We start from the raw sequence: 72,089 nt of genomic DNA, 5'->3' as shown, positions 1-72,089 counted from the left end.
CTATGCCGACTTTCAGCATGTTGGCATTTCTCCCCCTCCATTTAAGCTGAGCCTCTCTTTAGCATTGGAATTTGGGTAATAACAGCCCTGCGCAGATGATTCAGTTTCAAGCAGTGGCAAATGAGATTCATTCAGACTCTGAAAAGACGTCACAATTGGACCTGACATCTCGTCCCTTCCACCTGATCATCTGCGTGGTGTATGGCGTTGAGGCCGTGCCCCCTGTACAGAGTTATTAGCTGGCTGAGTAAACACATACACTCAATTCAAGTCTCAGAACGTCTCGGCAGGATCCCACTCCCTTTCATTCGCCTCCTTTCTTCTTTTGCCTGTCGAGGCTCGTCTTTCTCCCTCGCCAAAGTGCTTTGCCCCTCTTCATTCCTCTTTCTGTCGCTTTCCACCACCGTGAATCGGAGGAGGGGCAGGAGGCGCTGGTGTTTTTGTTTGTCTTTGATTTTTTAGATAGCCACGAAATTGGGTACAAGCCCTTGATGTTGTGGAGGTTGGTGGGCGTTTGAGCTACATGCACTTTGTCACACACAAACACACGCGTACAATGCCGCCAACATCCCGACAGGCAATTCCGCGTGTGCGTACCATGTAGGGCTAGGCGCGACTGAGCGTGAAATGTCGGTTCTTTTAGTCACCACATTTGTGTATCGTGTTACCTGCAAGGCTGTTAAGGATCACCTATATGGGACCCCGCTTGCCAGACGCACGACATCCATCTGGGGCCCCGTAGACGCCACGGCCCCACTTGAGGGGACACTAGACACCTCCAAGATCACCAAACTTCACCTTACTTAATCCCGCACATTCACAATATACACATACACACGCACAGGGATCAGTTACTGGGTACAATAGTGTGGGACAAAGAGTTTTCGCTCTACTTTTGCGCCTTTAAATTGAATGCCAATGCTAATGCAGGGGAGTCTTTTCTCCGCACATTCCACATGTAAACTGTTCGGATTAGGCAACAATCTTTTGAAAACTAGAAGAGCTTGTGTTTGAAACATTCTTTCTGTAGCAACTTGGTTGCTTTGAGCTTAGAAGTCCTTAAAATCACTATAAAGTGAAAATAAATTCCTTATAAATTTAACACGACGCAGGTAAGAGTGTTATAACAACCCTGACAAATTTGAATAGATAAATAATATATAAAATGAGGCTTCAAAATCACAAAGAATCAAGCTCAGGTCAACTGTCAATCAAATTCCAGTACTACGACATGGAGAAATGGATGCTACCGTGTCTCGCAACTTTCTTTTGCCTCTATAGAGCCACATGTTTGAGCAACAAAAATGTATCCGCTTAAAGCCTCTGGTGAATGGAATAATAAATCCCTCATGGCTTTTCCATGCCATAACAACAAGGTGCTCTATAGTGGCCACGCCAGACTGAAGCCGCATTCACATACTGGCAGTCAAGTTGGACTTTTTTTTTTAAGTGGTCTTTCCTCCTTTCTCACCGTGGCATACGCAACACTCATCGTCGACAACGAGGCACTCTCAAGCACAAAGCCCTGATCCTAACACTCGCTGTGAAGGCAGAGAAGAAAAAAACTATTAAAATTCTACTGGCACTTCTGCCTTTCTGACTGTGGCACTCACAGCCAACAACAAGGCACTCTAAAACAGCCATGCTCGCAGACTATCTGAAGGACAGTCACTTTCCAAATGGTGAAAAACAGTTTAATGCTACACCTCCACAATTGAGCACTACCTAGTTTTTTTCAGTAATTAATTTCAAACGTATTTAAAAAATAAAATAAAAAGAAATCTCTGGATTCCCTTTTTCCGGGTTTTTAAAGTGTTCCTAGAAGGCCAACAAAAGGAGGCAAGAAATCTGCAGATTACCTTGTTCATCATACGATATGTGTTTTTTTCCAATCACAGAGTCTTTGGATAAATGGGAGCGTCTGACTGTGGCCGATGCCCTGGAGCCGGTCCAGTTTGAGGATGGAGAGAAGATCGTGGTACAAGGCGAGCCCGGTGATGACTTCTTCATCATCACAGAGGTACTTTCGGAGTGGAACCCACACGGGGTCATATACTTCCAGGGATGTTAGTGGGCTCTTTTCTGTCTGTGTTTTACTTCCACCAGTACGCTATAAAAACCCTCAACCAGGATTTTTGTGTACGGGGTAGCTCCCCCCTCTCCATACAGGACACCCTGTTGAGCTGGGGCCCTTGGCGCAGCTCCATAACGGCCCCCCCTGCCTGTCATCTTAACACACTCTTGATTAACTCCACAATCACAATACTCGAGTCAAGAGGGTCCTGTGTGGGCCGGCGGTGGATGCAATCTGCCGTTTTCTCAGAGCGGCCTGTCCGTCTTTCTCACATTGTCGTTACGTCTTTCCGTCTGGTTCTGAGCCCCGCAGTCGTCTTTGTGAGCGCTCGGCTGTTGTTGGTGGGAGCGGCGAGGTGCAGCTAAGCCACAGAAAGAGGGATTTATCCAAAGTGCTGAGTGATGCATGGCTACAGTACATGTCCCCCTTCTTTCTTCACCTGACACCCCTCCAAACCTTCCACTCGGCTAACCTTCTTTCATATGAAATCGGATGAGTTAGCATAACATTGCAAACCTCCCTGCTCAAGTATTTACTGTATAAACCGCACCACATATGTTGGCCTCATATTTTCTCACCAAGTTGTGGAAGCCTCCAGTAACTACACAACTCTTACAAGCCATTTTTGTGCATGTGTATACAAAGCAATGAATCCATTTGGGGTTTGGGACACTGATAAAACAGTTAGTAATGCGTGAGTCATCATTCTGCCTGCAGGAGAAAGGCAAATATGTTGAGGAATCTGGAGGATTATAAAATGGAGCAGCAGAAGAGGAGTAGGCAAAGTTTTGGGAGGGAAGCGGAACATTCCAGTTTGTCCTGGACGTACAGCAGAACCACTTGTGCGACACAAATTGTAATCTGATTAGTTTTTAAATGGAAATATAAATAATCAGTTTCAATACAAATCATAACAAACATGTCCAGGACAGTTTAGGGCCTATCTGTTCATTGTAACGTGTCAAAACTCACTTAAGTCTTAACTTTAATGATGAATGATGATTCATTCGCACAAACAAAATTTAGGGATGTTAGATACCACTTTTTTTTTTCAGACCAACACTAGTACAAGTACTCAACTCTTCAGTACTCACTTGGTGCCAACACCGAGTACCGATGCCACGAGTACTTTTGGTACATGTACCGGTATTTTTTATTATTTTTTTAAATCCAGAAAGATCTATAGATCTGTATTGGTCATTATTGCAAGTACTGATACCTTGAAATAAGGCAGTGTATCGACTTGATACCAATACATGGTATCGGTACTCGCCCACCCCTAATAAACTTGTTTGCTATTCACCCATTAATTTTTTCCGTCCTCAGTTATTCACTGAAAAACTCAAACAAAAGCAATAATTGCTGTCAAAGAAGTGCGTTGAAGTCATACATATCAACTTTTCTAGGATCTTTGTTCATCCGGAGGAGCTAAGATTATCAAATAAAACTGTATTTGTAAAGTGCCCTTTTCACATTTAAAATCACAAGTTTAGCCTGGGTTGTTAGGAGAAGTTACAGAGAGTCTTTGCTCTGCTGGGTGCGTACAAAAACTGAAGCTAACCAACAACATAGGTCTTGTTATTGCTGGACATTTGGCATCTTTCCAGGTTGTGAAGGTGACATACATGAAAACTTCCGGTGCAGTTTTGTCCAAATCAAATCATCTATAAGCGACTTATTTTTGAGTCAGTTTGGTGAGTTTGAGATTATATTGATAGTGTTTTGGTATGGTAATTTGTGGTATATTTATTGTTTTAAACTCTTCGTATTGGCAATTTTTTTAGGTTGGTCACCAGTTACATTTTTTTTTTTGCTATTTGCGGACCCAGAGTACTGTGTAGTAAAACAATAATGTTGATAATGCACGTGAGTGCGAGTGTTTTTCCTTCTCTGGGAACAGGTGTCACAAAAAAAACTAAAATCCTGTGACACTCGCTGAACATAATTAAATTAAATGACCACATTTTTCCGATTCTGAATTTACTTTTGATGAGTGTGGGATCAGCCATTTCTGTTCTCTTTTCTTGCTCATTAAACATCAACAATATTTCCTCTTCTTTTTTTTCCCCCTCATCACATGACGCTTGATCCCTTCCTCCTGTCCATCTTGCATTTTTAGCCCCTAAGCAGCTCTCTCGCTTCCTCCTCTTGTCCTTGAATGCGGCGAGCCCAACTTTCCCAGAGCCGGGCGGACTTTGGTGGAATGCGTGTTGCTGGCTTTCACACGGGGTCAGGAGACTCGGCCTCCTGGGATGGAGACCAGAGAGGGAGGGATGAGTCAAAGCGGGCAGTAAGGGAAGCGAGAGGGGAGGTAAGTGGGGAGAGATTGAGTTGACTCGCAAAATGGCTTCAGGGTCCTGCACTAGAAATCACGTGTGCACTTTTGAATTCTATTCATCAAGTCTGGTTGAGATGCTTTGTTCTCTCTCCCCTGCCGGTTTTGTCACCCGAAGGATGTACAAAGTGTTCGCCAGATTTTGATGCAGTGTCCATATCTGATTGATTGGTTTGCTGTCTTTTCACGTGTATTTTCAAGTGACTCCAGTCTCACTGTCTCACGCTGTCCCATGCGGTGTCCTTCACTGTCGCCCTCATGCTTGCACACACCTCGCTCGACATCTTTGCTCGCACTTGCCAGTTGTGCATAATGAAAAGCAGGCTGAGCGATGAAGACATCAGGAGAATGTTTGAAAGTAGGGTACACGCTCGCCTTTGTTTGCGCCTGTGGTCCTTAACAAGCCACCATGTGTGTGTGTGTGTGTGTGTGCTTTGTAGATATAGGATTTACACCAGATAAATTGGTTCAGGTTTATGACTTGAAATAAACTTCCGAACCGACTGTCAACACTAAAAGCATTAGTTGGATGCAATGCAGAGCAGGGGCCATTATTTCCGATTGGAGAGATGCTCGTCTATTTTCTATCCTGGCTGTTTCACAGGAGTAACACTTGAACTTTACTGAACTATAACTTCTTGTTGTTCTGAAGAAATGACGGACTGCATCTATCGAATATTTTTAGACTCAAATATTCTACTTACTATCCAATTTATAAATAATAATAAAAATAATAAATAAGGCCCATACCGGCCCGATACCTGGTATCGATACCCGCCCATCCCTTTTGAACACAATAACGTGCAGGTATATATATATATATTTTTTTACTTGGGGTTACCATTGTACGTATATGTGTATTCAGTTAACTGGGGTGTTTCACTAGGTGCTGTATTAGCTACTAAGGGACTCTGGTCCCAGAAACAGGCAAGGGCCTGAGACAGGCGCAAAAAAAAAAACGCGAACCTATCCTAGGGCTATAATGCTATAATCAAATTCTGAGTAACTAGGGGAATGAAACCCCCCCCCCCCCCCCAACAAAAAAAATTTAAGAGAAGAAACAAAACGTGTAGAAAGCTTTTCATAACTAGCTGAGACACTAAAGAACTGATTTCACGCAGCATGTCATTCAGAAGTATCACAACACTTTAAGTGTGCATAAACTTTGAATTACCGGTGCCAATCATTTCACGGTTTATTTAGTCTAATTCCACATAGCGCTATCGGTGTTACGGGCTAGGATCGTACCTTTATGTGTTCCACCAAGCGTCGGTAGCCAAATAGACTGTAAACCATAATATGTTAACTTCTAGTCATTATTTGTTAGCAATACTAGCCAATTGGTTGATTCACTACAGTAGTCATACCAAACATCAAGAATTGTCATCAACACGGGATTGAAATCAAAGTCGGCGTATGCTTAGCATATGGTTCGTCACGTAATTCAATAGAGTTAATGAGTTAGCACATGTAACTAGCAACCGTCTTTAATACTTACCAGCGGAGCAAACTGACGCTTGCAACAGCGGTCAGCTTAGCAAACCAACGGGCGGTGAGCTCTTAGGCAAGCGAGTGGAGAACAACTCTGTTGCGGCCGGTGGGCCACGATACACTCGTCTAATAGCCTTTGGGCCTACAAGAGGCGGTCAGCCTAGAGGCAGGTTCAATAACTGGACGACTAGCGAGCAGGCTTTGCAGCCTGGCAAGTAGCAGTCTTCTGAACCACAGACAGCTCAAATTCACAAGGACAAAGGCACCACATTGTGAGCGGGCGGGCGAGGTACACATCTGGCGTCCCAGAATACAGGGGTACGGCGGCGGCCGAGCTGTTATTGGGCTCGCGATAAAACAATCACACCCAATACGTCTCCCACGATCGGGAGGAAAAACGGGGACAATACCCTAAAGCCGTTACGTTAGCCTCGGGTAGCTACTCCGAGGTACATAAGACAGCGTCGTCACGTCGCGGTGCACAGCGAATTAAATTCCCAGGATACAAAAGCACAACTTCAAATTCAGCCAGCTGAATTTTACAAGTTGCAACAAAACTCGAGTTATATTACGTACGTCTTCAAAATACAAGTCACTATTCTCACAAACAGTAACCGGCTCTTACTTACTCAATTCCCACTTCTCATTCACAATAGTAATTCACTCTGTTCTTGATCCGCCCAAGATGGCGGCTCAGCCTTGCCACCACTACACATACAAGATGGCGGCTCGGCCGACGCTTGTGAACATTAAAAAGACGTGAATCTACTAATTCAAAAATGGTGTCTACACGCACTTCTCAGCGGCAGTACTATGCAAGTGACACGCTGCGTGAAGTCGTTCAACCTGAATCAAAGCGTTTCTCTGAGTGGACACTTCTCTTAATAAAAAGCCTCACACGGGGCACCAATATGTAGCGATAATTTGGGTTGCCGTAATGGCTTATGAGAAATTTAGACGGTACTGAGGGGAGTTGTAATTTCCTCAGCAACCTCGGGGGCACCACGTTGACTTTGCTGTAGGAGCAAAATAAACGATAAAAATCCTATTACCAAGTATTCATAATCTGAAGTTGCTACTTTAGTTAATCATAGAGTTCTTTGCTTTCATAAAATAATTACTAATCCACTCAGTAAACACAAATGATTCGGCAGAAATTGAATTTCTAGACAACAAATTTATTTAGTAAACACACATATATCAGTCACAGCCTAACCTATTAATGAAACGGAATAAAAATGTGAATCAAAGATAAAAAGAAAACTTACAACCTAACTAACTAAGATAAAAGAAGGTAGATGGGGGATAAAGATCCTCGGTTGAATGCTGGAATGCTGCAACAGGTCTCCGGCTGCTGGTCAGGTGCAGGTGCGGCGTGGAGGCAGCGGACGATCCTTGGTTGGCGCACGTCTAGCTGGAATGCTGCCCGGTAATGCACACGCGGCCTGGGAGGTCTGCAGGTCCTTGTGTGAGCGCTGCGGGGGCGCCTCGGACTCACGGCTGGAACAGACACGCGCGTTTTGGGGATGTGCAGTGTTTTTGTGAGTCCTTGCTTGATGTGCGGTTTGTGACGCTGTGGCTCAAAGGAAGAAGCTGTGTGGTCACCCTCAGCGACCACGTTTCTCGTGATGATCAGGAAAAGTTTGTGGGGGCCAGACGTGAGGTGGAGTGAGTTGCAGGAACAAGAGAGTCCTTTAGCAGTTCAGGGGAAAGAGAGTCCAGGAAACAAAAGAGATTTGCAGGAACGACCGTCAGGGAAAGAGAGAGAAGTTCCTTCGCGCGCTTGGTTTTAAAGCTGTGTCAGCAGGGGGATCGGGTCGTAGCCCACAGGGGCGGAGTCACACCCCATCCGTGCACCTGAGACAGCTTTTGGGATAGTATTTGATAATTTTGGATCAGAATTGACAAACCAGATGCTTCATTTATCATTCTGAACACATTTCAAACATTACCCCGATCATAAAGTTATTGAATCCGCTAAGCTTACTAATTAGCTAAACTTAGGTGGCTACAGAAATTACACACATCATTCATTTGAGATAGACATACAAGTTGTGTACAAAGATAAACAACAGGAGTTATTTGATGTCAGTCAAGTACATAGAGTCCGTGTATGTCCCGAATTATGTAGACTTCAGATTAATTAGGAGCGGCAGGATTCTTGAGGATAATCGATAGTGACCGTTGGAGGGCACTGTTGTACCATACACCTTCCACGGGGCATAATTTCCCAAGAAAAAAACACATGGCTAATTCCTGTAGATAGGCCAGACCATAAAAGATGGTCTATGGACTGCTTATCAAACAGGATTTCAGGTCTGTCGGAGCTGTGGTATGCGTTTCCTGAGGGTTATAAAAACGAAGTCCAGTCCCTGCTGGAGGGAAACTCAAAGAGTCCTTTTGAACAGAAAACACAGAGTTAAGACATGCTCACACATTCCCCAGGGGGAAATGTTTAAAAAGGCATATAAAATAAAAAAAAATTAGGGTGACGGGCAATATTCGTTACACCATCATGTTCTACTGTATTATCTGTGACTTTAAGATGGGTTTAAAAAGTTGGGCCTGGCCTTGTGAGTGACGTGGGTGCCAGCGAATGAGAGCGTAGAGTTGACTGGCTGTTTAAGTTATTCAGTTCAGCAATGTTTATAGTCAGCTCATAAGCATGGCTCTCGTTTAGTTGAAATGCCTTTTTTGCGTTTGAACTTGCCAATTGTCGCTTTCTGAAAAGTCACCTGATGATCTGATTGCGTGATTTTTCCGTGTGAAAGCCTCACCTTCACTAGGTGCTTTGTTTAATGCCCAAATTGTGTCGTTGCAACCCAAAAGTCAAACACTTCTCCTTTTGACCGAGGTACAGTCGAACCATTATTTGCCCTCGGTGGGAAGCTGGCACGTTTTGGTAACTCCTCATTAAGGTTCATTATATTCACATTTAGCATCACAAGCCTGCTCAGCTGAAGGATTAGAGATAGTGGGAGCGTAACGGAGCAGTCAGGTTTGTTTTAGAACCCACTCGGCATTTTCCTTCTGACATTTTAGCTACTTGCAATTACCCAGATTTGATGTGAAACTCCAGACATGTGACAAAATCCATATAGAGAGCGCGTTTGCCAATGTTATGTTAGTGAAGTGGACATTTGTTGGAAGCCGTCGGGCCAAACAACAGCTGCGGGCTACGCTCGTTCTGGGCAAAGGCGATGGAAAACAGATTTCCCTTAAAAGTTTTCAATGTTATGTTGTCTGCGTGCGAGGTTGAGGGGGTCCGCTGGTCTTGGACGTTGCAGTAGTTTCCATGTTGTGTGTGAGTCATCTGGTTTAGATGCTTGTATTTATGACACTCTGGAGAAAAGAAAGCAAATCCCGTCCAAATTGTCCTCCTTGCTTGGAATATCTGAGTTGTGGTTTGTCCGCCTCCCACGGAACAGGTGTCCGTTCCATACAACGCCACCCAAAAAAAAAGAGAGGCCCAAATCCCGTGCACCTGTGTCTTATGAAGCAAAGGAATTTCTCCTCTGCTTAATCCTCCTGATGATGTTCAGCTTCATTCAGTAACTCCTCCTGTTCTCCCCCTCCTCTTTCTTTCTATCCTTCCACACTCCCTTCCCCCTCCTTCTTCAACCCCCCCCCCCCCCCCTCTCCCCGCCCCATTCTCCTTCTTGTCCATCTCGTCTCCAGGGAATAGCCTCTGTTCTGCAGCGCAGGTCTGACAATGAAGAGTATGTGGAGGTCGGACGACTCGGACCCTCCGACTACTTCGGTGAGTTGCTCTGGATCCTGGAAGTGAGAAAAAGCCCACATACATATCTGATCTTCATTTTGATTTTGCAAGACAAGAAAATAAAAAGACACACTGTGTGTAACGAGACATATTTGAATAAATCAGGATAGAAAAGGCTGTACTAAAATGTGTTTTCAGTATACAATACCGTATTGTAAAACAATTAGAAAAGCTACAGTGGTTTTATGAAGATGAAGGTGTTATATTATGAGACAACGTCTTATTATTGACTGGGGAGGGTGTTATAAAAATATATATATATCATACCATTGTAAGTAAAAAAACAAATATGTGAGAACATATTTTGCAATTTTATGAAAACAAAATTCCACATCACAAGAAAAAAAATTAAGTCACAAGAAAAAAATTAAGTAAAAAAAAAAAAGAAGTAATTTAACGATAAAAAAAATAGTAAAAAAAATCTTGCAAAAATATTCATGCTGCAAGCAGAAATTTAAATATGAGAATTAATATTTGTTGTTTTATAACAATAGCTGTAATGTCATGAGAAAAAAATCTTAATGTTATGAGGGAAAAATTATTTTGTGAAAATAAAGTAAATACTGCAGCAAACAGCTGAAATATTATGAGCATTAAATAGAAATGTTATGAGAATAAATTGTTTTCCAAGAAAACATTGCGCGAAATAATTATTCATACAGAGGTTCGTCATTACATCTTGTCAATAAATGTGTTATTTATTCTAGTATAATAATAAAAAAATAAAATAAAAAAAAGGTTAATCGGCTGACATTAGCAGTTTTAAAATCGGGAAAAATCGACTATCTTTGCCTTCTTTAGTTTTTCCCCCTTTTTTTGTTTACAACGTGCATTGAAAAAAAAGAGAATGATGTTAAAACATTCACTTCCCCCCCAAAAATGGGCAAAAAAAATAATTTAATTGGAAGGAAAACAAATCCCATTGAATACTCATAATACAAAAATTGTTTTATTCATTTTATTCAGTTTAATTATGCTATTACTGTATGCGTTTATAAAGTACAATACTATAAAGTATGATTTGTCCTATTAAATAACACTTTACACCCTATTTGTTGGTGTTTTATAAGTGCCCGGAACAGATTAATGTCATTTCAATAGGGAAAGATGATTTGCAGTATGATAGGCCACTGTATGTACATGTAGTCAAACCCGAGGATGTCCCTCCCCTTCAGGTGAGATCGCCCTGCTGCTGAACCGTCCCCGGGCGGCCACGGTGGTGGCCCGCGGCCCCCTCAAGTGCGTGAAGCTGGACCGGCCTCGCTTCGAGCGCGTGCTGGGTCTCTGCTCGGAGATCCTCAAGAGGAACATCCAGAGATACAACAGCTTCATCTCTCTCACCGTGTGACGCCGCTCCCAAAAATACCAATCGAAAAGCAGCACCAGCAGGCGCGCTCCACACACAATTTATCGGGGCTGCGGGTGGGACGCCCGCGAGGGTACTGTGGACCAAGGATGCGGGTTTTTAAATTTCCACAGACAGGGTGCTCATTTATTGCTTATTTGGTTTCTCGACTTTTTTTTTCTTTTTCTTTTCTTTTGCCCTTGTCCACATTTGATCCGTGCTGTCGTATAGCTTAATGTCCAAAACAACAACATGAAGGTGTTTCCATTGTGTCTTGTAATGGTTCATATGCAGTGTGGCGGCTGTATATGATGCATGTCTCTCCAGTAACCAACAATTTGCACTTATCATGCATTTGAGACGGATTCATTGCGGAAGGAAAAGGAAAATGTTTACGTGCAGCCGGATGACGTGAGTTCACCTTTACTTGCTTGCTGCTTTGCCTTTTCCACTGAATTTGATTTTGATTTTTTGGAGGTAGTGTTTCATGACAACTAGGTTATTTAAGTGTGCAATTACTATGTTAAGATTTGATGTCTGTGTGGCAGAAATATTATTTGAGAAAAGACACAACATTCTCAATGTAAAACGCGGATCATATTGTGTACAGTGGATATAAAAAGTCTACACACCCCTGTTCAATTGTGACCTGTAACTTGTACAACTCAATTGAAAAAAAGCACACACAAAAAAATACAAAATAGGATGTAAAAATAAAATAAAAGCCTAGCATTTGAACAGGGCTTGTGTAGACTTTTTATGCCGACTGTATATACGCGCACAGCGTCTCAGGATTTTTAACAAGCTTGTTGTTGTTCTTGTCGGCTGAAAGCTTTTGCACCATTTTGCTAATGTAGAGTGAACACACAAGTTTTAACGCACAGGTTCTATATGTTATAAATATATTGAAAACAAGAATTTTAACTAATAATTTCTCTCATGGTGATGCAATGATGTGAAATTAATTTTCTGTAGCTATCTTTCAACAATCAAAGCATCTTAAGCAAATAAAAAAGCAACAACAAAACTATTGAGCAGCGTCTTTATTAATAAAACATTTTTTAGTATGCATGCAAGACCCAAAGCAGCATTCCCTACTATCTTCACCCAGACAAATTTTTTACACTTTGTCTGTAAACTACTTTTGAGTGAATATCATATTTTTGCATTGTGTTCACCTCACTGACCTCATTGTGTACATCCAACAGGTGTCCCTCCCCCAACGCGCCCCCTTCCTCCTCCTCACTCTAAGCAAAGTGTCAATCATCCGTCGGGCCGAGCTGTCAGAGGGTCGCGGCGCTCCTCCCAGACGCTTTTCAGCAGCGCCACACAGCTTTGACACATTCTTCCCAATCTTAATGCCCACTAAATCAACTGAGGAATGTGAAGCCCCCCCCCCCCCCACACACACACACACCAACCCACCCGCTCACTCTCTCGCTACGCTCACTGACATCGAGTTCAGTAAGACCCCCCTTCACCTCGCACGTACACATGTAACATGCATCCATCACTGAGTAGTTCATGCATGGATTGCATCTTTTGTCAACTTTTTTTTTTTAAATAACATGCAACTATGGTAATCTATTATGTTAATTTGGCTCAAGTGTAACAATAAAATTGAAAAATACCATATTTTTTATTTGATTGATTTAATGTGACCTCTTCCCTGCATTAACTGAGAAGTAATTGGTAATTTCTTCACGGTATTAAAAATGTTTGAGTTCCTGTTTTTGGGGGTTTCATGAGCTGGAAGCCTAAACAAATAATACTTGAAAGCATTTAAATTTTGGGCCCTGAATCTATAAACTCTATATGTAATAATTTCCATGATATGAATTTTTGGGGGAAAAGGTCTGTACTGTCTGTAAGAGAATGGAGTCAAAGAATTACAGGAATAATGTAAAAATATGGAGAAAAGTTGTACTTTTAATGGGAAAAAAAAAGATTAAAAAAAAAAGAAGACATAAAACAGATATGCAATATCATGAGAGGAAAACAAAGTAAAAAAATATATAACACGTGAATAGATCTGTAACCAGAAGTATTCGTAATAAAAGAAAAAAATAATAAGAGATAAAAGTCTTAATAAATTTGTTATATTCAGGTAAGAATATTAAAAGGATAAAGCCGAAATGTGATGATATGCATTTGTAATACAGAAAAATGTAATATTGATAGCATAACACAATTGTACAAGGTAAGATATACAGTACATTAATAAATAAATAAAAATGTTGCAATAATGGTCACATTACAACTAAATGAGTCATTTTAAGGAGAGGAAATTTTGTAGTTTTATGAAGATAAAGTGAAATAACTAAAAATGCCATGAATCCCATCTCGCCCTCGCAAAAAAACAAAATTGAATGTCTTTAATAAGAGAACTAGTAAAAAGTAGTCAAATAATATTGAACTCCATGAAAATGTACAGTAATGACATAAATAGAACGTGAAGCAATTAAAGAGTTTTCGCCATTTATTTATATATTTTTGCTTCAAATCAATATGTATTGTGCCGCTCCTTGTGGTGTGCACCACCCGGGGGCAGTAGACCAGTAATACAGACATACGGGCATATATGAAAACGGTCGGTAAGATGCCCTGTGAGTATTGATATACAGTATTGTCTGTCTGCATGTGTTGCTGCAGCAACTGAATGGGTTATAGCACCGCAACATTGATTTTATGTTTTGCACTGTTATTTAGCAGTAAATGAAATGGAGTTATGGCACATCCTTCACTTTAGCTGCCAGCACTGTTGTGTGTGTGTGTGGGGGGGGGGGGGGGGGGGTTGAGTGAGTCACCCAAACGCACAGTGTATGTAGAACGTGCGGTGCGGGTACAGGACTCTTGTCCCGTGTGTGTTCCGGTCCAAAAAGCCTTCATGTTTGTGGATGGAGGATTTGTTGTGAGTGCCATTGATATGCTAATCAGCATAATTTGAAGTGCTGCGCTTAGCCCAGCATGGGAACGCTCGCCCTCGCAATTCACATTCATGTGACTTTTGGATGCAACCCTTGCCAACAATGTACAAGATAAGATGGCGGCCAGTGATTTGGTGTGCAAGCAGACACGGCTTGGTGGTCTCATGGGAGCCCATTTGATTTGTTGCAACGTTTTTAGAGCTTGGTTATCCTCGAAGCGGTTCTGCTCCACGTTCCCATTGACAAACAGAAGAGACAATACAAACCTACTGTTAGTCAGATACACTAGTATAGTAACAAGATGTATTAGAGCCATGCTGAATAGAAAACAGTATACTACATGTCAAGAGAGAAGCAAGTTAATAATGAGATAATGAGGATAAGGCCATACATGTAGATAATGACGTTGTAATATTACAATGCAATTTGTGAAGTCATAGTGTGAGGATAAAGTCACAGTAACAATAAAACAAATCTGAAAATTAGGTCGCAGCTTTACAAAAAATGAAGTTGTGATTTTGCCAGATTTCAAATTATGATTAGAATCGAAATATAAATTGCGAAGTAAAAACTAAAAAATACAGTAAAATCATTAAATTATTACAGTAAATTTAAAATTGGTGATGCTAAAAAAAAAAAGAAGCTTTATTAATGATGAAAGTATCATCTTAATATCACAAGAAAACTATACCAAAACGAAGTTGCAAATTGCAATATTACAAGAAAAAAATACAATAAATTAGGGGAATAAAACTGTGTAATAAGAAACATTTATGAAGTCTTCATAAGCCAAAGAAAAGTTTAATTTAAAAAAATATATAAAAATATTGTTATTTTACAAAAATTAAGTTATCAATTTACACAAAATTACCCATATATTCATTAAAAACAATTACAATGAAATTAACATTAATAACATAAAATATAAGGATATGGAAATGCTTTAAAAACGTGTGCAATTCATATGAGGAAAAAGTCATACTACAAAAATTTAATTTTATGATTTTTACAAAAAAAAAAGTCGTTTCACAAAAATTCATAATTTTGGAGATTTTTTGGGGGTAAATTACAAAAATAAATAAAAATGAACTATTGTCTTGTATTCTGCTTTCAATTGAAGAAAGTTTTAACATTACAAGACAATTCTCCCAAAACACTTTGGCACTATTATGAAAAAAGTTAAAAATATTTTGGAGAGTAAAATTGTGAAAATACACCAAAAATTTGTAATGTAGGAAAAAGTGATTATGTGACAATTTTATTACAAGAATAGTCACAGTATTACGAGAAAAAAAATGTGTGACAAGAAAATGTCCTAATGTTAAAATAAATAAATACATGAAATCATAATGTTACTAGAAAAAAGTCAAAATATTACAAGAATAAATGTTGCAGTTTTTTTAAGAAAAAAAAAGTTGTAATAATATAATCATTTTATTATCTGTACAAATAAGATCAGATCATTGTGTATTAGAGCAATCATTTAAAGAGAAAGTTAGATAAAATAAAGATAAAAAATATGACCAAAAATGGTCAGATTTTTTAACAAAAATTTAACATTTTTCTTCAGAAAGTCACAACATTACAATGAAATTGTGATGTTTTTTTCTTTTTTTTTCTTTTGGGATCTTCAATCCATTTCGGGATGTGGCTCATCTCTGCCTGCTATCCAAGCTTCTCAGCCATGATGGTGACCTGCCGGGGTCATAGGTGACCACCCGGCCTGGTCACAGGTGATGGAGCAACAGTGAAGCTGATGGGATTGAAAGGTTAGGAGCGGAAGGGGTGGGGGGGCTCTGCTCCCCTCTAAAGTGGGTCAGGAGATCATCACAAGGTCCGGCTCAGCGGACTGCCACCCTTCTCAGAGTCAAGCTGCTTGTACTTTTGATGGAAGACCATTTCTGAAGGTCAAGAAAAGGAAAGTCAGAAACAGGACAATTGACACTACAAAAAGCAGTGCTTTACCTACGTCATTAGTATGAATCAATATAATTGTTGAAGTGTTTTGTTTTTGAACTTTTAAGTAACTTTTAATGCTTTTTTTACAGTCTTAAAACAGTGAAAGCCAACAAAAATGTAAATCCCTCCATCCATTACCGTTATTATAGGTCAGGTTGCCGGGGCAGCAGCTTTAACTGGGAAGCCCAGACTTCCCTCTCCCCAGCCACTTCGTCTAACTCCTCCGGCGGGATCCCAAAGTGTTCCCGAGCTTCTCACCCTATCTCTCAGGGAGAACCCGGACGGACACCCTGCAGAGGAAACTCATTCCGGCCACTTGTATCCAGGATCTTGTTCTTTTGGTCATGACCCACTGCTCATGACTATAGGTGAAGATAGGAAAGTAAATCGAGAGCTTCTCCTTTCAGCTCAGCTCCTTCTTCACCACAACGGACCGATACAGAGTCCGCATCACTGCAGACACTGCACCGATCCATCTGTCGATAACCCGCTCCATCCTGCCCTCACTCGTGAACAAGACCTCAAGATACTTGAACTCCTCCACTTGGGGCAGAATCTCATCCCCGACCTGGAGAGGGCACTCCACCCTTTTCCAACTGAGTAAGCCTAAAGTCCCGGATTTGGAGGTAATAATTTTCATCCCAATCGTGTCACACTCAGATGCAAACAGTTCCAGTGAGAGTTGGAGATCGCGGCTCGAAAAAGGCTACAGCACCACATCATCTGACAAAGGGTAGCCTTGGCGGAGTCCTACCCTCACTGGAAACAAATTCGACTTACTGCCGGTAATGCGGACCAAACTCTGACATCGGTCGTACAGGGACCGACCAGCCCGTATCAAGGGGCTCTGTACCCCGTACTCCCGAAGCACCCCCCACAGGACTCCCCGAGGGACACGGTCAAACGCCTTCTCCAAGTCCACAAAGCACATGTGGACTGGTTGGGCGAACTCCCATGCACCCTCGAGCACCCTGCCGAGCTGGTCCACTATTTCACGGCCAGGACAAAAACCACACTGCTCCTCCTGAATCCGAGATTTGACTTCCCGACGGACCCTCCTCTCCAGCACCCCTGAATAGACCTTACCAGGGAGGCTGAGAAGTGTGATCCCTCTATAGTTGGAACACACCCTCCGGTCCCCCCTTCTTAAAAAGGGGGACCACCATTCCGGTCTGCCAATCCAGAGGCACTTTCCCCAATGTCTACGTGATGTTGTAGAGGCGTGTCAATCAGGACCTCCCCACAACATTCAGAGCCTTTAGGAACTCTGCGCGAATCTCATCCACCTCCGGGGCTTTTTCACCAGGAGCTTTGTAACCACCTCAGTGACTTCAACCCCAGAGATAGGAGAGTCCACCTTTGAGTCCCCCGACTCTCGGCGGAATTGAGATCTTTGAAGTATTCTCCCCACTGACTCACGACGTCCCGAGTTGAGGTCAGCAACGCCCCATCTCCCTATACACAGTTTTCAATGGTGCACTGCTTGCTCCTCATGAGACTTGAAGTGTCATTTCCATAGCGGGCCACACTCGGCTGCCTCATAGAAAGTAAAGGAGAAGACGAGATAACGTCTGTTTGTTATTCAGCTTTTCTTTCCCAAGCTTTGTTATTCTTCCTCATTTCCTGCAAAATAACTCCTACGTGTACATGTAGTGACACTGAGGCCTCGCTTCTGAAAAGACGTGGAGGAAAACAAGCAAAAGCCTGAAATGCCCCCTCGGCCAGGCAAAAGGAATCAGTAGCATTTTTGTAAGCGAGCTATCGCCCGCATATGGCACGTGTGATGACTCGGCAGATTCTCCGGCCCGCGATGATCCGAGCCCAGACGCAATCCGTCTCTTCACGCCATATCCCTGGGGAAGCAGCTCAGCCTAATGTCAGGGCCTCGGATTCCAACGGGCTTGTAAGAGGAAAGCAGAGATTTGCAAAATGGGGGAAAGGGGTCGGGGGGGGGGGGGGTCAGTGTAATTGCCTGTTGTAATTTTATGCAGTGGATAAACATTAAAAAGTCTACACGCCCTTGCTTAAAGGTTTTTGTGATATTCAAAAATTTGAATAAATCGTTTCAAAACTTTGTCCACCATTAATGTGACCTATAAAGTGCAACACAACTGATTAAGAAATAATAACAAATAATGTGATTGCACAAGTGTACACACCCTCCTGTAACTTAACTTCAATGAATCAATCACATTCAAACTCATCTTAAATGGTGATCACACCTGCCAACATTTAAATTCCCTCTGATTAACCCCAGATAAAGTTCAGATGTTTTAGTAGGCTTTTCCTGACATTTTTTTCCTTACTTTATTTAAGTTACAGCCATTTAGCTAAAGTTACAGTTCCTAATTTACAGCTACCTGGTTACAGCTACTTAGTTGGTTATTTAGTAACAGTTACTTACGGGTAGTTACTGTACCATTACTTAGTTACAGTTGTTGTGTTCATAATGAACCAATCACAGTCAGCACACACCTGCCACCATTTATAGTGTCTTTAAGTAAACCTGAATAAAAATCAGATTTTCTAAAAGGTTTTTCCTAGCATTTTTGTTATGCCATCCTACAGCACAAGCCATGGTAAGCGGAGAGCTTTCATGCCATCAAAAGGATCTTGTTCAAAGGTATTTTTAAGGGAAATGTCCTCATTTGTTTTTCAAGAAGAAATAACTTAAGATAGCTTTATGAGAAATACAGTCTACACATTGTTAATGTGTGAATCTTGAAACTTGTCACATGATCAAACCCAGAAAAAGGGTGAGCAATAACGGTTGTTACCTTAGGCAGAGTGATGTCATTTTAGGTCAACAGCAAGTGGTCGTACGCGACAAAAATGGTCGTCCCTTGAAAAAGAATGAAACGTGTGGATTTTTCTGCTTAATTCATATACTATAATAATCGGAATACCCTGTTTAGACTAGTGGACTTGGCATAGAACATATTATTTTAAAGAACATTTTTGACTTGATTTCCCCTTTAAAGAAAAGTAGGAGAACGATGCATTAGGGAAATGAAGGAATGTAATGAAGCGAATCATCCTGATGGACTCTTTAGGAAATGGTCTGGGATGCCGTCGGGGATCAAATGTTTATAGCTGTGGGAGGCGCTCGCAATTTGTCAGGCGACCTGCTGCATCTTTGCTCTAACGTGCAACGTCGCCATCTATCCTCGAGCCGGTTACCCTCCACTAGACCGGCAATCAGCACAGGTGTGCAAAGCCGCAAGTCAACGGCTGTCAAGTGCTTCCTGATTGTCGGGTTTCCACAACAAACCCGGCAGACCCCCTACTGGGATATCCCCGGATCGCCTCCGAGCCACGCCGCCGGGCCTCGGCAGAGGCCGACGGACACTTTCCCTAAACCCCGCCGGAATGTGTGGATTTGAAGGAGGCCTGAAACCAGAGAGCACTCTCTCCTATCTTTAAGCCCATAATGGAGCCACTTCCTGTTGATAATCAGCATGTTGTGATCTCCCTCCCGCCTCGGGATTTTGACACTTTATTTAAGTCCTCAGACAGGAGGAGGAGGTTTTCATCATAGTTCTGGTCTGGCTACCATAATGACAGCATTAAAATGGCATCAAAGGCCTGTCTAGCTCCAGTCCCACACACATACTGGACTGCACACTCTCCTCTTGTGCATGATTGCAACAGAATTTGCCCACAACGTCATTGTTGACACAATGAATAGATTGTGTGACAAAAAAACGAGTGGAGTGGTCTTCCGGAGGGCTCGTGGACCGCTGCCATGCGACTGTGGCGCTTTGGATTCTTCTCCAAAAGGAATGCTTTCTCATGGATAGCTGATGCAACTGAATGTTAGCATATATCAGCGGTGGGAAGTAACAAAGTACAAATGCTTCATTACTGCACTTTTCAGGTGTCTGTGCTTTCGTTACTCAGGGTTTTTTTTCCCCCTGATGACTTTTTACTTTTTACTTTTACACCCGCCATTTGAAAACAAATATTTGTACTTTCTACTCATGAAAAGGCTCATTACTTTTTCAATTGCCGTGGATATGGTCATAACATAAAAAATATATATAAAATTATAAACATTTATATACCTCACCTAAGGGGAAATAGGCAGATCCTTTTTAGAGCCATCAGATTGAATTTCAACTAACTTAAGTGGAGGCTGTGACAACTTTTTCCATCTCTGGCATCTGTGTCGACGCTCGCTGCATGGACATGTTAGACTCCCATGGGCTGGTGTTAACCACTGCTAAGAATTAGCACCATTTGTAAAAAACGGGCTGAGGTGTGGTTACCTTGGCGATGTAGTCGTGTTGAGGAAAATCTTAAAGCCCTGCTTAATGCCATGGCATAACTTGAGCCCAATTGTACCCTAGGGCCAAATGAATGCAGAAACGCTTCAGTAGGCTCGAGTGGGCTTTGGAATCTCTTAAAGTAAGCCAATTGCAATTTGTGAGCGTCTACTGTTCTTAATGATACATTGTATTGTTTGATTGTTACATCTATAACTGAAAAGGGGAATACTTGTCAGATGGCTTGCTTTAAAGTAACATGTTGCTGCATTCTTGACAACGTTGTCTGTTAAAAACAAAATACAAAGCAATGAAGGAGCAGCCACATCAAAAAACTCAACTTCATACAATGAGTTTTAATTTGTTTTTAAATACACAGTGTTGACAGCACTTGAAGGAGAATATAGAAATGACCTACGTCACATTAAAGAGTCAAGTAATCATCACCATAACCTCACCCCTAGAATTGGGGCCCAACTTTTCACATTAAAAAGTCAACATTACCCCAAGCTTCACCTTAACCTTAAATGACATTTAAAAACGGTTAACCTAATTACCTAAGCTTAACCCTAACACAGACTCTAACGCTAATAGGGCTTTTAATCTATGGCTAGTTTCCTAACCCTTTTTTTTTTTTTTACATGTAACCTATAACCATATAACCTCAACCCAAATCCAACCTGGTGGAGGTTAAGGTCAAATCAATACGCATGCAAAAAAATTCCCTGGTTCACTGTTTATATATAAGTCACTCATTGGCAAGACCCCACCCTATCTTCACTCTCTGCTCACCATGCATACCACCACCCACACTATCCATTCCAGCAGTTTTATCAACCTCTCTGTTTCCAAAGTCCGCATTACTTTTGGTCAATCTTCTTTTGAATTTTCCCTTTCCAAATGACTGCAACAAATAAAGCCCACCTAATTCACCCCAACGTGATCGTTAAAAAAGTTAGTGATCGCCACACCTGTTTTGAACCTTTTAATAGTTTGCTACAGTGTCGTTATAAATAAAGGATGGATAGATGACACTTTTCAATTGATTGTTTATGTATTTGTACAGGGAGTCCTTGAGTTACGTTGTACGCGACCTTCGTCGTTTCCACTTTACGGCGCCCGTGCCTCATTTGTACCACCTTCTTTTTCGTTAATTTCCCACAGTAATCACGGCATTTTCAAGTTATTTAAAGTTGTGTTGTTGTTACCTTCAGCAACGCACATCCATCGAGCAGGTCGGCTCGCCATCAGGCGCGTCACATTTCCGTGTTTAAGTTTCCATTAGCTTCGCTTTGCCGTCCGTCAGCAATGAATGCCCGTGCGGAAACACGAAATATTGGTTCCGGTATTTTCCGCCTCACGCAAATATGTTATTTAAAATGACTGTACATAGTATTTTGATGTTAATATTGACATTAACGGTGAAATCTGACATAAGTCTGAATTCGGGTTACATCGTCAGCGTAGGAACGTAATTCGTCCATAACTTGAGGACTTTTGCTTTGCTTTACTCTGCTCTCTGCTGAATGTCAATTTGGGTTATTAGGACCTTAAAAACTAAGCTAGTCAGCGAGCTTCCCAGCATTCTTAACTTTATTCTGTATATTTATCTGTATGGCTTTTCTTTGAAAGTCAAATCTATTTGCACCCACCTTTTGACTGAACCTAAAATGTGTTTATTGTGACTGCATCGCTGTATATGTTGAATTGTCTTTCACGGGTCCATTCGTGAAAGGCAATCCTTTGCGGGTCATGTTCCCATTGGCACGGAAAACCAAGTTTATATTTGTGCCACTATATACTGTCTGGGTCGACGTGGGGGAGTAGTGGGAGCGCCCCTCGTTTTTTCGGAGCCTGGTGGGGTGAGTCGGGTCAGACCACCGCAGAGACCTCGAAAAGTCTTCCTCCTCCTCCTCCTTCTCGCCGGTTCCCACCGCTTCCAACATGGCACACACATGTTGAAAAGGTCAGGTCTTGATAGACAACAGAGCACCGGCAATTACTCTGCTATTTCTTTCAGTCACTGGAAGTCCCCTGTTTTCTAACTGCGTGTGTGTCCAAAGTTTTTTTTTCATTCATAAAGAATAAAGAGGCAGTGTTTAAGAGGGGTAACAAGGTGCGATGAGGGGGGGGGGGGGGTAGCATGTAAAGACTTGAACAGGGATTGTAGCTTGCCGTCTGTCCAATTGTGGAAATCGGAGAACACGCATGAGAGAGTGCAGGTGTGCGTGTCGACCTTTCACATTATATACAGTCTATGTGTGAGCGTATTAGAGAACGCATAAGTGCGTCTCTTCATACCTGAGCAACAAGTCTGATTTTGCATTAGCCGTTGCCTATCGTTCCTTTTGGAATGAACTCATTCACTTTGCCACTACCAGGCAGTCCCCAACTACTTTTTTACATAAAGCAATACACCTTGGGGTGATGGGAGACAATGACACACTGAGTGAGTTACTTATGACTAGTCTACTACGTAATTTGGTTTCAGTCGCCGTCATTGCAGAAAATCCTTCACAAAGATGAGATGTTGGAAATGGAAGCAAGGAATTCTGTACAATTTTGCGGTTTATGCTATCTTGATTTCAACCCAGGCTTGTCTTTTAATGCCAAAAAAGTGTTGAAGGCTTCATTGCTTAATTTGTGAGGCTGTTGTGAGATTCACCTGTAACGATGTACCCGTGTTTTACGCAGGACTGTTGATAATATCTCTTGAATGCAGCGTTCATTTTCTTGGAAATTGTTTGCTTGGAGAAGAGCCATTGAAAAATATGAATTCAATAATGAGTAGATGCTAGTCCATCTCTGACCCAATGAGGGTCATACCCTTGAACCCGCCTGAACTGGCTCTCGTGAAAAGCTGCAAGCATAGAGCAAACATTGCCCACGCTCTGGCTCGCTCTAACGACTTCCCAGTCATTTCTCTCCCCTGTGCCATTTCTGCTTCGCACCACACGCCTATTTCCAGTTCCCCTGAGGATGACCTTTTTCACACCGGGGCTGCAAGCATCGGCGATGGTGTTGTGACAAGAGTGCAGCACAGTTTGACGCATCTGGACATCAAACAGAGAGGATGTTGCCTGGGGAAAGTCAAGTATTTGTGCCCCCTGACCCATGGATGCTTAAGTGTCTTCCAACTGACCCTTTAGGGCCACTGTACTTCTGGCTTTAATAGTCCTAGAAGATGGAATTTGACCACTTTATTTGGAATTTGAAAATCTCAAATCTGGATATCCTCTAACAGCAGATCAACAGCGACTCTTAGATTTGACACATCTTGGACCTAAGGCAAGTCACATGTCCCCCCCCCCCCCTAGACCATAGACTTGCAATGCTGTTGATCTCCCTGACCTGACCCTTTAGGGCTACCATATTTAAACAGTCCGAGAATGTATCATTGTTTCGAATCTGGATATCACCTTGATCAACAGGGATTCTTTGAGGTCTGACACACGTGGGCTTCAAATACAGTTGACGACGTCTACCTTGGGCAAGTCAAGTATTTACGCCCCCTAACCCATGAACTTGTGGTGGTGCTTGGATCACTTCCGTCTGACCTTCTATGCCTCCTGTACTTCTCACTAGCCCTAGAAGAGTAATTTTAACACTGGCCACCATTTGGAGACTTAATGTCTAGATAACCTTTGCCAACACGTATACTTTTGTGTTTATTCAGAGGTAGGGAATTCAGGTCAAGAAATTACACCCTCTGTCACTTCTACTCAACCAATAGGTAAACAAGCTTGTTACCTGTCGGATGAGTAGAAGCACCTGTGGCTAAAGCCAATCTGTGGCAGTGTTTTTGCTTTCTGGACATGGATTTTCCACCTTTGTGTATTTTTATGTAAAGTACCTGCATAGGACAAGTCAAGTATACAATATATGCTCCCTCACCAGACCCTTTTAGAGCTGCCATACGTCTAGTCGTGGAAGGAAACGTTTTGCCTCTGTCTAGAATTTGTACACCTCAAATCCAGGTATCACATTGATCAACAGAATTTTTTTTTTTTAGGTGTGACACATTTTGTATGCCGGTACCTGCAGGCAAGTCAAGTATTTGTGTCCGCTAAGCACCGGGCTCTCTTCCACTTGAATTTATAGGGCCACTGTAGAAAGAAGACATTTTACCATTGTCCAGAATTTGTAGACCCGAATCTGGATGCCACCTTGACCCACAAGATTGACTCATCTCTCTGGACATCAAATGGAAAGAAAGGCATCGTTTTTTCAACCTCAGTCTGTGAACCTGTAGCCCTTCTTGGGTCTTTTTCACCTATAGTATTGAACTTCTTGCTCAAAGGAGGAATTTGACCATTTTCTACAACAACAGGAGATTTGACATGTTACTTTTTTATCTTATCTACAAAGTACAAGTGGCTTGACCCTTGAGCACAAAAGTTTGCCCAACCCCTGTTCTCGAACCTTCCGACCCGAGTGAAGCTGCCCTCATGCATGACTTTTTTCTTCTTCTGTAGGTTAAACGGGGAAGAAGAAGAAAAAAAAAGTCAGCTGGGTGTTGGGCCAAGTTGGAAGGACAGCTGCTGTGTTTGGCTTCCCCTGACTCTCACATTCACATTCAGGTGAGAGTCGCTGTGACTCCCGTCGTGTATATACAACGCTTGTTTGTGTGCATTAAGAGGTTGCCCGGGATATGCACTCTGCTCTGGATATATTCCAGGTCCAGGTCTGTATCGCAAACCAGCCACTGGAATCCACCTTTGCTCCTGGGAAATCTCGCCTGAATTATGTGTGTGTGTGTGTGTGTGTGACTGAGGCATGTGTGTATGAGTTAGCCAACCATAAACGTAACCACGGCTTCTAAAAGGGCCCATCACGAGACATGAGCTGCTGTTAAATAGCACACATTAAAAAGCCCCGAGGCTGTAGCCGCTAATGGAGCCGACTTTGTCATCATGGGCGTAGACGAGTGAGCTGAGGTTGGAGAAGAACAAGCCTAAGGAGGAGGAGGATCAGTCAAAGTCGCAGTGACCTGCGCCTTCTCCTCGGGACGTACGTGTGTTTGTTTGTTCGTTGCAAGGCAATCCGGCACAAGGTGCAATGGAACGAGGATGCCCCGGTGTCGTATGTGATGTGGAATACGCAGCCGGTTTCTATTGTGGGCTCTGTTATCTGCTTTTATGGTCACGTCAAGGTGCAACTGTCTCGGGATCAGAGCTCAGATGATGTTGATAAAGCTTGTGTCAACAAGGACTGTACTCAAGGAACGTGAGCTTTGAGTGTATTCAATTGTTAGCATGACCAGGTTTGGATTTGTGTGCTATTATTTGGAGAGTTGGAGACCATTTTAGCCTCACCACCGGTATCTACTCTACTCTACTCTGCATTTAGCCCCGTCTCCATCAAGCCCCACTTTAGTATGACATCACTTGCGAGGTGAGGAGGGAGTCCCGGGTGGTGGCCGTGGCAGTGGAGACACACTGCTTTTTGGTGTAGAGCAGAGTAGAGTAGAGTAGAGTAGGGTAGATACCATCGGTGGAAACAGGGCTTTTTACATGGGACATTCATTGGGATATCTCGAATTTGGACATTTGCTCCTTTACAAGAACATGTGGAGGCCAATTTAACTATGACTCAAATTGAGATATGAACTCTTATTTGGATATAGATATTTTGATATGGGGACAGTCTGTTCAAATTTTGACATGGTACCTTCAAATATAGATGTTGCCCCTTTACCAGGACGTTTTTTTGAAAAGTTTTACTTTGTCCCTTCATTGACAACATTTCTTCATTAAGGACATTGAAAAAAACATTTTCACATCCTTCACTTGAGTATATGGATCACATTTTAACATTGTGCCCTCACTTGGACAGTTAGCTTTCTATTTTCTTTTTATAAATATATTTTTCCTTTTGGGCATGTTATTAAATTTGCACATGGTCCTTTCATTAGAACATTTCAATCTCATTATTGCATTTTCTGTGATGACATTTTTAACAGAAACATTTGGGACATTTTACTGAAATGTTGGCGTTGTCCCTTTTTTGGAAATTTTGGATGACATTTTGACATTGCTCCTCTACTTGGGCATATGGCTCAAATTTGCACCAACACTGTTGTTCAAATTTTTACTTCTAATGAACACAGCAGCTCCATTCTATTTGAGAAAAGTTTTCATTTCTGACTGAAAATCAAATCGCTTATTGATGAACAAAAAACCCCCACTTTTTAACCTCACTTGGCGTCAACACATATATCACATTCCTAAATCATACCTCCCACTGCCACTATACATTAGGCCTATCTACCTCCCACTATCCCCCTGTGAGGAACTCAATGTGTGGCCTGCAGGGAAACAGGAGTCATCACCACTTCACTCGTCTTCTCCGGCGGCTCTTTACGGCTCGCTTTACTGTGCTCCGGCGTCTATAAAAGTTCTTTTATAGGGTTAAAAATGTTTGTTGGGCACATGGTTGCCAGTAAACATGTTGCCTGTGAGCTTATGAAGGAGGCAGGGAGGAGGGGTAAAGAGTCTGCTTGTGGTTTGTAAAACTTGAAACTTTGTTTTTATGAAATTTCTTTTGAAATTGAATTAAAATGATAGATCACAGACATGACAGCAGATATTGCACGTATAGGGATCTAAATCTTCAGGAAATTGTGTTTTGTTGGTACTTGTGGGTCCTGGAAGTAAAAAGTTCCAATCATATGCGGTCCAAAGGTTTCTCGAAGTTACCAATTCCAAGGCACGGAATTGTTCCAGATGTTTAAACACTTTGGTCATTCAACAATTACGAAGTAATCTTTCAAAACGAAATCTGGTTCCAATATTTTGGTTATGGCAAATATTTGGATATTCAAATGTAGTTGCTTACCTGTCCCAGACAGCGGCGATGCTATTACGTGTCGTTTACATATGACACAATGATTTCCCTTTGTCATCGGCGTGACGCATCCCAAAGAGCGAATCCTCACAGCGCATCACATCCTCACACTTATTGTTTTTTCCCTTTCCATTTCCCACCAGGATGTGAAGCGTTCACCTCGAAGAAACGTGACTCATCGTGTATGTCACCGCAAGTGCATGTCTGTGACATCACCATGACGACACTTGCTCAAGGCAGCAATGCATCAGTCAGCCACTGTTAGTAATACAGTGGCTTAATAGCTTTAGCATCAACACATTTAGCTTGAAACTATGACAGTGAGCGACATATAATGGAAAGTTCAACTCCAAAGATCGTATCATATAGCTAGTCTATGGCATAATTGCTGAAGTCATTTTTGAACGTTATTGGAGAACAAGAAATAACACAACACATTTCACAAAGTAGAAGATACTTTTGCTGAAAGGACAGATGGTTAGGATTAGGGTTGCTCATCACCTGTAGTGGATGCTCATATTTGTTAAGGTTGACCACATTTTTCAGGAAACACATTGGGCAAATCTCACAAGATCTGATTTCAAAGAAGTACCTTTTGGTGAAAGCTGGTGAGTAAGGTTTAGAGGCTCGCTTAGAGGTAACGGTTTGTAATCATTGTTAGAGAAGAATAAGAAGACGAAAGTAAACATGAAGCAAACTCCGGCTATGTCTAATTATTTTTGTCCAGTGTTAGAGCGGGTCTCAGTTTGTTGGTGACTAGGACTCGAAGTATTGGTTAGAGTGAGAGCCTTAAGAGTGCAGGTGTACCTAATGTTGTGTCCACTTTGGGAAAGGGTGCACAAAGGGGGTTATTTTATGGATCAGGTGGTGATTTCCTAAACAATTAACGCCTCAGTACGCTTCATTGGTATTTAAATTAACTTTTTTTGAGGTGGTGTAAAAAGTTTGAGAAGCACGTGTATGTGGATGGTGGGAGGGGGTACGTTGGGGGGGCATGCATCTTACTCGGCCAACCAGCTCCCCTGGCGGAGGAAGACGCACCATCAGGGAGACGCGAGGGGAGGCGCAAGTGTTGCGGAGCTGCACGCCGCCTCTCTCTATAATAACCAGCGGCTCACACGCTCGCTCTCACTCCATATCCACTCGAGTGCGCGCTGCGGATGCCTCTACGCCAACGGACCACAACTTCCCCCCCAGAACGTCGTCTTCTTGGTGCATTTGTGATTTCCTAGAGGATTTCTCCACTGGATTACGTTTTTGCCAAGAGAACTTAAAGAAAAAGTGCAAAAGAAGGATTTTGGGGGTCGTGCAAGTGTGAAGGACAAGTGCACCGCGCGTCTGGCTTTACTTGGGATTGTCGCACTTTTTGAGGAGCTATGCTGAGCTGTGTTGCACAGCTTGTTGCGCAGGAGTAAATAAATATATAAACAATTTTTTTAAGCAAAAACAAACAAACAAACAAACAAAAACTATCTTGCACACACATTTCTATAGGAGCACCACCAAAGCCCACTCGCTTTCTCTCCCCCGCCCTGAGGGGATGGTCGAGGGTCCTCGGGGGCCAGGAGCGACTGCGCGGCTCCTCCACGACCACTTCGTCTCATTTAGGGTTCAGTCCAAATTAAAAGGGAGATGAGAGCCGCAATTTATTACTTCCTGCTGTGGACGACGTACCTGCTGCTGGCCACCGCTCAGGTAAGCCCCCCCCCCCACAGAAAATCTACGCGTGTTTCATGGAATTCGAGCCCACCACCCCTCGAAAGAAAGGAGAGTTGTCAACCCTCTCTGGTTATTTTGGGCATTTGTTGCTTAATTTGTTTGTAGACTGAGCCAAGTCGGCAAACTTCATGGGAACAGCTCCGGGTGATATAAATAGTTACTGTCAGACCACCACTACGAGCTGCACCCTCAGCAGAGTGAGGCTTGGTGTCGAGGCGCCTGCTGCTGCGTGAGCGCAACAAGTGCAAAAGAAAAAAATAGAAAAAGAAAAATGCGCACTTTGAACACCAACTTGCACCGCCAGACTCCCTAATCCAAATGCTATTCAACGCACCATCGCAAGCATTGAAGAATGAGAGAAAAACACAACAAAAAAAAGCTTAATTAACTACTTTGGAGCCAAAAATTCTTCCCTCATGGATCAGCAGAGTGCAGCAGTGCCACTGCAAAACGTGTCCAACGCGCTTGTTTGAACAAGAGAGCGTTTTACTTTTTAAATGTGCAACTCCCACCCACCTAATCATCTCTAACTCTCTCCTTATTCGATTTTTCTCTCCGCACCTTCTCCTCCTGCTCGGTGCTGAAGGAAGTGCACTTTCCCCAGGAGCTGATCGACAGACTGTCCCACAGTGAAATCCACAGCATCAGCGACCTCCAGCGGCTGCTAGAAATTGACTCCGTAGGTAAATTCTGCCTCTTGATTCCTTTATTTCATTCGATTGAAGTTTTTTTTTTTTTTGCATGTTTATTTATTGTTAAAGTTAGCCTACGTGACGTAATAGGCCAACACTCAATTTGGACTGTCGTCGTGTACAGTGGATTCTGCCTCGTCAGCAGTTTGGATCAGGTCAAAGTACTTTTGTCTTGGATTAAGTCCAGGCAATAGTGGGCATGATTCATTGAGATGCGGTGTCGGGGCTGAAAATGCCAGAGGAAAGACGTTGTTGACTTTAATTGGTGTATTAGTGGTTAGCACAAATGCCTCAAGTCCTAAGGTTCCGGGTGCCAGTCTCGGTTGCATGTTCTGACAATAGTAGTGTAGGTTTGAGGAGCCTATTGAAATTTGTACATTGATGGCAAAAACTCACCAAACACCCCCTCCCCCAGCGACCTGATGCGCTCATGGTTTGCACGTGTGCCTCCCAGTTGAGAAGTCCCTGGTTTGAATCTCAGACTGGCTAAAAAGTGTTACATAACATGGACGCTTGGCATTCAGCACAAAGTCATTTTGGACACGCAATATTGCGTTAATGTAGCGACTTGTCACTCAGCTTTCACAAAAAAATGCTTTGGACTCTTAATATTGCAGCAATGCGCATGCCTGCCGCTCAGCATCCACACAACACATAGTTTGAATACAAAGAGAAGTTTAAGGGTTGATAGTCATCTCTCAGGATTCAAAGAAAGAAAGTGCTGAATGCACAATTCAACATTAACTCATTCACTGCCATTGACGGCTATAGACGTAAAAAATTCATTTGAACTATTTCTATTAGTTCCACTTTTGCTAACAAGAGTATGAAAACCTAGAATTATTTTTTTTTGTAAATTTAGAACAGATATAAAATTTGTGATTAATCGTTAGTTAACAAGTGAAGTCATGTGATAACAATTAAAATGTTTAATCACCTGACGGGCCTAATTAAAAAAATAATAATATAAGGGGCGTTTAATCGTAATTAATCGCATGAAAATTTTTATATCTGTTATAAATGTACAATAAAAAAATTAAAAAAAATAAAAAAATTAATGAAATTATTATTTTTTTAACTAATATAAATAGTTCACATGATTTTTTTTACGTCTATAGTCGTCAATGGCAGTGAATGAGTTAATGTGAACACTTCGAATTGACATTGGACACAAAATAGTGTTAAACCTAACGCTCATCTCTCAGAATTCAGCAAGACTGTACTCACTTTGAACTTTTGTCTCTCAGCACGCCAATAAATATTTGGTTGTACACAGTTGCACTCGTCTCTCAGCATTCGCACAAATACCACAGATGCCGGGACTTGAAAGTAGTAGCACTGCTTTGGCACACACCCTCTGTGCTCTCCTGGAATCAAGTGCATAGGGCATCGCCACGGTAACGCCACTGGACAGGAAATAACTGTGCACCCAAAGAACTCTACTACAGTAGGATCTTACATAAAAAAAAACAATAAGTAGTGCAGACTGTGCACGAGCCCCCCGGCCCCGGCCCCGGCCCTGACCCCCCACCCCCTCTCCTCTGCCACAGTTTTTATTTAGGGGGTAGCGTGTTAGCTGTTGTTACCGCGGTAACGTGGCTTTTAAGCCAGCCGCCTGTCACGTATCCTGTAAACAGAGATGGCCGCTCGCAAGCTTCAGGTTCTTGGAGCTGCTGCTCGGTCTACTCGGTCTTCGATCCGGTTTCCAAGTACTTCACATGAGCTACTATTTACACAGGCTGCAAGAAAGCATTTCAACCGGCCTGCCATGATATTCTAAAAACAAACTAAAGCCACCAATGTTTATCATGGAGAATCTGCTTCAGATTGGATCGAGTTTGTCCAAAATGGCTGATTTCACAAAAATGGCCACCTTCCTGTTAAATTTTCAGCATGTGTCCTGCTACAATATAAATGTCCACCAAACGTTGTGTCGATGGATGAAATGAGTGTTTGGGGCTTTCAAATGTTTTAACCTTTGATATCAAACTATGATACTTAGAATGTGGCCAGATCAAGATGTAAAATTCTGCAAGCTGAATAGTTCAAAACGAAATGGCCGACTTCCTGTTTATTTCTTTGAGACTTTTTTTTTTTACCCTACTTGATATGATAGACATTAAGGCTGTGCACGAATCGCCGGGGACTCCAATAGAAAAGCTTAACTTGGCGGTTAAAAACAAAGGTTGAATCATACTTTTTGAATTTGAGTCAGAATGGCTCCCACGCCAAAACAACAACGCTCACGGCGCACAGCTTACAGTGTCGACTCATTTCTCCTGCCCTCCAACATCCTCTCTCTTGTTACCTTCAGCTGCTTCAATGGTAAATGAATAGCGAACGGGGATTTTGGGTGGCAGTCCAAGCTCTAATAGACATGTCCATCAAATTTTGCCTTTATTGGTAAAACTCGTATATGGGCCTGATTTTGTTGTTGTTTTTTTGTCCGAATTTGACGGCATGCTCCGCCCACATGAAATGTCACCGTCAAAAACGCTTGGCGAGTTACCTTCTTCCAATTTGGGTTCATTCTGGCGAATTTCCTTCGTAGTAGTAATTATGCTTTCAACCAAACTGGATGACTTTCATCCACCTGATTTCATGTTTCTGGTTTAAAATTGATGAATGTGTCTTGATTCTTTCCAGGTCATATTCTTGACAATAGGAAATGATGACCTAGCCCTGCTTTAGTGTGTTTCATTTCCAGCCGTCCTAAAGTGTCTCTAGCATAAGAATAATTGTTTATAATCAAATTAACATGTCTCACTTCAAAGGGAGAAAGGCCTCTCATGGTAACAGTAGTGAGGTGATTATTATTCCGAGGACATAAATCTGTCCCAGGGTCAGCTCGGGTCGACCATTAGCGAGTTTCTTCCTAGCTTTTGTCACTAATGGTTGGCGGAAGCGCACACACGTGAGTCGAGGGCTGCCATCTATTTCGGGGTTGTGGGAGAAGTGACAAAAAGTGTGACAGAAATAATGTGGGAACGGTCGCCGCTAGAATGACTTCCATGAATCAGACTGTAAAGATGTTTGGATTATTGGACACGGGTCTCCAAGGAGCTTCTGTGCTGGCGACACTTTTGTCTTCTGGACCACGCTGCGCACCATTGGCTGGATTTTTGGAGGGATTTTGTGAAGGCTCCTGTCAAACTGCCTCCGTTTATTTTGCCAATTGAAGGACAATTGGGATGGACAAGGAACATGATTCTTGGCATGCATGCCATGCATTGCATGGGGCAGGAAACGTGGTGCCCATATTCCATGTAAACGTTCCACTTCAAGGCAAGACTGAATACTGAGAGATGAGCATTCAAGCCCTCATGTTGAGTTGGGCATCAAAAATGATTTGTGTGGAAAAACAAGAACTCTGTTAAATGCTGAGGGATAAGCATTTGCATTAGAGTATATGATGCCATTTTTTATTTATTTATTGCATGTTGAATGCGAAGAGATGCTTGCTAATAGAGGAGAAATAATGATAGCACTTTTGTTTTCTATGTCCAGTCCCAAATATTTGAATTGTGAAAGGTAAGCCTTCATGTTAACACTATAGTGTCTGTCCAAATAGAAATTTAACTCATTCACTGCCATTGACGGTTATGGACGTCAAAAATTCATTTGAACTATTTCTATTCGTTTCACATTTTTTTCCCACTTTTGTTAACGAGTAGAAAAAAAATATTATAGATTTAGAACAGATATAAAATTCGTGATTACTCTTGAGTTATCTAGTAAAGTCATGTGATTAATTACAATTAACAATTTTAATCGCCTGATGCCCCTAATTAAAAAGAAAAAGAAAACAAATATTATTATATTATTATTATTATTATTATATGACTTCAATAGTTACTAAAACTAATAGCAATAGTTCAAATGAATTTTTGACGTCTATAGCCGTCAATGGCAGTTAATGAGTTAATAATTATAATAATAATAATGCATCAAATTTATATAACGCTTTTCTATCTAATCAGAGACGCTGAAAGACGCTTTACAATGGAACGGATCCATTATTCATGCACTTACACATCCACACTGCGGTGCCGGTAAGCTACTTAAGTAACCACAGCTGCCCTGGGGCAGACTGACGGCAAGCGTGGCTGCCAGTGTGCGCCTACGGCCCCTCCGACCACCACCAAACATTCGCACCTCCCATATACCAGTGTGAGTAGCACTGGAGGCAATGTGTGGGAAGTGCCTTGCCCAAAGACACAACGACACATGACTTGGGGAGAGCGGGGATCGAACAGCCGACCTTCTGGTTACTGGACGACCGTCTCTCCACACCCTGAGCCACGGCCGCCACAATTGATTTTAATTTTCACGACTTATGATAAACGCTGACGATTAACATTCATACATTTTTTAACATCCAATGCTGCGAGATAAGCATTCACATCAATGCTACTGCGTATACAAACTAATTGTATGGATGCTGATAGATGAACATCCACATCCAATTATGCATTGTGTCCTGAATGCCAAGGATCAAGCATCCACATTCAAACAGTATTTTTACTTGCATGCTGAGACACACGTGTTTACATTATGACTTTATTTTGTGTGGATGTGGAGAGATCAGCATTTAAACCGGCACTTTTTTTGTGTGTTTAGTGAATACTAAATAAAAACAATTTACCCAAATTCTATTTTGGACAATCAAAACAGAATAAAAAAAGAAGCTAGCAGAGATATTTCTGTGGTGCTGAAACACGGATGTGCAGCTGTATAAGAACATCTTGCAATTGAATGAGTGAGAGGTGGGCACCCTGGGGGGCAACTTTGGGTTGGTGACCTGCGGGGTCCCAAAAAATTGTTCAGGAAGGAACATGACAGTGGCGCCGCATTGCGTGTCCGTCTATGTACGACACTTCCTGACCGCGGCTTTCGGGTTCACGTGGCGTCTGACGGACTGCGAGACGAATTGCAAGTCCTCACACGCCAAATCAGGACGGAAGGACGAAAATGTGCTGGATGATTGCTTGCAAAGTCGACTTCAGTGTGTTGCTTTCTTCTGGTTTCATGTTAACACTGTACAAAGCTGAATGCTGAGACATGACACTTCGTACTAATACTTTTTCGTGCGTCTAAACTATTAATTGCAGGTGTAATGCTAAATGACTAAATGCTGAGAGATGAGCATACTAAAAATAATTGTGCAAGCTGTTATGTGAATGTGTTTTATGTGAGTAGTGCACTTTCACAATAATGCTGCACTATACATCCACTACATTTATTGTTCGAATGCTGAGAGACAAGCATTCACTAAACATTTTATTGTGGGGTCAAATTTACTTATGATGAATGCTGAGATATGAGTGTTTATGTTGTTGTGTACACCCAAGCTATTAATTGTCTAAATGCTGAAACATGAGCATTCAAGACTAACACTTGTTTTGTGCATTTAAGTCTTTTGCCTGTAGAATGCTGGGAGACAGTCCAACACATTAGCACTATATTGTGTGTACACTATTACGTATGTTGAAAGCTGAGAGACAAATGTTCACATCAACACAATATTGTATTGTGTGGCAGAAATAGTCTTCATGCAAATGGTGAGAGGCAAGCATTACACATGAGCACAATAGTGTGTTTCCAAAACACTTTTTATGTGAATGCTGAGAGACAAGCCTCCATAATAACACAAAATGATGTGTCCAGAATATCATATACTGCATGCTGAGCTATGTGAACATGAGACACACTGATATTGTTTGTGCACCCAAACTATTGAACGCTGAGACATGACCATGCATAGCGACACTTGCTAAATAACTGTAAAATAAGGTATGCTAAATGCTGAGACATGAGCATTTATACTTTTTTTGCATGTCCCAATAAATGATTGAGGGAATGCTGAGACACAAGCATTTCTCTCTCTCTTTTTGCCATTATACTCTAAATACCGAGAAACAAGCCGCGCACTTTAAGTCTATGATGTGTGTCTATAGTAGTAGTTGTGTGATTGCTGGGAAAAGTACATTAACGTGATAATGTGTGCCACTTTTGGCCAGCGGCGACGCTTTTGTTGCACCGCTCGCACACTGGGTTTGAACATGCAACGCGGGATAACAAGGGAAGTTTATGTAGCGTGTTTACGCGAAGGCCACAGCTGTCTACGCACACGCAGGTAGACCCCGCCCGCTGCGCAAACATCTCAACTCTGCGCAAACATCCTCGGTCTGCTCTCAGCATGCAGCGTAGGATGTGAGCGGGCTTTATTATTTGATTACGCCGTCCTCTGTAATATTCAGGGCGGCGGCCAAAACAAGTTTTATCAGATGAGTTGAAAAAGCTGAGCAAGTGGCTTGAGTGGAAGAAAACATGTGCTTGGAAAATGTCAACATTGGGCAAAATGGGAGACATGAAAGTGCTCATTAGGCGCAGGGGTTGCCAAATGAATACTTTTTGTCAACATGCTGACTCACCTGGAGACTTTCCACCTGCACTCAGAAGCGGTGACGTCATTGGCTGCATTTATGCCGCAAGTCGCAATGGCAAATTCCCATTAAGTGACTGAAGGGGAGATTGTCGTGCGTGGTCGAAGTTTATATTAGCATTATTGTTTTGTTATTGTTTTTTGGAAGTTATTCATCATTTAGCTCATTGACTACAAAAACATGTAAATAATATTTTTATCATTATGATTATTGGTTTAATAATTGATTTACCTTTATTTTATGCTTTATCATTTCTTTTGATGCTACACTGAATTGGCAATAAAGCGTTCAAATGTTAGCATTCAGTTTTCAGCATTCACACGCAATTTCTCCAGAAATTGCACTTTGTCTAGTTACAATGTATAATTATTTCTACTTTTTTTAAACAATTATTTTAAATAATTAAATTGTTTAAGGTTTTATCATTATTTTACTTTATTAAATGTAAAATTGTATCCAATATTCTTTGGGATTTCTTTTTTGTTATTCAAATTGTATTATGCTTAACTTTTTAGTGTTGAATTTCACTATTATTTACTTATTTGTCACTTTTTCCTCAATTGAATTTTTTAAAATTAAATCAATGAATTGCATTTTTACCCTGCACTAAAGTTGCATCATAATGACACAAAACTAACTGACACTATTATATATCGTTACGGTTTATCATGTTTAATTTTAATAGTTATTAACGTTGCCGTCTTCTGTTTTGACGAGGTACGGGAAACGATGTCATCGAAGGGCCCAAGCATCACAAGCACCACCAGCACCATAACCAGCACCAGCACAAGAACTCCTCCCGCCATCCTGGTTACTATAGCGACCTGAAGAGCTCGCAGCTCCACAGCCGCCGCAAAAGGAGCCTCGGTAAGACGTACTCGATGTCATCGCTGGTGTGGAGGGCCGCAAGTCGTAAATCAAGCCAGGTTGCACCTGCTTGTCATCACATTGGCCGTTTGGTGTCAATCCTATTTGACATGAACATGACATCACGTGTGGGTTCAGGGTCATAGTAGATAATCTCTTCACATTTCATTAAAAAAAAATGCCATGATTTACATTTTTACTTGAATTGTTTTAATTTACAACTGCAGTTATCATCCATTCAATTGCTTTTATGCCCTTTTCTTCATTTTACTTTTTTTTATTTTTATGCCGCATTTAAATTCAATTAGAATCATCAACCTTTTAAAATATATTTTTTAATTTAAATTTATTTTCTCCCCAAAAATAATTGTACTGTGTTCATTTTATTGACATTATAAATACCATCAAATGATTTAAAGGAATTAAAACATGTTCTTCCTAATTTTCCTATTATTTAAAATATATTTTTAATAAATAGTTTATTCTTCTGTTGCTCTAGTCTAAAGTTTCATCCTGACGAATTTGATTATGTTTTCCTAATTTTTCTTCATTCAATTATGCATAACATACTTTATTGACATATATTTAATTTAATTAAAAATGTGTTTTTAATATGAATTTTAGTATTACTTTATAAACATTCATTTATGTCCTTTTTCTGCTGTACTGACTACTAAAAATAATATTTATCATAATATTTAATCAAAAAAATGTTTTCCCCAAAAAGTTTTTTTTTTTTTTACTTTATTAAATTAGTTTCCCTTTTGTCTGCCGTTTAAATTATAGATGGCATACATGGTTGGCATTTAGTGTTTTTTTTCTTTAAAATTATTTTTAAAAGGTGTTTTTTTAATGGTGGCACAGCTCGTATTGATGTGCACATTGAGGATGCACTTTTTGCTGAGAGGCGAGACACGCGTCAGGAAAGGAATATGTCCTTGAGCGTGGAAATTCCACACATTCAAGGCGTCAAGTTGCAGCTCGCCAAGACCTTCTGTCACATTTCTTCATCAAATGCCGAACGATCGCCGCGATATCTGATCGAGGCATGGAGAGAGAGAGAGAGAGAGAGAGAGAGACTCTCGTGTGGCGTGCGTTGTGCGTTGTGGCCCGATGACAGCGCGCTTGCGTTTGCTCCAATTTCATGCCAAGTGCATGATAGGGGATGTTGAGGATGCTGGAAGTGCACCAAAAGTGCTCCATGCACTGAATATGCTGCACATCACGCCTGTAAGTTAGAAATCACAGTATTTCATGACAGATGAGACTGCCTCAGGGGTCAGAGGTCAATCCCTTTGAACATGTTGAGACTCAAATCATAGAAGACACTCCAGTTCAATTGAATGTATTTTGATTTCATATTTTACAGTCGCTGCTCACATTGGTTGCAATGCTCTAATTTGACTAAATTCAATGTGACATCTTATTTTGATTTAGTGGCTCCAATTCAAATGAACCATTTTATTTTTGTGTTTTCTTTCATTTTTTAAATGGTATTTTATTTTACCTGGTTTTATCTTCTTCTTTTTTTTTCGTTATCTTTTTTTTCTGGTTTTATCTTAATCAAAGTGAAAGAAAGTCAACCTTAAACATTTCTTGACAATAATATGTTATATGTGACCTCATTAGTCTAAACATGACATTCTGATTAATATTACGTTTTTGGAATATGAGTTATGAAGCCATTTTATCCATCGTAGGGGACGGCCATTTTGCCACTTGCTGTCGACTGAAGATGACATCACAGTTGCTCAGGGCTCAGGCAACAACCAATCAGAGCAATCAAACAGAGCTCACCTGTTTTCTGAAGTTGCGCTGTGATTGGTTGTTACCTGAGAACTGAGCAACTGTGATGTCATCTTCATTTGACAGCAAGTGGCAAAATGGCCGCCGCCTGAAGTGGATAAAAACGGCTGGATTTTGCTGCTTAACTCATATTCCGTTATCACAATATTAACTAGAATACTGTATTTAGACTAGTAGGGCTGCATAGAACATATTATTGTGCCAAAAATGTGTTTGGGTTGTCTTCCCCTTTAATAGAGTAGCTGGTCACATTATCCATGCGTGTATGGACGTTGCTTGGCACAGAATCATCCAAGCTCAGTTCAGTAGACCAAAGACTTTTGTGGCTAATATACACTCAACAGGCGTTTTGGGTGTCTTCTGCCCAGTGTCAAACATGGTTGGGTGTGACCTGAGGCAAGACAAACGTCTCCTGCGTGGACTGAGTCATCAAATAATAGTCAGCGAAAGAATGCAACAAGCAGCCAGGAAAGCAAAAGGGCACATTACAGCATCATGCGTCGGAAATTGCCCATTCATTCCGACACCTTTTTTTCTCCTCCCTCATCCCTCCATCTGTCCCTCCAGTGGAGGAGGCGGTCCCGGCGGCGTGCAAGACGCGGACGGTGATCTACGAGATCCCCAGGAGCCAGGTGGACCCCACGTCGGCCAACTTCCTGATATGGCCGCCCTGCGTGGAGGTGAAGCGCTGCACGGGCTGCTGCAACACCAGCAACATGCGCTGCCAGCCCTCGCGCAAGCACCACCGCACCGTTAAGGTAGGCAACACTTTGCAACGCTTCATCAACGTGTCGTGAATGAATCCAAATGCTAACGTTAGCATCCAGGGGAACCCGACTCCATTCAAATTCAACTTGATGCTAAAACTTGCTCTCGTCCTGTTCACATTCTGATTTGGAAGGCAGCCCATCTGGGCCAAGAAAATTGGCTTCAATGGGCCTTCTGCTGGTTTGAAGTGAACTCCGTGACCCCCTCCAAGGCTCTTGAGCCGGAACACAACCTAACCTTGTTCATACCCGCATCAGAGCTTCTTCTTGATCATGAAAAATCCATAAATGGATTTCTCATGGCTGTCCGCAATCCGGCTACTCTGTCTGTTTGTCTCTTTGTCTTGTCCGGAAGCCTGGAGGACACCATGTGACAAAGAGCGAAGGACTGAAAGGGGCTGGGGTTTTTTTTTTTTTTTTTTGCACGGTTCCCAGAAGCCTCTCGGCTGGCTTCAAACACGTCCCCCTTTTCTGTTCAGCGTCAAGAGTGTGGACGCTGTGGCTCGAGATGAGTCAAACATCTGCTGTATTTAGACGTCGCTTGGCCGAAGGCACGGCAGACATGCAACGATCCTCGTCTTGCATGTTTGAGTCTGGACTCGATTGTCTTTGCTCTTTAATCACCGGGACGACGTTCTGTCCTCGGTTCAGTGTGTTAATTTATGGGTGTTTGCTCGCCGGAGTCCGGCTTTGGATTTGGACCGTGCCAGGTGGTATAATTGGTACCTGGCCACTACCTAACTTATTATGTATGTCGTGACCCCCCCTTCCCACATCCCTCCTACATTTGCAAGCCGTTAAGATCTTTTGTTTTGTTTTCTATGTCGCTATGTGCTCAGTTTTTCCAGATCACACTCTGTGCCCCCCTCCTCATGAGAGCATAGTTTGGGAGTTGTTTTCTTATTGCCTCTTTTTCTAATTCTTATCTAAAAAAATCGGGGCGCTATCTGGCGACCTGTCAGCTTCCTGTTTCTGTCACCACCCTGTCGGCGCTCACTTTTCATGTTTCTTGCACGGGCTGAAACGGAAAAATCATACCCACCAAAGAAGCTGATTATTAAATACATAAATTGTGCCCAGATCACGGCAGACATCTGACATCTTATTGGTAAAAGAAACAGTCCCATTGCTAATATATTGAGTAACATGAAGCAGCATTTCAGATTCCAAAGACCCTGGGCAGATTAGATTGACATGGCAACACAAAGAGGATGAAATCTGATTGGACAAATCCACATCCATCTGCTGGAACCATTGCGTCCAATAGAAATACCAGGAAAGGAAAACAAAAGAGTGTTAGGGAAAAGAAATGAATAAAAGCTCAGTGCTTCTGATAATGTTCAGGCCCGCAGAGAAGACCTTACAGTTTTTGTCCTCCCCACCCGCCACCGGATTCAAATCGGATCTGGTCAGACATTCTGGCTTTTAAACGTTGAGAAATGCTGAGTCATGTGGAAGTGGGAGCGTCTGTCTGCACGCAAACACGTCTTATTTCTTATGCGAGCCAGTCCGCAGCGTCAATAGCAGCTCTGTCTGGACTCAAACGAGGCGGCGACTGGTCGGGGAGACACTGGTGAGCGAGCGTCCGTTCAGACGGAATGTCACGATGCTGGCCACTTTGTCCCTTGTGTGACACTGTGAGAGCTTGGTCGCCGGAGGAGGGGACAAATATATGCGCGGGTCCATCTTTGAGTGTTTTGTAGCTTAACAACACAAACATTTTCAATGCACTTCATAGATAGGCATTCAGTTTTGCTTGTTCCAGAGGTTGGGTACTATGTCATGGACTAACTAACTAATACAAAACTATTTTTTGTAGGTAACAAAACACTTTTCTAATTGATACATTTTATTAAAATGAAATAAATATCCAGAATTTCCATCTATTCTGTAAATGATGGCACAAAATCTTATTAGGCTTTTATGCGTAAAAATACTGAAAATACACTTTAAATGAAATGGAAAACTGACATCTTTGTTGTAGGTTACCAATAATTTGTTGTTGTTCTAAATTAATACAATAAAAAAAATAGACTAAACCTCAAGTTTTATGACCACTTGTCTGGATTTCTTGCCAAAATTACCACAATATAAATTAGTAGAAAACTTTTTGGGTGATGAGATTACTAAAACTAAAACCCATCATCCTTTCTTTTCAATTCATGTTTTCTTTCTGATATGTTATTATTACAGCCTCAAACACAACATATACTACATTGCAACATCCGAAATGACAAAAGAGCTGACGGGATGAAGCCATGGCATAAAATAATTTAGTGTCTTGTTGAGTTGTTGGTGAGCTGGAGACTATGCTAGTTTATTTGGAGGCGAAGCGAGTACAAGCAGTTGCGAAAAAATGCAATCGGTCAGTTGCATAGTTTAGCTTCTTTTCTATTAATTTCCAGAGTGTCCTCTCTGAATCAACGTCCACTTTGTGCTTCTCCTGACATTCATTCCAAATCTAAAAACATCGCACGCTTGCTTTGCTTGCGCCGGGCCGCGGCTAGGAAAAGAACACACCCGCTGCCACTTTGCATTTGTCCAAATACACCTTTATTTATGTATTTATTCATGTATTTATTCCCAGCCCTTTTTTCCTTTATGCTTTGGCTGTGTACTGTAAAAGCCTGTCGTGATGTTAATCTGGCAGTGGAATAGAAAAGACAACTTTAATTAAGATGTATGCTCGAACAGACACTCAAAATGTATGAATCATTCACTCTTCTCCCTCTGCGTCCAGTATTACTAATACTTTTCAGACAGGAAGTAAGTACACGCGTGAGTGCGCTCTCGCATTCTTTCGCACATTGTGTACTTGTGTGCGCATGTATGAATAGCGAAGCCTCTCTGTTTGTTCTTCCACCAGTAAACAGGCCACGACACGGCTTGAACTCATTCAGCTTTGGTGTCGTTCATTCGTGAACATGCGCAAATTGTGTTAGAGATGAAAGCGAGGATGAGGTGCAGTAGTTGAGTGCAGACCTCTGCCAAGGCCAAAGTATTTAGGAAAATTGGAGAAAACTCGGGGGGTTTTTTGGTTCTGTTTTTGTTAGCAGGCTACTGTTCTATTTACGCCATAGTAGAAAAAAAAAGTTTAAAAAAATAAAAAGTGAAAAGGTGTTTGTCATTCTGTACAATGGCATATTAGGGCCACATATAAATATATATTTTGAGGGTGGGGCAATATTCTGTGAAAAAAACTTTATGAGTTTATAAAGTGGCAAATTTGCGACTTTATAAAGTAGCAGATTTGCAAGAAAAAAACTAGACACTATAAAATGAAAAGGTAGGATGGAGACGAACTAATTCTTAATTTAAACTTTACTCTGCAGCGAGAGCGACAACACTTCCTGATCAGCTGACTAACCCAGCATACTTTAGGTAAATGCAAGTGAATGATGGAGAACAGCAGATTCGACACATCAACTTAGCTACCAAAAAAATACCAAAATGTACGAATATGTAAATAACAATTCTGGAAACATAAATGTACAAGTAAATATACATTTTAACAAATTAACTTAAATGCTGGATCCAAAGCGAGGCATCTTTGTCGCTGGCAGTACCCAAACGCTTCAAAGTTTGAATGCTTAACACGATAAAGCCATTACTATCTCCTTATTTGAAACCCCGACCAAAAAGTATTGGCAGAAACAACTAAGTGGTACACTAAATGTATTTCTCGTAAGTTTCTGAGTTTTTTTCCTTGCAGATCTGCCGCTTTATAAAGTTGAAAATTTGCCACTTTATAAACTTGCAAATAGAAAGCCGCAACTTTGCCACTGCAAATTTACGAATTTTTTTCTCGCAAAGTGCCAAATTTGGGAGTTTTTTTACTCAGAAAATTGCCCCCATGCTTGAAAAAATATATATTAATACGTGGCCCTAATACATAGTCGTAATTCTGCGCTTTTTTTTAACATGCAATTTTGTAAAACCAAGTTTCATGAAAATTTGTTGTCATCATTTTTATCAAAATAAATGACCTGTAATTATGGCAGCTTCAATAGTTCTGAAAAGTATTTCACTCCGAGCATCACTTTTTTGTGCGTTTTTTTTTCTACAAATGAGCGATGAGAACATACTAACTTCTGTCAACTGGTTTTAACCTGACACCGTATAAGGTAGCTTCATCTAATCGTGATGGCGTATTTTGGCAACAAGTCACTTTTGATGGCCCCGTGTACAAGTATTTGGCAGAGGTCCTCGAGGGTCATCGGCTCACATCTGTGTAAACCTAAGAGGGAGATTGTTTTCGTCTGTGTGTGTGTGTGTGTGTGTGTATGTGTGTGTATGTGTGTGAGACAGAGTGCGCTCTATGTCATGCTACATAAACTCCCCCACCGCCGCGTGGCGACAAGGCCATTTGTGTGCGAGGAAGACGGGGCCGGCCGCAGAGTAATGAAGTGTTGATGGCCGCCCGATCAAAGCGGAGGCTTGACAGAGGCCAGGCGGATGTAGCCACACTGCTGAGTGTGGGGGTCCTGGCCGCTGAACCTGGCTGTTACCTTGGTGACAGCAGGTCAGATACAGGACTCTCACTTTGTCTGATTTAGAATAAACGAGAATGGGACGGCAAGTTAAGAAGGAAAATAATGTCGTTTCCACATTTGAGGCGATGAGACAACTGTACACAGAAAGAACAACAACAGTCTACATGGGAATGAAACAAGCAATACTAACAATCAGCATAGAAGTGACAGCTGTACAGCAATAAGTAATATATCAGCAGTTTAAAGCCCCTTTGCACGCTGTAGCTGAGGAAGAGAGTTTGTAGACATTTTTAGTGCAGCCCAGCGGGTCATGGGAGGATCCCGTCCAGGCCAAGGAGTCGCTCGACTACCGCCGTGCCGGCTGGATCGCATCAGTTAGTAGTTCAATATGTTTTATTTTTTTCCCCTTCTCTCTCCTGTGACTTCATCCTCCACTCCTTTGTCCACTGCTGGAATCTGATATGAAGTCGACATTCACTCCCTCGCTAGTTCTTCCTCGCCCTTTCCACCAGTCTGGTCGCTTGACCTCCATGACCTCCTCCATTGTTCTGCGGAGGATCCTGAAGACGCGATTGGGAGAATTCTTTGATATTTGATCTAGCGCCTTCTGCTGCCCTCAGATATCCACATCTGGCGATCCGTTATATTTTGGGTTGTGCCACGGCGGGTCTTTGTGGGCATCGCCGATTACCTCCAGACGTGATAAATGCTCCCCTTTTATGCCGCCTGTGATAACCCCGCCGCTCGTCAGCCTGAGTGCATGTTATGACGGGTTGAAGAAGAGGGCAGCAGCAGGTTGTCTCGCCTCTCTGTGGTTTCCCCCCCTCCCTCGGTAGATCATCTCTACTTTCTCTCCAGTACACTCCGAGAGTTCTTTCTTTTTGTGGGGCACAAGCTCGTATTGTCTCGCTGGCCTAATTTCCTCCCCGGCCGATGAGTCGCCATCCCGCCAGCTCGGTCACTTTCAATCCCTCTGTTCTCTAAACAAACATGCAATTTTATTTATTTTCGCTCCATTTTTGTCCTTCCAAGTCTTGGCGGCCCCTCGGTGTACATCCACATCCCCGTTGTATTTTCCTTGGAAGGCATGAGTAAAACTTTCCCCTCCGTCATGCTCTCATCGGCACTCAGGGAATTCCCAATTAAAAGCGAGCAAGACAATCGGCTTCACACAGAGGCTCTTGTCAGAAGGGGGGGGGGGGGGGGGCTGGGACTAACCAAAGGGGGTGCACTTCCCAGAGACCCCTGCCTCACCCCAACCCCGCGGATCGGATATCATTCCCCCAAGCCACTCAAGGGACTCTTTCTCAGGGCCCCGGCTTTCTCGGGAGCAGTTTGATTTATACAAAGAGTGTGGGGGCCCCCTCGTCGTAGCATGGGGGTCTCTTTTCTGATGTGTGTTTTATGTGGGAAGTCATTGACTCTGCGCCGGATAAGAAGCCTTTGTACTGAGAGCGAAGAAGTGCACGTGAAATAAATCTGTCTAGGAAAGTAGGCGGGAGGGACCGTGCCTTCCCTGTTAACACCTTTCCATAACACACGCACGCACGCGCACACAAGACGAGAAATATGGGAGAGAGTGTTGACAAAGTAGGCAGTGGAGGAGGTTGTTTGAGGAAAGTATTGTTTTGCACACATTCACACCAATATGAAGGTTTATCCCTGTATGATGTTTTTCACTTTGCTAGGAATAAGGAGTCAAAGTGACTTGAGGTGGGCTCTCAGCAAGGAGGAGGGGGGGGGGGGGGCATCACTATAATAGACCGTCGATAGTTATTTGTCAACAAGGAGAGACATTGTATTTCTACTAGGGCTGTAGTACAACTCGAATCCGGACTCAACACGTTTTCTTTTGTTTTTTTGTCTCGGACTTGACTTGGACCCTTGACATTGAGTCCTACTATGTTTTTATTCTTAAAAATTAGCGTCCTCCTTTCAAAGTAACTTAAAATAAAGTTTTCAGATAATCAAAATTGACATTGGCCATGGCCACCGGGTGAACATGATAAAATTTCCCTAATATTGCGGTCATGAAAATGTAATTTTTCTGTTTTAAGATTTACTCTCGATGTCATCTGGACTTGGACTTGGACTCAGACCTTGTGGACTGGGACTTGATTTGGACCTTTGTGACTCGCACTTGACTTGGACTCGGACCTTTGTGACTAGGACTTGATTTGGACCTTTGTGACTAGGACTTGACTTGGACTTGGACCTTTGTGACTTGGACTTGACTTGGACTCGATAAACTACAGCCCGCGTTTCCACCACCATTTCCAGTATGTACAAAAAACTCCTGTCTGTAAGAGTTTTTGCTTCTGCAGTGGTGCTGTACCAGGGGGATAAGCGTTGATATTTAAGAATTCTTTCAGTTGATGTTGATTAATTGCCTCCTAAAGCAATTGAAAAAATAATGGAGGGCACTACTTGGCTGTAAACCGCAGAGGCACTGCTGATTCAGTCTTAACCAGCTGTTTAAAGAAGAAGAACAAGACAATTGGCAGGTATTGGAAGATTAGGGTTGAGATCTACTCTCAAACTTGCTGTTTTCCGAAGTAGTATCAGAGGTGTAACAAAGAGTCACCGCCAGACACCAGGTGCTTTGTTCTCTAATTATCATATTATTCCATCCCATCTCCCATAATTCTACCCAGGACGATTACTCAAAAGTCGAAACAGTTCCCAGACACACAGCAGTCTATTGAGTGGTCAATAGAGAATCTGAACTTGTGGAAACACAAAAAACTAAATCTAATGAACATGAAGATCACTTAAAACGATGTTGCATTCCTCTGAAGCCATCTTGCCTACAGAAATCGCAGTAGAAACACCATTGATAGCAAATGCAAGGTAACTCTGTGTCCTCATTCTATAGGATCAATCTCAATCTGATGCTGATTGAGTATTACCAATGCTTTTCCAGGTTAATTAATGTCAGGCAGCCATACTGTCATCATGTTTTGTTCAGAACAATAAACCCTTGATACAGTCCCCATTGCCTTATCTGACCCGTGTTTGCATTTCTTCAGCATGTAACCTAGAAACTTGACGTTAATAGGTAACACATGAATGTCATCTGATGCTGTTCATGATCACAGTCGGCCCCCTCAGCCCTCTTTCTCAAATAACCCCCTCGTGTTTGCAAACACGGGGCGGAGGGGCTCGTTCGCCTTACGCGGTCGGTCCATCGCCTATCCCGTCACCCTCACCGTGTCAAGGCCCAATAATGGTAAACACACCATCTTCCAGCCAGACGCTATTGTCCTCTGTTTGCTCACCACATACCTCCTGCTCTTGCTCAGCCCCATTTTCTCCCATCGTCTTCCTGCTTTCCCTGTATAGAAAGACACTTTTACAAAGGCTAAAGCATTCACTTCTATCGTAGCCTCTTCGGGCTGCCCCCCTGAGCTTTTATTTCACAGCATTGGCATGAGGGACATCGTGCTGCGTGAGTGTCAACACGCTTTGTTTTACCAGACAGACTTGGTATGTTCGCTTGTCTGCGTGACTAATTCACCACCGGGCACCGAGCCAGCGCAGGATGGAGGAAGAAAGCCTCACCCGTCTTCTGCCGACCGTATCGCCAGAGAGAGGCGGCCTGGAGGATTGTCGGTTCATATCCTTTCCCGTGCCGTGCGCTTGAGATGAGTTGAAGCAGGAGGATGGTTGGGCCGGGGTGGGATATTGTTTCCACATGCCCTCCAGGCCCTTGCTGATGAACGTGGAAGTTACCTGCCTGTAGCACTTGGATCAGTGAGCAAAAAAACGCATGTAGCACCTCCCCTGTTACACAACCCGATAACCTCCAAGCTGCCTTGTCTGTACAGCTTTAATCAAAACGCTTCCAGGCTGAAGGCTCGGAATTCCTGCAGTTCTTCTTGCTCTTGTACATTTCAAGTGGTTCTTCTGTCCCAAAAAGACCACTCTCTACGTGTTGCCAGTAAATCAATCTGGTTACAAGACCTCTAACTTATCAACATCTTTCAGATGAACTTGAACGGTGATGATGATCCAACATCATTGACAATAAGACTTGTCTCTTAGGGGTGGACACACTCCAAAATAGAAAGGCTTTATGGCCAGGTGTCCTAATGCTTCTATAACTGTTAACATGTTGGGACAAGGTAGGACAGTTTAGGTGTGTGTCTGGAAGTGGATGCTTCAGGCCTCATGTTGAAGCGTACAGTGGTGGTCGTGGTGGTGGTAGTAATGGGGGATTTCCAAGTCGGTCTTCACCCATCCTTCTCCAATTGATACAGTTTGTTCCGACAGGATCATTAACAGTTTACACATTTGATCAACAGCCAAGGTGTTGACCTTGCAAGAACTGCAGTCAGTGAGTGTTTTGCTCGATGTTCATTGACGTCCAAACTTTATTTTTTTCTTGTCTCTACAGGTGGCCAAGGTGGAGTACGTCAAAAGAAGGCCCAAACTGAAAGAGGTCTTCGTACGGTTAGAAGACCACCTGGAGTGCGTGTGCACGTCGCAGCATCATGTCGTAGAGCACTCCGACGCAGAAACAGGTAAACCTTATCAACCGTTTCTTGGCTGTTGTGTTTTCACATTAGCTCTAGCATTTTTCTTTTTGTCTGATTCAGTTTGAGCAACCTATCAATCTGGGATCATCTCAAAGACGTACTGGTCTGAACTCGGGAGGCATTGCGAGAAAGTGATACAATATTAGCTTTATCCGTTACGGCCGGCAAACTTGGCAGCACGGATTCCGGTTTGCAGAGGTTTACGAATATTACGACCAGAGGTTAGTGGTAGATTACGGTGTCTTCCGATATAGGTACACATTTGTGTAACATTGCCCCCAATGGAACTCAACGCCATTAACCGAGGAACCCCCCCGCACCATGTTTACAAGACATTTCTTCCCGTTGACATCCTCGCGACCAATGAGAAGAAAGTCATCTTTGTTGTGGATTTTTCAATGTGAAAAGTAACCGAATATTAGGACCAGAGATCTCAAGGTGTGAAAGCACCCTAACAGACATGCAGCCTTCCTGATAGAGAATTATTATTTTTTTAAACACACACACACACATTAAGTCTTGCCCTAATCCTTTTTATAATCGCCCTTTCCTGCCTTCTTTGCGTCTGCTCAATGTTTCCTTTCCTTCCCTGTAGTCATGCCCCCACCCCGCTTTGCACCCGTTGACCTTTTCCTGAACAGACTGACACACCTGTCAGGTGGCCGCCTATTGCAACACTGTAAAGTGTCAAAGTCAAGGCCTGAGGCCAGACCTGGCCTGCCACATAGTTTTAGATGGCCCTCTAAAGCTGCAAAAGCAAATCATGTACTACTTCATGTTACTTGAGAATATCTAACATTCAAAACAAATTGAACAATCTGCTTTATTTGACTTCTGATTTAAAAACTAGTTAACCATGAATTTATTGTTACTGTTATATAAGATTATATGATCACACATGTACACATGTATAGATACCGTATATGGTCTCAAAGTCATAAACCTCTGCGGGACCGAACATTCGTGTGTGTTGAGGCAAAATGTCCAAAGGCTGCTTGGAATGACACAGGTAAAAATCCCCCCACCCGATCCCACCTTGCCCTGGCTTATCCATCCACCTCCTCCTCCCTGCAACTGTTGCCTTGATCTGAAGCCTTTGCGAGCAGATAAGTGCAATGATAAGGCATTTGAAGTAAATATTAATGTCATAGAGTAGTATCATAAACCCTCGCTTCTTTTGCTTTTTTAACCACCCTACCCAAACTCCTCCCTCCTAATCCACCCTCCCCGACTTTGTGCTTTCAGGCCACCGTAGGGCAAAAGGTAAAAAAAGGAAATCTAAAAAGTTAAGGGCCCACATGGATTTATTGGCGACATAGCAAGTCGCACCCATTGCACCCCACCCCCACCCCCCACTCCGACTCTCCCTCTCAATGGAAAGCTGTGAAGGGAACAGGTAGGCGTCCTCTCGCCTCGCCAACCGGGTGCCAATCACTGTCAAGCCACCAATCACACGGGTTCGAGGAGGGCGCCGAGCTCCTCAATCATGATGATGCTGCATGCATGCACTGATTGCAAGGCACACTGCGTCACTGTCATGTTGCCTGCGTCTGATTTTTTTTTTTTATGTCACCATTTGTAAGAAATTGTATACCACATATTTTGACTCTATGTACAGCGGACACTTGGAACTCAAAAATTGTCTCGTTACAAGAGGCTGTTGGACCTCCATTTTGTTTCAAATTTGATGAATTCTCCACAGAAACAGTGAAAATAGTGGGAGCTATATTTGGTTACAAAATAAACGCTGCACTGCTTATATTGTGATTGATATTGGGAATAAAAATAAGAAAATTGTGTTAAATTTTTGGGCCCTCAAGGACAAGCACACTAAGAAAACTGGTCTAAAAGAAAAAACAAATGTAAATACTGAAAGACAATTATACATTTTTATTGTAAAAAATAAATAAATACTATGACATCCATCCATCCATTATCTGAACCGCTTAACCTCACAAGGGTCGCGTACAAAAACTTAAAAATAAAAAAACATGAAAAATACAAATGCTTGACTGCTTGCAACATTTAGGAATATTTTTATATTCATATTTGAAACTGAAAAATAATATGCATTAAAAAAACATTTATTGAAAAATTGTGCAAAAAGTGAAATTTGAAACTACAATATGTTACAGACTTGCCAACAGGTTCGGATGGTCCACTGTACGTAGAGAACACTTTTCGGGAGTCAACATGCATGCACCAATGAATACAAACAAAAACGTCATGCATTTCTTTGATCGAGCTTTTGTGTTCTAATGTTTGGCTATCTTCTTCCCCCACCAGTGGACGTGAGGTGAGGACGTCAGCGTGGGCTCATCGTCGCTACACAAATAACTTTCCCTTTAAGACTGACGAACATAAGAAACAATGATGCCAAAGGTGCTTTTTTTCTTCAAACAAATCCAATAAAAAACTAGCGAGTGATGAAGAGGAGCGAACGACGCAAAGGGAGACGGTGAAAGGATTTTCCAGTTTCGGACACAACAGCGGCGTTTAAAAGCGGGCGGATGACCTCCTGCAAGGCAACAAAAGTGCCCCGGTCCTCTTTTAAACGGACACAGGGCGAAAGACGTCGACATGGTCGTCTTCGTGCCGACCCGGATATTCCTTACAAACTATTTATACTTGAGGACACTTGAGATGACTCATTCAGTTTTCACTATTGTCATCCTATTATTATTAATGACGGTGTATCGAGTCTTGTGTACGCTTTGGATAACGACAGGAGGAGACGCGGAAAAGCCAGTTGCAGGAAGATGCTTTATTTTTGTTATGAAATATATTACGCTTTCTTTTCATTGGTTATTGAATGTCTGTATTTAATCCATTTGGGCAAGAAAAAAACACACACCCTAAGTGGTCCTTAATGTGCGTGAAATATGCGGACGCCATCAGGATTGTACGCAAACAACTTATTTTTCAGCCATATCACTGTAATGCTGATAAGGACGATACCCACCCAGTCTGCTGTAACACACACACACGCACACACACAGAGCAAAGTCCACCTTAAAGAGTGAATGAATAAGTAAAGCATGAATGAGCTCCTTGTTTGGAGCCCGACCTTGCTTTCCACGCCATCCCTTCACGCACGTCACATCGCAATGGCTCCTCCACAACACATGCAACAAAACGCTATTTTGGACAAGCGCTGTCAAATCGAGCGAGCGAGCGGTGGTCCCGACAAGCCAGTGAGTCACCGTCAAAGCACGACGCTATCAGCTGAGAGCAGACAAAAGTCTGATCATCGTCAAGGGTGCTTTATTTATACACCACCTCGTGTCTCGCCACTGTCTTTTGTTTTGCAATCTGAACAACAAAAAATGAATTCGAAAATTTGGGGCTTTTTTCTTTTTCAAAGAGAAAACAATACAAACCTTCCTTTATTGGATAAAGACAGCAGTAATCATAATTTATCTATTTATGTTCAACAATAAATGTATTTCTGCTCATCAAGAGTTTCCAAGTCTCAATTCTTTTGTGTCTTGGAGGAAGATTTGAAATGGCATCAAAGCATGCCCATAATAAAAGTTGCAAAAATCGCACACACTCGGTCCTTGAGTACAAGTACAGATAACACTATCGTAAAAGAAAGTACTGATACTTATTTATTTATGTAAAAGGAAGTGCAGACTGCAATGTACCTAACTACAAAAGTGCAGAGCTGGCGAACATACTCACACTCTATACTTAAGTAGAAGCACAAATACTGTAAGATTGGTAAGAGTAGAAGCGTTCCTTTGGGTTAGGGTACTTAAGTAGAAGTACAGATAAGAGTAGTAAAAGAAGTACTGATTCTCCTTAAGTCAAGGTTAAAACGTGCAAACTCCGAAAAGTACAGCGGTGTCAAAATTAGTCCATCTCTGTATGCAAAATTTCAGATGCTCACCTAGAAAGAATACTCTCTCAAAAGTAACCATTTTAAAAGTCCAGTTCTGAATGTACGGTGGCCCTGAAATTGCAAAACACAACAAATAACTAAACACTACAGCAAATAAAACACACACACAAAATAATAATAAACAAATGACTGTCAGTTATTTATGATGCCCACGCACGGCAGTACTTTGAAAAACGTGCACGTTAGCTTCATTGCACAGCGTAAAGCTCCTCTGTATGATGCCATGACACGTACGTGACATGTGATAGTGCTGTTGATGGATCCAGGAAACGCGAGCTCGGAGGCCTCAAGGCTGACCCGTTGTTGGGATTTAGCCAAAGGTCAAGGGTCGGACCCCTACGGGGGTCCGTAAGGTGCTGGGGGACTTTGGGACGTTTCCCGTGCGGTTTGCGCTTAATCTTTGAACTGGCAAAACCACAAAGTTCCTCTGAGTGGCTGAACCGCCTCAGGGGAGCACCACATCATTCCAAAAACTGCTGAAGGATTTGTTCCCTCTTCATAATAACAGCATCTGACCTGTAACCACAAATATTACCTCTTGCAACCTCTTGTTCTTTTTACAATTGTTTTTCTTATACTACTGTATATTGTTTAACTTGAAAAATACAATTTATCGTTTAAAAAAAGATTTTATTTTATAATTGTATCATTAGATTTTTTTCTTGAAAGAAAAAAAACATTGAATTTAAAAAAGTGATTTTTTTTATCTTGTATTTTTGCACATAAACTGTAGATTATGATTTACTGTGAAATTGTGACTAAGGCAAAGAAAATATAACTTGACTTAACTCTGTGAGTTAAAATTTTAAATATAACACATTATTCATATTTAGAAATTTTCTTGAAAATATAAGATTGGTTGCCACCATTTGTTTTACTAAACAAAAACAAATTAACAGTTGCTTAATATATTTTGACTTTAATATCATAATATTAAGCCTTTCTTTAATAGAAAAACTAAGACTTTCTTATATGATTATGACGTTTTTGTCTAAAAAGGGCTACATTAATGTATATATATATATATATATATATATATATATATATATATATATATTAGGGCTGTCAAAATTAAAGCGTTAACTAATTAATTAATCACAAAAAATGATCGCATTAATCATGTATTAACGCAGATTAAACACACTATTAATTTTGACCGTTGTTTGAGCAATAATCATAACTACATGCATTAGAGTAAAGTATTTTGTAAATGTTTGCGTATGACATTCAGCACATTTGTTCATTTAATTTCATTTGTCAAGAGCAGAATGAATGTGAAGTGGATTAAAAAATGAAGAAGACGTCCTCATAACAATAAATGTCGAAAGAATTAACACATAACAGGTGCTCTTTATATTTGGCATCCAAAAAATGTTGATAAAAATGCTTTTTAATTAAGCGATTAATCGTGATTAATCAAAATTCTAAGATGTGGTTAATCATCTGATTTAAAAAATATATTTTTTATTTTTTCATGTCATTGTATTTGTCATTGAGACATTTTTCTTGGGAAAAAATAAGATCATTAAATCTAAAAAAGATTACATTTTATCTAAATATTACTGTTTTGCTCTTGGGAAAAAAATCTTAAGAAAATATGACAATTTTCTCAATAGACTATTTAAAAAATAGATTGAACATTTTTGGGGGGAAAATAATCTTTTGATTTGAACGACTGCAGATGGCATAAAAAAAAGAATTTATTGTCATAACATTGCTATTTTCTTTTATTGGAAAAAATATATAGATTTTAATTTTAAAAAATGGATAACCTGCTATCTTGAAAAAACATTCACACAATACTACTACTTCATAATAATACATTTATGCCCCTGGAAAATAAAGCCTTTTAATGTAAACAACAAAAACAAAATTGAAAAGCTTTGTCACATACTTTTCTTTTTATTTTATTGATTTATTTTTGTATCTTTACCTTCCAACATACGGCCTTTTACCCTTTCCTTATATTTTAGTGTGGCCCTAAATCTCCTTCATATCGTACACCCCCATGTGCCCCCCTGCAGCACTCCATTCATTCCCAGTGATGTCGCATTGAGAACTTGTAATGGGAGCGCAGGCGACGGCGAAAGAGGAAGAGAAAGCCAAGTGAACGCAGGATGTGGATAATAAGTTGGGTGTGAGGGGGGCAGTGCTAAGTGGACATGCTTCCATAAACAATGCCAGAGGGGGACCGAGAGGCAGACGAGGTGCAAAGAAGCTGTGTGAATGGCCCCTGTGTGAGTGTGTGTGTGTGTGATTTCCAAATTCAAAGGCGCTCTCCTGGTGTGAAACACGGACCACTGGAATTTTGGGCCGCTTTGACTACTGAAATGATTGCGCTGCCAGCCATAATACACGGTGGGGTCAGGGTTCAGAACTCAGTGGGGGTCAAGGGGGAGGGAGGGGTTGGGTGGGACGGGCTAAAGTAGCAGAGTGCATTTAAGTCTCCATTTGCGTTTACTGTAAACATGAGGTTTTCCCGTGTGATAGTATCACTTTTTGGGCAGCCAATCTGACAATTGGAGTCTCATCTGTCCTGTAATGGGATTACTTCCTTCCCAGGTGGCAGCACTTTGACGGCACTCTGTCAATCTTTGGCTTTGAGAGAAGAGACACTGACACTGACATGACTTTTTATCTAAAAATAAATAAATAAATAAAACTTGATAAGATGCAGCTTTCAAATGAGAAACAATTTTTTTCTGAGTATAATTTTCTTCTTTTCAGTGCGGCCCTAATACCCCTCATCAGCCAAGTGGACCCCCACCCCCCAACCCCCTGTCCTGTTCCTCCTCTCTGTGGCCTCTGGCTTTTGAGGAAAGGCAGAGGTGGCCTTTGAAGACGGCGGCAGCCAAGTTTGTCCTGAGCGGCGCTCATGAATGCGTCTCTTTGTCCACTTTCACGTCTTCACATCCTGCCCCCCAATTGCTCCTGCAACTCACTCTCATGCCCTTGTCGGGGTGTGTGCCCCCCCCCCCCCCCCCACACACACACACACCTCCCATCACACAAATGACCCAGCTAATTATGTATTTAAGGTATTTGGCTCCCGTGAAAACAGCTTTGGGAAGGTGATGGAGGTTGTGGGGGGCGTTTTGGGATGTGGGGTGGTCTCATGGTTATCATTACTGCCCGGAGTTTTGTGTAAACATTGGATTAGGGCAGCGAGGGTTGATTGAGGAGAAGGCCGATGGCGGCGGGCTTGGCACAGGGTCGCCCGCGCTCGCGGCTCTCCGGTTTCATACGTGGGTGGCAATCCCTCACAAACATTTGTCCCGTACGCATGCGGGACAGGTCATGATTTCAATGTAAACCAGGCGGCTTATGTCCGCACGCATGTAATCTGGCCGCTCCATCTTGCTCGCAACGTGAATGGACCAATCAACCTCTTTTCAGGAGACGGAAAGCTAAATGGGATTAAATCTTGCCAACAACAAAGACAGCAGTGTGGATGCTCACGGCACAGCATTTTTATCGGAACTTTATTAAAAGAGCATCAAAGGGAACATTGCTTGCAAAACTAACATATACTTTTTAAACTTCTTCTTGATGGATCCCATTGACTGGTAACGTCAAACCAAAAAAATTGGTATCCATCTATCTATCTATCTATCTATCTATCTATCTATCTATCTATCTATCTATCTATCTATCTATCTATCTATCTATCTATCTATCTATCTATCTATCTATCTATTTATCTATCTACCTACCTACCACCTAAGTTTTTTTTTTTTTTTTAAGCTCGTAGGAAGAGCTTTCTGAAAAGACTTTAAACAAGAAAATTGAATAGGTCTGTGTGGTAAATTTCCATTCTAGTTTTCTTCAAAAGAAAAAAGAAAATCATGTATTTTTTTTTCCGAGACTGTTGAAAAAAAAAACTTACATACATAATTTTATTTTATATATATATATATATATATATATATATATTAGATAAAAATACAAATTTTACAAGAAAAAAATTCATGTATGTAAGTTTTTTTTTCAACAGTCTCGGAAAAAAAATACATTATATTTTTATTTATATATTAGATAAAAATACTAATTTACAAGAAAAACAATTAGGGTAAATTTCCATTCTAGTTTTCTTCAAAAGAAAAAAGAAAATCATGTATTTTTTTCCAAGACTGTTGAAAAAAGTATGCATACATAATTTATATATATATATATATATATATATATATATATATATATATATATATATATATATATATATATTAGATAAAAATACTAATTTTACAAGAAAAAAAATTATGTATGTAAGTTTTTTTTTTCAACAGTCTCGGAAAAAAAATACATGATATTTTTATATATATATTAGATGAAAATACTAATTTACAAGAAAAACAATTAGGGTAATTTTCAGTTATAGTTTTCTTCAAAAGAAAAAAGAAAATCATGTATTTTTTTTCCAAGACTGTTGAAAAAAGCCTGCATATATTTATATATATATATATAAAGAATTCTAACATTTATCTAGAAAATAAAACTTTTTCCCTCTTAAATAATGCCGATTTATCCAGAAGTATTACTTTTCAATCTCGAAAGCATGATTTGTTGAAAAAAAAAAGATGACTAATATTACTGTTTTCTTGGAGCTTCTGTTTTTCTCATATATTGAAAATATGGTGTAAACATGATGCATCAGCGGTACCAAAGCCATTACGTAAGGAAAGCAATTGCCGATGGTGACCGGTGGGGTAATGTTTAGGGCATCTTCATTTGAACCTGAAGCTTGAAGAAGAGTCAAGAAAGGCAAACTAAACACTCTTGTATCAAGCTGGTCTTTCCTTTGCAGCTATAAGAGCTTTCGCGACTTCTGGGAAGACCAAGAATTTGGAATGCGTCCGTGGGAACATATGTGAGATTTTCCTCGCTCACAATCTCCGTTCCAGTCCTTCCAAAAGGTGTTTAATGGGGTAGAAGTCAAGGCTCTCAAGTTCGTCCAAACCAAACTCATCCAAGCCTTTAAGGACTTGGGTTTAAGCACTGGGAACAGAAAAGGACCTTCCTCCCCAAACCGTTCCCGCAAAGTTGGAAGCATACATTTGCCCGCATTGTCTTTGTGGAATAATCAAGATTTCTTGGGATCTAAGAGGTCTAATTCAACCCCTGATTGACCTCACTGACTAAGGGGTATATGTCAATATTTAGACCATTTTGTGTAGCCTTTGGAGACCTGACAGGTCATATATATTGTTAAATGGAGGGTGGGAAGAACAAAGGCGGAAGGGAAAGGAACTGCTGAGAGTGGACGTCTGTGGAAGGAGATAATTTAGGTTCTAATGGGCCCTCAAGACTGCATGTGTTGTAATTACAAAGTCTGTGTGTGTGTGAGTGTTTTCCAGTGGGGGAGCAGCGAGCAAAGCCAGTTTTCCTTTACAAATCAAATAAATCAGAAGTGTTACAATTAGAATGAAGTGTTTGGTTTGTGGGAAGAAAGCAGGAAAGCTTGCGATGTGTCATTGCAGTGGTGGAATGAGGAGTGTGTGTAAGTGCGTGTTTATGTGTGTGAGGTCGGGAGTAGCCAGCCCCGGCCAACATTCTTCGGCGGCGGTATTATTAACTGTGGCGGAACCATTATCGCTGTTTACTTTGATCCCCGCCACCGTGAGAGGAGTAATGGCCTCATCTGAACTGGCTCTCATTCGCTCTTTCCTGTCGACAGAGATCCTCCCTTCATCGAGCGGGCGATGACCAATGGCTGCATGGAAGATACCAAATGGTGCTTTGTTGTTGCGGCGTGTGTGCATGTATGACCGCACACGCCGCCCTAACTTATGAGAGTATCTCTGCAGACACCTCATGCTGGTTGGCAGGTGGCCGACACACCTGGAGACTGAAAAGTGCCTCAATAGGATCAGTCAGAATCACGATGTTTACACTTCTACCAGCGCTAGACACAATCTAATTGGGTCAAACCAATGATAGAAACTGTCCTGAAATGAACTGCTTCAATTGCATCTCTGTGGCTCGCAGTTCATTTAAATCTCCAGTGGTGTGCCTCCAGGGCTCTGTCCTTGGTCCTCGTCGCTTCATCATCTACATCTTTTCCTGCATTTTGTTGACCCAGAATGAATGCAGTGACATCTGTAATTCATTTCATTATAGTTACATTTCGGTATCTTTCAAAGGTGGCATTTTAGTAACTCTGAGAGATGAAAAGTATTTATCAGATTCTAGAGCATTCTTTATTCAGGCTCAAATTCTCTGGAATGCCTATCGGCAAAAATTTGAGCAGCTACCTCTGTAGAAATGTTTAAATCTTGACTCTAGAGTTTTTTCTGTACTCCTTCATTTGGTAAAACCTGGTATGCAACTATTCTCTCACTCAGCCTCAAACCTTCTATTTGTTACAATAGAGTAAAGAGTTAATGACATTATCCACTGCACAGACTAAAGATACAGACCAGCATACAAACGAGAGCAGAATGCCCTGGAAATCACAAAACCTTTAAGTCATGTTTGGTCAAGACGTAGGAACCGCGGTCTCTGTGTGGCAACTGTCTATGACAGCTACATTTTCTAAGATGGCAAAATTAAAACAAACCATCTCATTTAGTTTTTCGGCTTTTTGGCCAGATGTTAAGGATTTTCCGCTAAGCATTTTCTCTTGTGTGAACACGCCCTTAGAAAACAAACCCCATATGCATGACATTGACAATTGTCCTCCAATGAGGAGATTGTAACAGTTTGCCAATTATGAATTTGCATTTGCATTTGCACTGTGGCAGTGAGTCTTGTTGTCATGAAAATTGTATATATTACGCCATTATTTTTACAACGGTTAAGCGGTCAGGGCATGTTTTGACGTTTGATGCAACCCCCAAAATAAAGCAATTTTCTACTAATTACAGTGCCGTAATTTCTGAACGAACTCCTACTCAATTCTCACAAGAACTGGCGCGACACACTTGTATGTGAAAATTGCCGTTGTGCTACTCATTATTGTGAAATATGGCGACAGCTGTACAGATTTTTATGGATGTTTTGATGCTCTAGTAAATGTTCACCTCACTGTTTTGGTGTTGTGGCCTACTAACACAATTGTTGCCTCATGATCCTGCTCACTTTCTTTCGGTGTCAACATACTCAAATGAAGGATAGTGGAGGGGGTGGCGGCGTACTTGGCAGGAGATGCTCCCGTGCAAAATTGGGGGGCTTTTTGTCACTTTTCACTAACTATTGGATTTTTGGTCATGTTTCCCACCTGCATCACTTGCTTTGTATGCTTGACTGCATAATGACCAGGATGGTTTCCAAGGGTGTGTGAGGAACCCCACTGGATTTTGGAACTGGATCTGTTTACCATGGCAGAAACAATACTGGGCATGGGTGGAGTGCCCACTTGTTTTTCCCTGGTACTGATGAGTTCATCCTGTTCTTAAAGACCCTGTAAAGTGAATTCAGACATTTGTTTTTAAATACATTTTACTTACTGATTTTTTTTAGGCAGACACAATTACTGTATAAAATTAACTACATGAAAAATTCAATGTAAATGATTTCTTTACATGGTGAAAACAAACGGCATGTTGTATTGCCTTTGCTTGCGACTAGCATATAAAAGAAGGCAGATTGTTATAGTAGTCAAACAACATTTCATCACATTTTGAAATCAAAATAATCCTCGCAAATCAAATTACAACAATCCAAAATCCAATACATTTCACTGAGTAAGGCCACTATTTTGACTTGTGACATAAGCTTGGAATTGTCAATTGTGAGTTACTAATAATAGGCCCATGTTGCTACAATAGCATGCAGTTAGCTAGGTAGCTATATGTCTATATCCTGCACAACAGCTCAATGTGACAGTGGTACTTTAACTTTATTGAAATTCCCAAGTCAGGACGTGACGCCGTGGATGAGCCCGCTGCCGCATCTCGCCTGTCTGCGATCAGAGACGAGTTGCGGAAGCATGTTAGCTCAGCTCACGAGCTAGCTGGTGGCTAGCACCGCTTGTCACGGCATGGAAAGCTCCGCAATGACCTGGCTGGCAATATTCAGGCAACTGGAGATTTTCTGCTAATATGTATTTGGAGACTAAACATGTAGGGATGAGCAGCTAGCCCATGTAGCATTTTTTTTTTCACCGGTGTGTGGTTTCATGCATTCAGCCACAGCATATGAGAGTGGCGACAATAAACAATTTTTCATGATTTTGAAGCTTTATTTTATATACATGTCAATTTTTTTTTTTAATCAAACTAGCCAGTGTTGTTAACTTATTCACTGCCATTGACATTGTTAACAAGAGTATGAAAACCGATTAAATACATACAAAAAATAATAATCGCCTGACTCCCTGAATTTTTTATGGTTTTTTTTATTATTATTCATTCACTGCCAATGATGGCTATGAACGTCAAAAATTCATTTGAACTATTTCTATTAGTTAAAAAAAATATCCACTTTTGTTAAAAGTATGAAAACCTAGAATTTTTTTTATATTGTACATTTAGAACAGATATAAAATTTTTGATTAATCGTGAGTTAATTAGTGAAGTCATGCGATTAATTACAATTAAAATAATTAATCGTCTGACACCCCGAATTAAAAAAAAAGTTTTTTAAATGAATATATGGCAGTGAAAGAGTTAACAATGCTTCTTTCTGTGGTGTGTCAAGTTTCCAAGACATTTTTATTTTCACTTTACAGGGCCTACACTTTTGAGTTGGAGGAGAGAGCAACAAATAGACAAACAACTTGGCTGGATTTAAAATGCAGTTCCAAGCGCCCACTTTTGATTTAAGGTGTATATACAATTTTTTCAGACATTTTCTGACAACTTTTTCAAGTGACATATATCCCATATGGCTGTGTTTATTCTGATGGAACAAATGCACAGACACCCCAATTGGACATGAATAACTACACAAGCATCAACACAAGACCGTGACAACACGGACATAAACAATACATAAATCATACAAACATTTAACGTTACATAACGCTTTGATGGCCTGGTCTGACTCTTTGCCACTATTGATTTTAATGAGGGTGACCTTGGTGTTAATTCAGTGGTCCAATTATTTGCTTAATTTAATGATGGACACGCCTCAAATAAAACACATTGACATCATATTTCATGCTCTTTGCTTTCACTGCATTTTAAATTTATAACGGGTGTTTTTAATGTGTTTATTTGTGTTGTTTGGGCTGACACGAGTGTATATACTTTAAGTCTTAGATAGTGTATTTTGAGGACATCAAGCATGTATTGATGGGGTAAAGGCTATCAGTGCACTTAAACTGAATTTGCAACCTCACATATAGTGGTGCTTTGAGATAAGCGTGACTTGATTTTCAAGTTTTCGCTGCCTTGATACGTATACCAATTGTGCCACTTCACAGCTACAACTCATTAAATATGATTTCTTCTCAAGACAACAGAAACGATATCTTCCCCGACTCGGCATGCCAACAAGCTGACTGACTGGGATTACGACGCTCTCAATATGAAGCCCTCAAAAGCAAACTGGAAAAATGCAAATGCATCCGCTAGTGTTGTCCAACTGTTCCTGGCTAGAATCAAGCAAAGCTGCAGAGGCAAAAAAAGAAAAGAAAAAGAAAAGAAAACCTTCCTGTTTAATAGACTCCGGGCTTCCTGTCAAATATGTTTTAAAAAGGTGCTTGTGTGCTTCTGATAAGATGTTGGCAGCGATAACGGCCGCCTCCACACGAGTGGCTTTGAAGTGAGGTGAGGCTAAAGGCGGGAGCGGTAGGGCGGAAGGCGGCTTTGACGGAGAGGCTTCGGAGAGGAGGTCACGACAGCGGGGGGAAAAAAGACGGCGCGGGGATCTCTGACAAGCTGTCGACATTGTCGGATCTCGGACTTCACAGCGGTGCGTTTGTTCTCGCCGCTCCAGCAAATCCCTTTTTGTTGAAAAGTCTTTTGATGCCGCATGAGGGTCCCGGTTGGAGTACATCTGTATGACAAACTCTTTTCATCTACCTTCAACTACTGTACTACCTTTGTGTGCAGCAATCTGCTTTTTAACCACATAAGAGTTCTATATCTTCCCTGCTGACCTCATTCAAGACTCATAGAACCATAGTTACATACGTAACATGACTTTCAAGTAAAACATTTCTTGCAAACTTGCAGTTAGTGGTGGCCCATGCTTATCTGACTGAATGCAATATATTTTAATATTGACCACTATCACGGGCAGATAAGATCACATGGCAACACATACAGGCTGAAATCAGATTCATGTAGGTCAATGTTTATGCCATCAGAGAATATAGTTTGAATACATTTAGTAGTTTGCCAACGATGCTTTTCCCCATGCAATCCTGTCCAGTGTCTTTTCAGCAAAGGCATTGCTCGTGTATGTCTTAAAGACAATGAAGAAATCCAGGAAGTTTCACTTCGCTTAATCTCGCAATAATGTATTTTCATGTTTTTGCAAACTTCTACTTTTCAGCATGATGTCATTCCTCACATGTGCACACAACCCCCCAAAACCCACCCACCCCCACCGCTAACCCGAGCACTTTAAATCCGGTGGTTTTCAGTCCTGACCTGAATATCTCCGACGTGACTTTCAGCAAAGATAATAACAGCAACGGGATAACTGCTTCCAGCGCCGCTGGAAGTTGCCTGGCAAACTTATTGTCACAGGATGAGAAACAGGCGCAGCGGCGGTAGGGAAACTCAGTGACCTGAATGCCAGTTTTGACTGCACCGTTTACGAGATTTATCCACCGCTCCCCTTCCTTTACACACACACACATGCATAGACACCTAAATACAAGTTGCTTTCCATGAGCTAAGAAGCGTGTGAACACCTGCTATTTTCAAATGACGCGCCTATTATCGAGTCTTGTGTAAATCATTGTGGGCCAATGTGCACCAACGCAACGTTAGATGACTGACACCTCCGGCCCCGAAAAAAGGAGGGTGAAACAGAACATGTGCTCAGCGTCCAGGAATTCCTTTCACTCCTTCCTTATTTAAACTTGACCTAACAATACACACTTAAACACACACGCGCTAATCAAACAGTCAAAACAGTGCCTTCTCTCAGCCAGCCACCTTTGATCATTGATTGTGCATCTATGTTATGAACAAACCTGCTGGGGGGGGGGGGGGGGGGCATTGGGGCTGGGAGCATATTCAAAGCAATTAGTAGCATTTGGTACAAAAAGCAATGCGAAGAAGTTCATAAATTTTTATTCAAATTTTTTTAGACAAACTGACTTCCATATTAGTGGTTAAATGGCACTATTACCATTGTAGGTACGTCCCCTAACCCCAACCATCAAAAATGAATGCCTACCCCCATTCCTTACCCTAACCTCAACAATAACCAAATTCAAACCTAAACTATAAAACCAAGTCTTGACCCTCAATAAGAAGTCTGAACTTGTAGGGACCACCAAAATGTCCCCACAATTTCAAGTCGGGCCCCACAACCTTGAAAAACACGCGTGTATGGCCCTCACAATGTAGCAAAGACAAAACCACACACACACCCACACACACAAGTTTGTTTTACTATCTTTTTTGGGGCCATCTCATTGACATAATGCATTTCCTAGCCCCTTCCCCTAACCCCAACCATCAAAAATGAATGCCTACCCCCATTCCTTACCCTAACCCAATTCAAACCTAAACTCTAAAAACACGTTTTGACCCTCAAAAAGAGGTCTAAACTTGTGGGGCCCAGCAAAATGGCCCTAAATGGATGGGTGGGCCCCACAACTCTGTGAAATCGCGAAATGTTGACCCCACTATGTAACAAAAACAAGAACACCCCCCCCCCCCCACACACACACACACACACACACACTATATAAAATACCTGGACGCAATTTAATGCGGCACATATTTTGACATTACCACAATAGGAGCCACTTATTTCAACACCTAGCGCATCGTTCAACACCGTAGACGTAGCACAATATTTTCACAAGCGGTTCTTTTTGGAAAATGCCGACTTTCTACACAATGTGACAGCTTAGCGTTAGCTCATTGACAGGTTCTGTCAGACACTGTGTCTTTTAGGATGCTTGCTGGTGACTCACAGTGTGGTAACAACCGTGTTTGATATACATGCATAGAAACAAACTGGGCATGTTTCTCAATATGCCAGAGGCTGAGACAAAATGCAATAATTCATATATATTAATTATAATTATAATTATATATATATATATATATATATATATATATATATATATATATATATATATATATATATATATATATATTTAATTTAATGGGCAAAAGCATTTTATAAAATAGATGAAGACAATTAAGTTCTCTTTATCTGATTTCATTTTATTTTTTTGCTGATCCAAAAAACAATCCGATCTGCGACTTTTGTGTAACCATTGCACCACTAGTTTATAGTGTTGTTCCGATGCAGTTTTTTGGCCCCCGATACCGATTCCGATACCCAGTTTTGGACCGATACCTAGGGTTGTTTTTTTTTTCAACGTGAAAAAGCTGCCCTGCCATTGGTTCAGAGCATTCAAGGGCCAGTAGGACATCTTGGCTCAGCATGCAGTGAACACGTCACACATCAGTGAACGTCGTGCACAAGCAAGACACAAGATGCTGCATCCAAAGTCCTATATTAGCATAAGAAATAATGGTATCTGCATGTTACTTGTTAGTACTTGCCGATGCCGATACCACTGTTCTAATGCAGTATCGAGGCCTCTCCCGATACCGGTATCGGAATCAACAACACTAGTTGTTTGGGTACAAAAACTATGAGGTGGTCAACAAAAAAATGAAATGCAGTGTGTCCAAGATTAGATTACTGACGAAGAGGCGCAAAGAACGGTAAATCAGCTAATTTCACTTTATCTGCTAATTATTGTTACTAGCTGCATAGTTAACGAGATTGTAAACACACTGGTTAACACATTGCATTCATGGTAATCTGCTGCATCCACTCCAGGTTCACTTCCTGACTCCTACTTTGATGGTCTCCCGAAATAATATAATCTACGATGTTGTTAAAATGACTCAAAAAGAATTGAAACTAAAAGTGTAGGACTTGACTCAGGACTTGTCAGTCTCGATTTGGGACTTGACTCGGCACTTGAGGGCAAAGACTTGAGACTTACAGTACTTGTGACTTGCAAAACAATGACTTACTCCTACCTCTGGGAGATGGTAATTGCTATAGCAGAGATTAACCATATGAAGTTAAGCATTTGTTCTTTGAAGCGTTGGGTACGGCCAGCGACAAAGACGCCTCGCTTTGCGAAGGTCCACACCCTAAGGATCAAATAAATACACAGTATATTGACTTGTACATTTGTTTGTCCAGAATTATTATTTACACATTCCTACATTTTGGTATTTTCTTTGTACAAGTAGCTAAGTTGATGTGTCGAATCTGCTGCTCTCCGGCATTCATTTGCATTTACCTTAAGTATGCTAGCTTCTGATTGGTTAGTGTTAGTCAGCTGATCAGGGATCAGGAAGTGCTGTCGCTGCAGCTGCCGTGTATGATGAGTAAAGTTTAAATTAAGAATGAATCCGTTTCTATCCTGCCTTTTCATTTTATAAACAGTGTTCCATTACCCACCAACGAATCCTCACAATAGACTGCAGCTACACTACGTGTATTTCTTGTAAGTTTTTTTCTTGCATATTTGCGACTTTATAAAGTGACACATTTTCCACTTTATAAACTCGCAAATTTGCAAGTTTTTTCTCTGAATATTTACCCCCCACCCCTTCTGAAAAATTAAAAAATATATACACGTGGCCCTAATACGTCGTCGTATAAATCAGATGGATTAATAAAAAGCAACATTCAGTTTCTGTAGTTTTTCCTACAGAATTGTAATTTACTTGAGGTGCAAACGCAAGCAAAATGTTTCTTTTGATCAAGTTTGATCAGCATTGCTACGGCAATTTATAACAGTAATTAAATTAGGTGTGACTCTGATGAAGTGCTTCGGGCTCTGTTCTAAGCAATGCGAAAAGCAGGCAATTATGTTCTTCGTGTTTTTTCTTTCTGCCTCCTCTGTTCCTTCAGAGATAATCACTTCATTATGATTTTATTACCTCGCCTCAAATGAGATCACTCTGTAAGCCCAAGTAAAAACAGACGCCTTTGCCGCCGTACGCAACAGCATCAACTAAAACCGCTCAAAGTGCCATTAAAAACAGCTTGGGCTCGCTTTTATTCGGACTTCTGAATCCCATTTAAAAAACCGCCCCACAGAAGTGGAGCAGTCATTAGTGTGTGAATCAACTTCAGTAATTAACTCCCTCTCCCACGGTAAAAAAAAAAAGAAAAAATCCTCCGGAACAGCCAGCTTGACGTTAATTCCTCGCTGACGTAACATTTTGCTTCACCTGCAGTCCTGCGGCCAGGAAGTGGGAAAGAGCTTTTGGATGATGTGTGATAGGAAAACAGGAAGTTGGAGTAAAATGAACAGAGCTTGGGGTGACTCGTTGAAATCATGTCAAACCCAAAGATGACCGAACAAGGGGCTTTTTTGTAGCTGCGGTTCTTTGATTAAACCGAGAATAACACCGCAAATTCCCAATTTGTGGCTTATTTTTACCGGTTAGTCGGTCTAACAACAATTGGGTTATGTTTGGGAAAAGCAGCTTTCAATTCAGGAAACGGCAAAAACCACGCCACATTAATTGCATCCGTTGGAACAAGAAACCTCAGGAACAACAGTGAAGAGTGAGGGTCCCTTGTACTTACATTTTGGCATGTGGCCATGGTAAGAGATTACTTTTACTCGGGGGGGGGGGGGGGGGCAGCAAGAAAAACAACCTCTGCAGCCAAGTGGAGACTGTGGCGTAGCGTATTCAAGATTGGTCTTGGTCTACAATGCAAAAATAGACGACTTTATTCAAGACTGAGGGCAAGAAAACTGACCACTGGAGCAAAATGGAGACAAGTTGTAGTACTCTAAATCAGCTGTACTTCTTTCCGGGGTCTCGAAATCAATTGTATTCTGTCTTGTCTTGGACTCAAACATAGTGGATTTGAGTTTGTCAAGGTCAAAACTGCTTAGTTGTTGTGCTTCTGCCAAGGATGTTTTTGCTGTGTTTCTGAGATTGGTTGATTTTATTTATTTTATCTACTGTATGTTCTAAGTTTTGGGTCTTTACTTAGTTTTAACCCAAAGTCTGGGTCTCCACTTGATCTCAACTTACAAGTCTTACAAGTCTTACTCTTGAATTGTTCTCAAAGTATGGGAGTTTCACACAACGTCTTTTTGACATAGTTTGAACTGAAGAGTCTTGCACTGGACTTCAGTCTTGGTCTTGACTTGAAAGCTATGGCACATCAACAGGGTAAGATGACCCTGTGTCTCCTTGAGTAGATGTGAAGGATTGTGGTGAGGGTCACATGACAAACAGACAGTCTTCCTAGCATTCTAATACAACATTTGACAATAATGTCCCCCGTGAGCTGGCATGGCCTTTTTGGTGCAGTTAGAGTTCTAAAGAACTTTGTTTTCCTACTATGGCTCTATGACATACAGTGGCAGTATTTCAAATCACCTCTGGTCCTGTAGATATAAAGATCACATTCATCTCGTGAGCCAGTGGCATAAAGTGTGCATTTCGGCTTTCAATTAGGTTGGGACTTTAAAGAGAGAAGGGGCTGGTGCTTATCAAGAGTCAGGAAACGAGCACTGTCGCTGGAAAAATGTCCATTCAAGGAGCTGATCATCTCGTTTTAAGAAATTATTTCGAGAGAAGACATTGACAATGGGTTATTCATTATGCTTCAAATTGCCACTCTATCTTTTTACTCAATCTTTAATATCATAATCTTGGGATTGTGTTTTCTATATGCTTGAAACGAGGTACAGCATTCCAAATGTAGTCCTTATTTTGGAGGTGATTTTGATCATTATATGGTACAAGAGTGGGAGTCATTCTGAACAGGAGCCGTACGGGACAAGAGTCGTATTCACTGGGGACGGGACAGGACAGGATTTATTTCTTTACTATAGGCCTAGGACAGGATTTTTTTCTGTGGCAGTGGGATAGACGGGCGTAAAAATCCACTCCTGTGTCACCATCTATGCCACACAAACAAATCCACTAGGCTGAATTGAGTTAAAATACGATTTATGCTTTTGCTACAAATCATCTGTGATTTTATTACCTCACTCTGCATGTACGTTATCTTAAGGTGTAGCTAAGGTTTTCAATTTACCCGTTTATAGTAGCATATGCACCTGGAAAGTAAATCTTATCAGGGAAGGCTAGCCTGTGATGACTTTGAGTCCAACAAGTGTGGTCGTGAAGAAGTTTGACGGTGTATTTGAAGATCCTGTTGCAGCTTTGGTTCAATGGAAATCTGTCCTCTTATTGTTGGGTGACTTGCAGCGGAGTTGATGGAGAAGTGAGATAGACATGCCCACACTGCTCTCCTTCTTTATTCTCTCACTTCACTATCGAATCACTAAATCACCGGCAGCAAATGCGACATTTTGTTCTTTCGTTCTTTCATTCATTCAGTTTTCTGACAAGAGGTCTTATTGGGCTGCCAGGGGACTCGAGGAGGCATACCAAATGGCTTTGTGGGATAGATGTCCAGTAGATAGCTTTTTTGGAGTATTTACCTCTTAGTGAAATCCAGTATCCTTGCGTGGTAGCTAGTCTATTGTAACTGACAAAGTATGGCTGACTGACAACTGGCAAACAACTACTGTATTAGCTTTTACGACTAACTAATTCCACTTCAAACTATTTAAAAAAGAAAACTATTCTATTTTGTAATAAAATAAGCCTTTATTCTTTGCAGACTGCATTCTACCAGCTAATTATTACAAGCGGGCAAACAGAGCAAAAAAATAAATACAAATACAAATGTAATCAAACTAGCCTGCATGAGCTAACATTTGTGACAGACGCATTTTGGGGCACAGTTACGTTATTTCCAGTAGCGATTAAATAATATTATATATTATTACCATAACATTTTTTACATGTAACTTTAATCACGTCGAAGCGGAGGCCCACGAGCCAGTACATGTGCGGAATTGCCGAGTACAAGGATAAAGTATGGCCGGCATGTGCTCTGTGAACAGCTGTCTCACGCTTCAAGGTGGTGTTGCATGGTACAATCAGTGTGCAGGCGTGCCATGAAAGTCGACAAAGCGACTACACAAACAGTGCATAGCGACGTAAACCCTTATTGCTGCCTCATTGTAACATTTGAACATCCGCCATCCACACCTACAAATGACAACAATAAAATTGTTTAAGAGGACCAACATGGCGTCAGGTTGAGCCTGGAGGATTAAGGAGGTAACAGATGGCGAGTCTTCAAAAAGAAAGGGTAAAAAAAAAATGTGACAGTTGAGTCAGGTAATACTGTTGTCGCACACCTGTTATGGGTGCATGTCATGGGCTGTTGATCACTAGTAAAATACGGCCTGACTGACCTGATTTTAATAGCACAAGAAGGCAGATATTACTACTACAAACTAACCCAGAAAGCTTACTGCAGTGGATCTCTGCATATCTGCGATGTATATATGCAGTATTTTTTCCTGATCCCCACTTATTTGTGTTGGTTATTACTTTGTAATTTTATTTTGACCAGATCTCTCATTTTTCATTCTCTCATTTTTGGGGGATTGTTATCAGTATTTTTCGACAACATATTTTTTTTCATGACAATTATAATGAGTGTCAGTTTTTCAACAATTTTCTCAATTAGCAGTTGGATCCAGTTATATTGCCCGCAAATCACGGTGGTCCACTGTAGTTTTCCATATAGGCTAAAGCAAACTACCCCACAAAGCAAGCTACAGGCTTTTAGTCATGAGCTAATTAACCCAAATAGCTAACTATTATGATTTACTCAGCGCTAACCACCCTACAACGCAATCTACCAAGTTCTATTATGAGCTAACTAATGAACAAAATTCCATGCTAAGCTAAAAGTACCCCAGTAAGCTAACTACTAGTGTTTATGCTAAGCTAAGCACTGCAGAAAACCAGCTACTCCATTTTACAAAGAGCCAAAATCACCCTAAACTACCAGTTGATCCTAGTTAACTGCCCCAAAAACCTTAATATTTGATTTTAGTAGAGAAGAACAATAAGCATTCATTTGTGCCGCAATTACTGCAATTATACTTTCTACTATTACTACTAAAATTGTTACCGTACTTATTTGTGTGCATTTATTTTAGAGCATAGTTATACTTTTACAAGTTTGTTGAGAAAATATTACGTAGCATTACTCCCGTATTGTGTGACTTGATGTCAAACTGTTTGGCAATTCATACAATTGCATCATTACACAGCCAACAGTATCCACAATTACGGGCGACTACCTCCTGCTCGTGTCGCCACGACTAACGAGGCGTCTCTGCAGCGTCAGCATTGTGATTCATATCCCGTCGTGGTGGAATGCACCGATGACTCTGTGGCTTCTTTGTGGTCTCCTGAGGTGGCCGGTGACGCGTTCCTCTCCTTGGAGCTTAATGAGTTATAGCTGCTGTTTACTTCAACAAAATCCAAATCAGCAACTTGCATTTTAAAAACCCTTTACGAGGGTCAGGGGCCATTGTTTTTTAAGTCGACCTCTCACCTGAGACTTCAGCAAGGGAGCGTGGCGGTCGTTGCTACAAACACGGCAACCACAACAGGGGCTCGGTCCTCTGCTGTTGAAAGCTCATGTGCGATGTTGTATTAGATCATACCTTCACACTGCCGAGCACAGTTTTTAAAGTCTAGAAAGTTGAGTCAGGAGGCGGAGGCGTAGGCTGCATTCAAGAACAAAGACAATTGTTTGCGAATAACGCTTGTGACAAACCTACTTTTTTGGCAACCTCCATAATTTTTGATGGTCAGTATTATTTTTGCTTGGTTGCGTCTTTGTTCTATTCTATGACATTTGGCTGAACAGAACTCTCACCCGTGACTGGAAAGCTTGTTGTCAACAAACAACTTTGATTTGTATTTTCTGTGACTTTGTGTCACAATTAATTGAGCCAATTTGTTTAGGATGTTTTATTAGAAAAAACAATGTCCTATTTTACCTTTTGGACTAGCTATTGACTACAAGCTGACAAGGGCTTGTCACTTGTTACTGCGTGAAGCCAACCCTTAATTTGTTGTAACTGATTTGCTTCTCAAATGACTTAATGTCATTATACATTTCTTACAAAATATTAGTTATTGCAAAACTATTATAGCAAAATGATGTGGTAATCACAGTTTGTTATTCCCACCCCTAATGTAATGTTGATTGATTTGCTGATGATTTTCTGCATTACCTGTTGATGGTCACTGGTACAATATCAGCATAATGTATCAAAAGTTACTCCATCATCCTGCCGAGACCCCCAAGAGAGGAAACAAGCAAGCCATAATATGGTGACAAAAATCGAACTGTACTGCTTATTAGTTTCCAGTTTTCTGGTATTCAATGAAAATGACATTGTGAGTCAATTCGGCCTTTTGCTGTTTTACACATGTCCTAACAAAGGGAAAATATCAGAGAAACAAGAAGCCTCCGTCTTTCTGCTGGTCGCCTACAGCCAATCTGATATCCTCTCTACTTGTTTCCTCCCTCATCATCCCTGACAGACTTACAGTTGTCTCCCCTTTGTCTCACTTACCTGCCATTTGTCATCTCGCCCTCCTTCATTCTCTCTTTCAAGCTATTCCCACCTCATAGATCTGTCATTGTCTTGTCTTTCTCTTCCTGTCGCTCATAAATAAAGTTGAGGAGAGAGAAGCGTGGTGTTAGACAAGTGGAATTTTTCTTTTACTTTGTCCCCCGCCACCAACCCCTTAGCTTTTGGCTGCCCTCCAGCACATTGTAACAGTAATCATGGCAATACTGGGCAGTATCC

General features: G+C 41.4%; 2 protein-coding genes across 6 annotated transcripts in view; both read left to right on the top strand.

The window, feature by feature from the left end:
• The window catches only part of prkar1b (protein kinase, cAMP-dependent, regulatory, type I, beta), a 78,085-nt gene extending 66,038 nt beyond the window's left edge, over positions 1 to 12,047 (top strand). For all 4 annotated transcript variants that reach the window (XM_086088062.1, XM_086088054.1, XM_086088037.1 and 1 more), the window contains 3 exons: positions 1,899 to 2,020; positions 9,579 to 9,660; positions 10,857 to 12,047. In XM_086088062.1, the coding sequence (XP_085944188.1) occupies positions 1,899 to 2,020; positions 9,579 to 9,660; positions 10,857 to 11,029 (377 nt within the window). In that variant the 3' untranslated portion in view covers positions 11,030 to 12,047. The remainder of the gene's footprint in view (positions 1 to 1,898; positions 2,021 to 9,578; positions 9,661 to 10,856) is intronic.
• Positions 12,048 to 28,150: 16,103 nt separating this feature from the next.
• pdgfab (platelet-derived growth factor alpha polypeptide b) lies at positions 28,151 to 51,810 on the top strand. Of its 2 annotated transcripts, none has more exons than XM_086075490.1 (6): positions 28,151 to 28,718; positions 29,329 to 29,425; positions 36,598 to 36,747; positions 39,121 to 39,311; positions 48,210 to 48,336; positions 50,638 to 51,810. In XM_086075490.1, exons 1-6 carry the CDS (start codon positions 28,656 to 28,658, stop codon positions 50,649 to 50,651), a joined length of 642 nt encoding a protein of 213 aa, XP_085931616.1. In that variant the 5' UTR covers positions 28,151 to 28,655; the 3' UTR covers positions 50,652 to 51,810. The 2 variants fall into 2 exon arrangements, with proteins under 2 accessions (XP_085931616.1, XP_085931526.1); XM_086075400.1 differs by lacking the exon at positions 50,638 to 51,810 and adding an exon at positions 49,597 to 49,708.
• Positions 51,811 to 72,089: the final 20,279 nt, after the last annotated feature.

The sequence above is a fragment of the Leptonotus elevatus genome, chromosome 1, assembly GCF_054856555.1.
Source record: "Leptonotus elevatus isolate MCC_2025b chromosome 1, RoL_Lele_1.0, whole genome shotgun sequence".
In the NCBI taxonomy this organism is placed as follows: domain Eukaryota; kingdom Metazoa; phylum Chordata; class Actinopteri; order Syngnathiformes; family Syngnathidae; genus Leptonotus; species Leptonotus elevatus.
The sequence above is the reverse complement of the archived record's forward strand: the minus strand, read 5'-3'. Positions and strand labels throughout refer to the sequence as shown.

Coding starts and splice junctions, on each gene's coding strand:
- pdgfab (XM_086075400.1), top strand. CDS start 28,656: ATGAGAGCCGCAATTTATTACTTCCTGCTGTGGACGACGTACCTGCTG. Junction 36,748..39,120: donor CCGCCGCAAAAGGAGCCTCG/GTAAGACGTACT, acceptor CTGTCCCTCCAG/TGGAGGAGGCGGTCCCGGCG. Junction 39,312..48,209: donor AGCACCACCGCACCGTTAAG/GTAGGCAACACT, acceptor TTGTCTCTACAG/GTGGCCAAGGTGGAGTACGT.